This window comes from Fundulus heteroclitus, unplaced genomic scaffold (genome assembly GCF_011125445.2).
Source record: "Fundulus heteroclitus isolate FHET01 unplaced genomic scaffold, MU-UCD_Fhet_4.1 scaffold_295, whole genome shotgun sequence".
NCBI classification, from domain to species: Eukaryota; Metazoa; Chordata; class Actinopteri; order Cyprinodontiformes; family Fundulidae; genus Fundulus; species Fundulus heteroclitus.
The window spans coordinates 110,377-171,784 of NW_023396705.1; the positions used below are offsets into that span (position 1 = coordinate 110,377).

The window sequence follows — 61,408 nt, forward strand, 5'->3', positions numbered from 1 at the left end:
AACTAACTTTTGATTCCACAGACACGGTGATTCACATCCGAGGTTTAAAAGTGTTTGTGCGTGCGTGAATTCTTTTACAGGATGACCAGAGGCCTGTGAAAGGAGAGAACAGAGAAACTATGATAAAATGTCTCATTAACTATTACATTTCTAAAAATAGGTTTCCTGACAGGATGAAGATGGAACAATAAAAGGTGGTAAGGATTATTTAGTATCTGAAAAATAATTGGCTGAAATCTGTGCACAGACTAAATTGATATGGGGTAAAGTTTTGTTTCTTGTTGGAGTGTTCAGTTAATTTCATTACAGGATGCACTCTCTGACTGGAAGGAGTTTTTCGGGGTTGCGACGTCAACCTCCCAGGATTCACAGGTAGCACACGAAATTTGACATCTAAAGATTGTTGTGTAGTTTCAGATTATATTGGAGATTCCTAAGGAATGTGAAGGAGGGTCCACAAACCCCCAGACCTCGGCTGAGTGCGCGCTAAGGTCAACGAAGGACAGAAGTGGGGGTTGTGATTTAGGGTGCTCTGACCAGAGTGCGGAGCCGTGAGGTGCCACCACAGGGTGCCAAAGGAAACACCGAGACCAGTGCAGAACCAGAGTGGGAAAGTCATCAAAAGAAAGTGGTCAGAACCAAGGTGGACCAGCCCGTACCAGACGGTGGAACGCACTTCGCACGCTGTCAGGCTCAAAGGAAAAGGCGACACCTGGTATCATTGGAGTCAGTGTGCACCCGCTGAGGAACCCCAGCGCTCTCAAACATCAGGTGCGCCAGGATTTACAGGATAACACCACAACGCTGTGAAAGGTAGCCTATCGGTGAATCCTCTACTCAACCACGGTCATAATAAAACCCGTAGAGAGATTCAGTGAGCTTAAGCTCACTCACAAAAATCGCGCAAAGGAGACAGAGCAGAAGAACAAAGAAGAAGAGGCGGAAGAAGTGGGCAGTGAGCTGCTCTCCTGCTCCAGAAAGAAAAAAAAGAAAAAAGCATAAAACAGAAGAGGCGGAAGTAGTGGTTTTTACCTGACCACATGGTGTTGTAGCAACTCTTACACTCAGAGAGAAGAAGAAAACCAAAAAGAGACTCAGAGAACTAAAAAAAAAAATTTGTTTTTATATATGTATGTTTGCATTTCTTGTTGAAATTTGTGTGTTTCTCCACAGGTGTTTTTCCACAGGGGCACTAAAATAGCATTAACCAAACCCCCTAAGGGTTGTGTTGCAGGAGGTTTATTATTATCAGTTGTTATTGTTACAGGTATATTGTGGTATTTTTGTAACTTTCCATTCCTGAACATGTTCAGCTGATCCACCTAGGAAGACCACAAAGACGCGCTATTACAGCAGCATCCAATGACTGGTGCTTAGAACAATATGGCGGAGTGGAATTAAATTACAGTCGGAGGGCGACAACTACCTTTCAGGTCCACCTTTGTGATATTATAAAGTGTGTTAGTAAAATTAATTATGGACAGTGGAGCAGATAAATAAAAAAAATTATTAGTTGGCAGACACACCTGCATTTCACTTCATATTTTCCTGTACACACAAAAAAAAAACCCACATTAGAAACAACCACATTGGCGGATGCGATTAGGAGAAAATGTTCAGATTAAAAACAATCAAGATTATTAGTAAACCCCTAGGATGTTAATTGTTTTATGTCAGAGCTGTTATTAGTGAGCTATAAGAGGGTCAAACGCATTCGGACAAGAGTTTCTGGTCTGAAAGCATTTGGGATTTGGCTCCTAATATGAGGGATTTTACTTTTTACTTAACTCATCTAATACATATATAGATATGTTTTGAAGTTTAATAAACCCACAAAGGGTTTTAATAAGATTCAAAGAGGTACCTCTAAGATACAATAAGCTTCGCAAAATACAACATGCATGAGAAGAAATAGGGGAGGCTGCTAAAAGAAATTAATTTTGCACCAAAATGTAAATATACGTGATGTAAGCATAGAGCATCTTAAGAAATTATTCAAATGGCTGTATCTGGATTATACTAATATTGTGGTGACCATAGGCAGTAATAAAAGCATTAGAAGGATTGCGCACGCTCTCAGAAACCATGCACGAGTACTCCGGAATCTCTAACCCGTTCAAGGGGTGGATGACTGGTGAGTTTGGCAAGTGAAAAAGTCTGATCATCTCTTTTTATCTCTCTTGCAGCATTTGTAGTAATATTGATTACATGTGATTGCTGTTGCATGCAATGCATTTGCTCATTGACGGTCCGCCTCATATCCTCCACCATTGAAACAGAACCCCAGAGTCATGATGCCTTTGTTAGTCACAGTACCTGAGGAGGAGAATGAGGACACTGGGTTTGAGCTGATGCATGTATAAGATTTAACCAGAAGTATTACTGTTTTTGGGAAAATATGTGTTTTTCTTTTATTACTTATTACCATTACAATATAATCAAGTATTTACCAAAGGTGTCATAACAAACCAGTAAATTTAGGGTTTTCTACTGCAATAGTTTATGGGTGAACTCTTAAAAGAGTTCAAAAGGGGGAATTGTGGAATGTATTAACTTTGATTCATTTTTTAGTACACATTTATGAAGGTATAACATGCTTTTATTGTGCAATATATTTGCTTTGAGGCCTGTCTGTTTACCAGAAGAAGAGAATGTGAATAGGTTCTGTGTATGAGTATCAGGAGAACTTTCAAGGCCAGTCCGAGGCAGTGGGAAAGAACAGAAACTCCAGTTCACATGCAGCTGGAGAAAATAATGAGGGAAGATAGTTATTAGGGAGTAAGATAGCGATAGGATGTGTGCGTCATTCATTGTGTGACTTTGTATAATCTGTGTTCTAACTTTAATAAAACTAGCCTGAGCGGGAGAGAGAGTGAGAGTTGTTGCCCGGAATCGGCAGGTGTACCATCTCTTCCCTTTGCAAAGGTGAAACTGAAATTCTGCGTCCATGGCTGAGTTATTATTTTAAAGTCCTGCACAACGAATTAACGAACCCGGGGAAGCAGACGGCTTCAACAGAAGTTAGAGAGAAACTCTGAGAATTCACTATAAGAAGAAGAATCTTCCTGTATAACAAGAACCACCACTCAATTCTAAAAAATAAAATATGAATAATTTCCTATTGAATCATTGATAGCTGAAACCCGATCAGAACCATTTTCTGTCTCCAGGTCTCAGCAGACCTTCATCATGTTCCAGACCAGAGAAGAACCAGAAGTCTCTGCTTCCATCTCTGATAGAAAGTTTCAGCTCAGAGATATCAGAGTTTTACATTATTATCAGCCATCAGCAGAATAATTAATCTATAGGAAAATGATCATATATTGTTAAATATGGTTTTGTGTTGACATCATGATCCAGAGGAACCAAGGTGTTCTGGTTTAAAGTTCTCCCACCAGGAGAACCTCCTATGGATCCATGTATCAGCTGCAGTAGAACAGCAGAGCAGCTTGTTGGACCTTTACCTTCCTGCTGGTTATCTTACAGTTTTATTGATCTGTATCTGATTTTCTGTGGAGGAAAAAGTTCTGGTCACTGCAGGACGTTTCTAACCAACCAGGTGTTGTTTTACCCAAGGAGACATTTTATATCAACTATTTTCTGCTCCTGGTTTACAGAAAAGAAACGCTGAAAAATATCCAGCAGCAGGAAAAGACTCAGAGTCTCTGTGCTTTGAGTTCCTGATTTTCTAGCCTTTAAGAAATCGCAGATCCAAGCAGGTAATAGAACCAAACTGGAACCAGTTACACTAAAGTATAATTAAACAGATTTACCATAAATGAAGTTCATAGTTCCAGAATGGGGTTTTTAACAGGTTCAGATTAGAAGAAAGAAGAAGAGATAAAATATTGAAATGTAGAAATAAATTAGGGGAAGTAATCAGCTAAAGTATCAATCAAGAATTTTTACATTACAGAAAGTATTTTAAATTACATCATCCCACATGAAAACACATCATACTTTGTTATCACCTAAAATCAAACTCACCAGCAGAAACAGCAACGACGCTAAAAGCTAGCAGAATCCACGTGGATAACATGCTTAAAGAAGCGGCCATTTCCTTGTTCAGCTCCTCGACCAGTTTAACGCTGAGTTTAATAAAATCCTCTGAGGACCAGCGGCAAACAGAGTCTAACTTTGAGAATAAAGGCTGTTAGATGTCCGTTTGGGTTAGAGGGAAACTTTAGACCTATTAAGGCAGACTAAGAATTTCTAGTCGAGAGATGACGGCGGTTGAATCGAGGCCTCGCTGCTATGGCTTCACGGAAGAAGGAGGAGCTGAGAGGAGGAGCATCAGAGTGACGTAGTATATAGAAAACCAACGATTTCAGGCTCAGCAGAACAAACCGTGTCTAATCCAACATCTACCTCCTTTAAAACCCATCAGAGATCTTCAGCCTTAAACTAGAACATAAAGACGGTCAACACCCAGATATCAGAGACCAGTGCGCATGCGTCGGTGCTGCTCTTCACTTAAATAACTCCAGAAATGTAACAGAGGTTATTTCCTCAGAATAAAGAAACTGTTCTTCACGTGTTTTAAACTCATCAGCAGCAGCAACCAAGCAACAAATCTGCTCCAAACTCTGACAACGTCAGACTGAAGCTGATTTACATCTTAAATGAAGTCCAGAGCAGCAAGCATGGAGTTACAGATATTAACACCAGGTAAACTGAGCTTCAGTCATCAAAAACAGCTCAGAGTTCATGGTTTTAGTTATATTTATAATAAACAGTCAGGGACAAAGTTATTCATACCTCCTCCTCATCATCACTCTAACCTTGAGCTCCATCCACAGATGCTTTTATCAGATTCATGTCAGAATTCTGGTGGAGCTGCTCTGAAATGTTTAGTTTAAAACTAGAAGAAACATGTTGGTAGAGTTAAAGTAACGTTAAACTTAAATCTGGTAGGAGGTATGAATAATTTTGAACATAACATTTCAGGGTTAAATGAAAAAGAAAACTAAAGTTAAGTGAATAGTTTCTCAAACACAAAGTTCAAATGATAAATGTAACAATTTAATCTCTATGATTGTAGAATAAATGTGAAAAATCTACTTATATTTCCTGCTTCATTGGAAAATAGAATAAAACCACCAACCTCTGTTAGATGTCTGTATGCTGGACTTATAAAAGATCAACTAAAGTCTGCCTACGTGTCCACAGCTTCCTTCTGATCCTGTTTGCATTTTTCTGTTTTGTGTAATGGGCGTAGAACCTGTTTTATCGTCACCAGATCAGCTGCCTCTGTCTGCAACGTGTAGTAGCAGTTTTTTTGATTATTATCAAGCAAAAGACATGAAAGCTCTTTCTACAGTTTCATGCAGTTTTACAGCAACTTTAAGCTCCACAGAACCTGGGTCAATTCACAGAACCGTGATCTAAACCACACCATCAAGTTCATAGTTGAATAACATAAAGTGTCCTAGTCAAAGACTGAGTTTAAAATTGATAGAGATTATAGGTGTTTGGAAAAAGTCTTCCTGTTGGTTCTTACTAGAATCAGATCACCATCACTGTCTCACTGATGAAAGTTTATTGGAGAATCAGGGTTCAGTTGCACAAGGACCTCCTCTCTGCTAAACCCTCTACATCCTGTAGAGAAGACATGATCATAATGTTTTATACAATACATAACGCCTGACAGCCTTAGACTGACTGGTTATGAAAGGGCGGTTGGTGGAGTCTGTAGGTGAAGCTTTCAGACTCTCTTTATTTACCTCATCTCTACCGGTTAATCTTGACTCAGCAGGCTGTACTAAATATCAGAGATTACAACACAACAATACAATAAATCTGTCCTTGCCTTCTGCTGGATGTTTAGTTCTGGTTGTTCCAGTCCAAGTTCCTATAGCTGCTTTTTCCCCTGCAAAGGTATAGTGAAATTATTATTTTGTAAATAAACAACCAAAATTTCCTTCTTTATTGACATCTATGATAAATTAATATGACTGCATGAAGAATAACATAAAGTACTGATTGGGCACAGAAGCAGAGCTCTGCGCCCTGCAAGAATCTTTAAGTGAGCAATTACCAACCAGCATAGAGTCACATGGAAGCCAAAACTGTAAGATCCGCAGTAATCCACTTCGGTCAAGTGAGCCGCCTCTTCGAAAACAGCAGTCAAGCCAGCTCTCACTTGGTTTTGTAGGTCACACAAAAACTAAGCATTACGTTAGTAACGTCTGAAACTACTTTTCAAAATAAAAGCAATGTGTTTGGGGCGTATCAACCTAGTTTATGTTTTATTTTTACACACATATACTTCAGTTAGTTGAAATATTTTTTTTACTAATTTATGTAATATTCTACCCCGCCTCTCGCCCAGTGAACGCTGGAGATAGGCACCAGCAACCCCCGCGACCCCATGAGGGATAAAGCGCGTCAGAAAATGGATGGATGGATGTAATATTCTTTATTAATCAGGTCTGGTGGTGATTATGGAAATATGTATTGTGGTCACTGTTATAAAAATATTATTGTGAAGTCACTATGGCCTCACACCACTCGGACATAGGAGGCCTACAGACATGATGGGTGTGAATAAGATCCACTGTTTGCTGATTGCAAGGTCAAATCCTGCAGCTGCTCTGCGGGATACTGATTGTCTACGATAGACTGTCTTTGTTTTGTCTCAAGCCAAGGCCACTGGGTAGTATTAGGGAGAGCGGAAAGCGAGACAGGCAGAGACAGGGCAGACGCAGGCTGCAGCGGGACCGTGGGGTGCAATTACTTTCCATCTATGTGAATCTCTGCTCTGTTTCTCAATAAAAGTACTGGAACTTCATCACCGCCGTCTCCTTATCCAGCAACTCTGGGAATTCAGTTATTGTTTATAATTCCATCCACATTTGGCGTCACAAACAGGATCTCCGACCGATGAGCCAGGGAGTCCGAGGACTGGAGCAACTTTGGCCAGCCCGGAGAAATTATCTGGCATCTAGTACTACGAAGGTTGAAGGGATGTGGAGGAGCTCCTCGTCTCAGAGCGTCTCTGGGGCGTCGGCGCATGAGACATTAAGAGGATTATTTTCCAGGTCTTTTAAAAAACAAACACAATTACTCAAAAACGCTTGCAAGCTTTTAAGGATTTTGTTTTAAGGGCAAAAGGAACTCATTCATTCAGCACCTTTATTTGCAAAGGTTAGCTCCTTTAAGACTTGATTCTCATTTCAAAAAACACCTGTTGAAGCTGTCATAAGGCGTCTCTAAAAACACAGGCATTTTTCCAGCTACGGCTTGTTACTAATGTAAAGCCTTATCTTGTTTCTAGAGAAAGGTTGATTCAAGTTTTTATATCAACTCTCCTAGATTATTGCAGTTCCCTTTATGTGGGTTGAGGTCAGTCATCCTTTTACCGCTAGCAGCTTCAACAAGATGCTGCTGCTAGCCTGTTAACAAGATGGAGACATGTAACTCCAGCTCTGGCTTCCCTCCACTGGCTTCCTGTTTGTTAGAGAACTGATTTGAACTTTTGCTTCTGGTCTTTAAGGGTTTTAACACTAACAGCCCTAAAGCTGGGGCATAAGCTACTGATCCGTATGACAGCTGCTCAAAGTGCTGCACTTTGGTGCAACTTGTTTGTTATAAAGGGTTTTATAATAAAGTTGACATTGTCTGGTTCAGGTATCTGGGTCTCTGGTATGATGGTATGGTGAGGAGGGAGGTAGATATAAGGATTTGGTCTTTGCTCCAATGAGGATGTTCCTCTGGTGGGTGGTGAGGAGAAAGGAGCTGCGCAGAAAAGCCTACAGCAGTCCCAGGGAGCCAGCTCCCCTACTGACTCAAATAAGCAACCTCGCTCCCCGAAAGCACACCCAGAGAAGTGGGCCCCGCCAGCGGCACCACCATAGCCCGGGGGCCAGGGAGAGGCGGCGAGCCAACCACCCACCAGGACCAACACCTCCACCCCCCCAGCCCACCCACCAAGCCTACTGGCTTTCCCCCCCAAAAAAATTTAAAATAAATAAATAAAAATAAATAATAATAAAAAAATAAATAAGAGGGGGGACCCTGGTTAGCCAGCACACACGAGCCATCCCAAACTCCACCCCCTGGCGAAACCCGCACCGGGAGATGGCATGGACCAGGACCGAGACAGGGGGCCGGACACAAGCCCACCAAAACGTCCCCCACACCCCCCACACCCCACACCCCACACCCCACTCGTAGATGTAATCCCTCCCCAACACTAACATTCAAACAACTCACCATACATACGACAACAGACATCCAGGCTGGGTTAGTCCCTAGTCCCCCTCCCTCCCCTCCCCCCACTAGCAGAGTGCCAACCCAAAGAAGGGGAAGAGCATCTGCCCTGAGATGTTAATGTCCATCCCCCTTTACCAGCTCAACAGGCCCCGAGGCCCCCCCAGTACACCAGAGGCCCCGTGCAGGGGCGGACACCCGGGTGCGCGCCGGCCCACACCCCAAGCGGCATACCCCCAGAACCCGAACCCCCGAAGCCCCGCGGGGGCCCCCACCCGAGGCTGCTGTAGCCGCTGCTGTAGCCGCTGCCATCTACAGCCGCTGCCATCTACAGCCGCTGCCATCCACATCTAGGGAGGGCAGCACCCAAGCGCCCCCTATAGGCCAGTCGCCACTGCCACCCTCCTTAAAAACCTCATTCTCTACATAAGATAAGATAAAATGGGCTTTATTGATTTCACATTGGAGAAATTCCCTTGACACATCAGCTCAGTAATCAATAATCAGAAGAAGGTGCCAAAAGTAGTAAAAGGTGCATCAGTTATATACAGTGTGTCCTCATAAATACAATGAATCAACAAAAGAAAATGAGAAAAATAATAAAAATACAAGGATGTGCTCTGAGACCCCTCCTGCTCATACTGACACTGATAATGTCAAATAAATTAAGCCAATTTTTTGCAATTACCAATGTGAAATTAACTGCTTCATATGTTTATATTTTTTTTATTTTTGACTGCAACTGAAACCGACTCACGCTGCTACTCTGTATATATCTGTATATACTATTGTTCTTGTTTCTTTTCGGTCTTTTATTTTATGCCAGTATTGCTTTTCAGGCTCGTTTTAATTTGCACCATAGTGAGTTACGCCAATATTTCATTGTATCCCGTTGATGGAGCCTTATGAGGAACTGAACACATCAGACACAATAAAGGAAACACTGCTGCTAATAAAAATACAAAAAGAAATAGAATAAGACAGAGGATATCTTATGTACATTCATGGTGACTTATATACATGTATTGACATATATTCAGGTGGTAATAGCAGCAGAAGTCACTTCTTTCAGGATTTTTGCACGGGTTTTAACACAGTGTATTAAATAGAATTGCACATTAGTTATTGCACATTAGTTACTACAGTTATAGTTACAGTTACAGTGCAGCATTGTATAGCATGATAGCAGCAGGAATGAATGACCTGCGGTAACGCTCCTTTTTACAGACAGGATGTCTAAGTCTGTCACTAAAGGAGCTGCTCAGCTCCTCTACAGTCTGGTGCAGGGGGTGGAAGGTGTTGTCCATGATGGATGTGAACTTGGACAACACCCTCTTCTCAGCTACTTCCTCCACTGAGTCCAGAGTGCAGCCCAGGACAGAGGTGGCCTTCCTCATCCAGCTTATTCAGTCTCATTCTGCCCCGCTCTGTGCTGCCAGGAGCCCAGCAGACGACAGCGTAGAGGAGGGCTGAGGCCACCACAGAGTCATAAAAAGTTTTTAGCAGAGGCCTGCTCTCTCCAAAGGACCTCAGCCTCCTGAGGAGGTGGAGGCGGCTCTGGCCCTTCTTATACAGGGCGTCGGTGTTGTGAGTCCAGTCCAGCTTATTGTTGACGTGAACACCCAGGTATCTGAAACTCTCCACAGTTTCTATGTCCTGCCCCTGGATGTTCACAGGTGAGTGAGGTGGGGGTCTTCTCCTGAGGTCGATCACCATCTCCTTGGTCTTACTGGTGTTTAAGCACAGATGGTTTTTCTCACACCAGTCCACAAAGTCCATGATGACCGACCGGTACTCCAGCTCGTTCCCTTCAGACACACAGCCCACAATGACCGAGTCATCAGAGAACTTCTGAAGGTGGCAGCTGTCTGTGTTGTAGGTGAAGTCCGAGGTGTAGAGGGTGAAGATAAACGGAGACAGAACGGTGCCCTGGGGGGCCCCGGTGCTGCAAAGTGCCACCTCTGACTGACAGCCATGCAGCCGCACGTACTGAGGGCGGTTAGTGAGGTAGTCGATGGTCCAGTCAGCTAGATGTTTGTCCACCCCAGCGTCCTCCAGCTTCTCTCTCAGCAGCACCGGTCTGATGGTGTTGAAAGCGCTGGAGAGGTCAAAGAACATGACTCTCACAGCGCTCCCGGTGGTCTCCAGGTGGGTGAACGCCCGCTGCAGCAGGTAGATGATGGCGTCCTCTACTCCGATGTTGGGCCGGTAGGCAAACTGCAGTGGTGGGGCGAGGGGGGCGGAGGTGTAGGTGTTCTTAACATTTGTATAGAAGAGGTCCAGCGTTTTATTGTCCCTTGTTGCACACGTGACGTACTGGGTGAGCGTGGGGAGGGTGGAACGGAGGGAGGCATAGTTGAAATCTCCTGTGATCAGCGGGAGAGCGCGGGGTGCTGTGTTTGCAGTTTGTTTACCGCGCCGTGAATCCGCTCACACGTGGCGGTGGCGTCCGCGGTAAGGCGGGATATAAACACACAGCACGATAACGTGACCAAACTCTTGCGGCAAGTAATATGTGAGAAAATTCTCACTGCGAGAATTTCAACATCTGAGCAGCATATCTGCTGCTTCACGTGAACCTGAGCCGCGCTGCACCATCTCTCATTCACAAACATCGCCAGCCCCCCTCCTTTCTTTTTTCTGCTCTCCGCCATAGTTCTGTTCGTGCGGATGAGTTTAAAGCCGTCCAGGGAGGCCACTGAGTCCGGGACAAATACAACTATTATAGCTTTATTCTTAACTTGCTGCTATTGCACTTGTGGTTAGACCTAAACTGCATTTCGTTGCCTTGTACCTGTACCTGTGTAATGACAATAAAGTTGAATCTAATCTAATCTAATCTAATCTAATCTAATCTAATCTAATCTAATCTAATCTAATCTAATCTAACCACGTCTCCATAAAGCACATGATACTAGCGTCTCTGTACCTCCTTTGGAAACGGGTTAGGTTATTTATTCAATACCTCTGTTCCGGGGAGAAATAACTTTGAGGAGGTTTTATTTTGATTTTAAAATGTTTTAACTTTAGAAACTACTTATCAGTCAAAGTGACCTTTGTTATATTAGGGATTAACTTTTGAAGGGTTATTTTTATAAAGTTTAAAAGGAACTGTGGAGGTTGGATTAGGTCAAGGGTTAGGATGTTACACTTTGTTAAGTGTTTTTGTTTAGAATTTGGATAGTAATGTAGGTAACTCTGTCCAGAGAGCAGAGGTAGCTGGTGTGTTTGCACTCAGATAACCAACGAGCCTGTCTAGGCTGAATCTGGTCAGAGTCATTTAAGTATTGTATTAAAGGGTAAAAGTACTTGTAATTTGTTTTTTATGTTAAGGGTTTGAAATTGGACATATATATTTTTATTTTATTATTTTATTTTTTTGTTTTGGTATAATGTTATTTGGGAGGAAAAATAAAGGATTTATGTTGAAGGAGTTTAATATTGATAAATAAAGGTTTATCCTCCTCCTCACCTCTCCTCTCTCTCTATTTTTCCTCTCTCTCTCTCTTGGTGGGCTTCCGGCGGTCTCTCTCTCTCTCTCTCTCTTCTACGCTCTCTCTCTGTCTATCTCTCTCTCTCTCTCTCTCTCTCTCTCTCTCTCTCCTTCCGTCTCTCTCTCGTCTCCTTTTTTCCATTTTTACCGGTTAGTGGTAGGGTTGAACAAAGGCACGTCCGGAGTCACGGACAAAGGGATCTCCTCTTGCAGCATAAAAAAGTGCTGAAAGTAGCAGAAAACTAAGCACTAAAATCCCAAAAGTTGGCTTCTTCAGTGCACATACGTTCAGAATACCCGATCCGGTATTCACTAATATAAAAACAATCCAAAGAATACTATAAAGAGGAGAAAGTAGGAAAAGAAAGGATACAGCCGATGTGACTGGCTGCTGCCTGCACAGCGCCATCTTGTACATGTATTACTATTTTAATCTAACTTTATTTTCCATTTCTTGAAGCACAACAGCACAGCTTAAAGGCAATAATTATTCACAACATGAATGAAAATTAAAACACAAGCTCAGAATTAAGTAAACTACATAGAACAAAGACCACATCATATTTTTCCCAGGAAAAATATTTTTTCTGTATTTATTGCTGTTTATTGTAACCGTAAGCTGCAGAAAATACAAGCCTTTACTCCCGTTGGCTCCTACTCAGGGGTGGACTTAGCCATTTTGGGGCCCTAGGCAAACTTTTTGAAGCCCCCCCTCCCCTACAAGTCTGCCCTGAGTGAAAGATTCTGTAGGGCTTCTTGCTGCGATACTTAGACACTAGTATGTCTAGCAGAGCCCCCTGTGAGAAGGAGCTTTAACTCCTACCTCGGGGAGAGCTCTGAACACGTCCCGAGGGAGGCGGGGGACATTGAGTCTGAGTGGACCATGTTCCGCACCTCTATTGTTGAGCCGGCTAGTTGTGGCTGTGGCCGCAAGGTTGTTGGTGCATGTCGAGGCGGCAACACTCAAACACGCTGGTGGACACCAGTGGAGAGAGAAGCTGTCGAGTTGGAGGAGTCCTATCAGGCTTTATTGGCCTGTGGGACTCCGGAAGCAGCTGATGTGTACCAATAAAAATACAAAACTTTATCAGAATGAGAATAATGCTGTTTAATGGTTGGTGACGATATTTTTCTTGTCTTTATGACATTAGCCACACTGACTTTTTGAGCCGGTATCTTTTATTCTGGTAACAAAATTTGCTAAAGAAGCACCAAACAAACACTTTTTATCACAATGTCCGCCCCTTTTTGGAGCTACAAAACTCAGCCATACTCTGTAGTATAAAAACCAGTTCTTGGATCCAACATGCTGTTAGTTTCCTCTGCTTTTTCCTCGCTTGGTCTCCACTGTCAAAGGACTCTCCTGTTTGTTCAGGGCAGCTCCAACATGTTGTACTCCTCTAGGATTCGCTGAGTCCGTGTGTGCACCACCGACAGGGCGTGGATGATTATGCGCAGCACGGGCGTGGCCTCCTCCTGCTTCTGCACACACACCAGCTGCAGGAAGTACTCCCTGTCAGGAAGAAGGGGGAAGACGATCTCTGCAGCCTGACGGAGCACCCAGGGATGATGGGGGGCCAACGCTACCCGATAGGCGTCTCTGGGCAATCAAGATGGGTAAATGTGAGATAACTCCGACCTCAGTGAACACATTCAACGTGACATATTACAGCATCCTATTACTTATTCAACAAATACTAATAACAAAGGAAAACTCCATAGTCGTTCATCTCAGTATGGGTGGCTGTCTCATTCTTCTTTCCAAAGTTCCCTCAAAGTAAACAGATTGTTTCTTCTCAATCCTCTTAAGCATTTCAAGCAAGTTAATGTCTGGACTTTGACTGGACTGTTGCACAATCTTGATTCCCTTCCTTTTCAGCCATGATGTTTTAGGTTTGCTGCTACTTTTGCACTGAACTACGTTGGTATACAGGGGAGCTCATCAACAGCTCAGCTGTGGATGTGGTCAGCAGCACCAAGTTCCTGGGGGTGCACATCAGGGACAACCTCACCTGGTCTGTGAACACCATGTCACTGGTGAAGAGGGCACAGAAACGACTGTACTTCCTGAGGAGGATGAGAAAAGCCCACCTGCCCCCGCCCATCCTCAAGACCTTCTACAGAAGCACCATAGAGAGCATTCTGACCAGCTGTCTCTCTGTGTGGTGTGGAGGCTGCAGTGCCTCCGACTGGAAGAACGTGAGGAGAGTGGTGAGGACAGCAGAAGGGATCATCGGGGCTCCTCTTCCCTCCATCAAGGACCTTTCATCACAGCGCTGCATGTCCTGAGCCCGTAACATCATTGGGGACCCCTCACACCCCCACCATGGACTGTTCTCCCTGCTGCCTTCTGGGAAAAAGTTCCGCAACTTCTGCTGCAGGTCCACCAGGTTCTGCAAAAGCTTTTTCCCTGTCGCCATCAGACTGTTGAACTGCTGGAACTGCTGAAGCCACAAAAGGGACTCTAAACAGCTGAAGCCGCAAAATGCAAAATGGACTCTGTACCACATGCGCATATTGCACATTTGCACATATGCCATCAGACCGTTGAACTGCTGAAGCGAAAAATGGACACTGTAATTTACTGCAATTTACCGTGATTTTCCAAGCTGTATGCAAACGAAATTTCGTTCTGGGCGCACCCTGTGCATACAGAATGACAAATAAAGTTGTCTAAGTCTGAGAGTTTATGACTTCAAGGTGCTCAGTTCTTGTGGCCTCAGAACAAGCCAAACCCTTTATGGTGCTCTGCATTGTTGCCAAGCATCTCTGGTTTGGTCTCATCTGTCCATAGGACATTGTCCCTGAGGTCTTCTGGTTTAAATAAAGCCATGTTCACTGTAGACTTTGTTCTCCATCCCTTCCAGTACTGTCATAACCAAATAATCCTCATTGCTGAACGTCTGGACTCAGATTGTGAAGAAACGACTATAACTGTGTAAAATATTGTTCCCTGTTTTTATTGAAACTTGATCTGAACAGCTGTGTTACCTGCTGAGCTCTCCCGGAGTTTTGTATCGTCCCCCAGAGTCTGGTCCTTCGGACAAACCCTCTAGCATCATCTTCAGCCAGAGCAGGGACCGATGCAGCCGCAGGAGAGTTCTGCAGCCGGAGTCTGTACGGTACGAGAAGTTGACCCGGCCCTCTTTCAGCTCCACCTCCACCATGGAGCGGACCGATCGATACGCCTTTGAAGGAAATGTGTTAAAAAACGTGTCAGGTAGTTTGATCTGGTCTTGACATGTTAAAGACAAGGACATAAGTTCTCACCCCAGTGTTTAACCCAAATGCTGCTGGATTTTGTAGTCCAGAGGAACCGGCTGATTTCCCATTAAACTCTGAACTGTGCTTCAGGGACAGCTCTCGGATCAGTTCTGTCTTCTCTCTAACTTTCTGAGAAAAAAAACTGACCATCGTTCCTAGAGACTCCATGAAACTGAGGATGAAAAAGTAAATTATTCAATGTTTAGACTAAACCGCTTATTAACCGAAGCTCACAACTACGAACTGCAGTGACAAGCTAGCTAGCCACTGCCAAAGCTACGCAATTTCTGTCTGTGCCGTTTTAAGTAATCACAAAGAAATTTGTGTGGCCGTTTATCATCCATATATAAAAGGAAACAAGGAGGATTTGCTTTGTTTGTCTCAATAACAACCTGCACATCTTCTCCATACACTGCAGGCCTCCCAGGATACATCGGAAACTTGGAACTTGCCAGATACATTTTCCTGGAGTTACCAAGAACTTTATTGAGATACTTTTCAGACCTCTAAACAAAGGGAGCTTATTTACTTGAGTAGCTGGTCCCAGCTGAGGAGGTACGGCTCCAGCAGGATGTCCTCGCCATCTTTAGCCAGGCTGGACCTGAGGTAATGTAGCAGCTTCCCGGCCTGAAACGACTGTCCAGGGCATTCTTTTATGAAGGGCGCGTCTTCTTCTGACTCCGCCCATCCACCCACGATGAGTGGGTGTGGTGGCTAAAAAAAACATTAACAGTTATTCAAAAGGCAATGTTTATTATGTTCTTTAAATTGCTACAGGACTCTGGTTCTATTTTTGCTTGTGTAGTACTTTATGATTTACAACAGTGGACAAAAAAGTAATGTAATGTGATCTTTTTGGTAGGCCTTAATAGAGACTGGTGAAACAAAGTTTGTCCTCTTTTTTCACTAAAATCTTTCAGATCACCAATCAATTTTTATTATCAGAGAATAAATCAATTGTTACTATCATGATTTATTGACAGGAAAAACTATCAAAACCTGCTCTGAACTATGTGAAATAGCAACCGCTCCCTAAACTTTAGAACTGGTTGTTCCATCATCTTAGGAGTATTTTACGTCACTGTGGAGGAAATTTGGTCCAGTTTCCCTGGAGAACAGTTTTTACTGGAGTGTTTATGAGCATGAACGGCCTAGTTAAAGTCTTGCCACAGCAGCGCAATCAGATTGAAGTCAAGACTTTGATGAGACCATGGAAGTAGGGGCATACAAAGTGGCATTTTCTGGTGTGCCGTGGATCATTGTCCTGATGGAGTAACTCAGGGGAACTTGAGCTGGAGGTCAGGAACTGATTGTTGAACATTATGATGTTCTGCTAGTAATCAGAATCCATGGTTCCATCAGTTCTAACAATTTACTCCAGTTCCTAAGAAGCAAAGCAGTCTCAGGCGATCACGCTACCACTGCTGTGTTTGAACGTTGTTATGATGTTGTTTTTCTGAAACTTCCTGTCAGTTTTACACCAGACGGTGGACATGCTGGAGATGGACCATGTCCAAAAGTTTCCACTTTAGTCTCAACAGTCATCAGCACATCTTCCCCAAGGTGGTGAGGGGCATCAAGCTTTTTCTTGGTAAATGTGAGATGAGCCTTTATGTTCTATAGGATCAGCATGAGTTCTGGCTCGGGAGCTCTGCAATGGAGGACACTTTTTCCTTTTTTATAATCATGACATCAGACCTTAACTGAGACAGTGAGGCCTGCAGAGCTTTAGATGTTCTGGGTTCTTCTTGAACCCCTAGATGAGTAGTTTGTGAGCTCTTAGTGTAATTTTGGTAGGTCGGCCACTGGCGGTTCTCCATGGTGTCAGGGTTCTCTGCTTTCGTGCTCTCTACTCTACTTCACAGGTGGCTGCAGTTGAACAGGTGGGCGTGGCCCGCACTTGCGGCTCATTATGGAACCATCATCTCTGGCTTAAAAGGAGTGCACAGACAGCTGGAAGACGCCAGAGTGTTACCCCGTCGTGGTATGCCTAGGCCCCTGATCTGCCTCCCGAGCTTCGTACCTGTGAGTTTTGGAAACCCAGTTTTTGGACTAATCCTGTCTCCTGTCTTCTCCAGTTTTGTCATGTTTTGGATTTACTCACCTGTGTTGGCTCCGTGCTCTGAGGACCAGTCATCCGAATCCCTGCCGCTCAGATTTTGCTCTGGCACTTCCCCTCATACTCCCTTGGTGGTACCAAGCCGGTTGTGAGACCCCTTCCCTGGATTTACCCGGTTCTTCAGTCACACTCCGGTTCTTCCAGCTGCTCCTCCTGCCTGCCGTCGCATTGGTGCTGTTCGGGCCCCCGCCTGCATTACATCTGCCAGCCCTCCTGTCACTCAGCCACAACCTTCCATCAGAGAGTTACGGTTACAGAGTTCCTTTTTCACTCATCCCCCCCGGACAGGTCTCCCCATCCAAACGGTAAGCAGCGCCGCTTCTGGAACATTTCCCCCTGGTTCGATCCTCTGTAACATATCCTCTTTATTCCCGCAGTTGTTCCAGCTCTGACATTCAGACCTCTCCTGTTGCACACAGCGTGTGCTTCCCCCTTTGTTGAGCCTTTAATAAACATGTTTAACTGTTCCTGCTGCCGTCTGTGTCTGTATGTGGGCCAAACACTTAAAAAACATGACACATGGTTCCATTATGGTCCTCTCTGTGGTTCTCTGGAATCCCAAAGCAATAAACGGTCTTTATAAGCATTTCCAGACTAATGGATGTCAGGGACTTTCTTGAGATTCTGTATGTTCTTTCAGATCTTTTAACCCCTGGTGGGTTTCATTACTTTTACACATGGGCTTTTGCTTGTTCGGACAGCAGTTTTTCCTGTTACAAGTAGAATCCTCATTTGGGACTGCTTTTTGTATTTATGAGGGTTATTTGTTTACAACAATGAGATTGGATGATCTGAAACATTTTAAGTGCAGCACAAACAGAAACCTGTGAAACTCTTTTAAGCAGGAAAGCCTTTGGTCACAGTTCTGTATCTGTTACTACTTGGGAGCGCATTCATTTATATCTCTGTGTGTGTGTTTGTTAGTCATACCGTGTGGCTGTAGTGAGTCCAACATGGCTGCCACACTGAGCCGCAGTCTCTTTGTTCACCCTGAGCTGAGAACAAACAAGAGGAAATCTAATGACTGGTTACCTAAAACAAAATAAACGTCATTAAGCAGTTATATGTGAACCTGGCTGGACATTTATAAAATTAACAATTTAACAAACCAAGTTTGTGCAACTGAACATGTTTAGATTCCTCAAGGATAATTTGTGGTGATAAAGCAGAAAAAAAGTTAAGATTTGTTCTGTAATTGTAACTTTAAATTCAGAAAGAGCATACAGAGACTTCAAGCCTCTCAGCTCTTTCTAAATCTGAGGCTTAGAAAATAATTTGAAACTCCTCTTCATCACCTGAGGCTAAACGTTTCCAGGCTGAGTTGTGTATTTGTATCACATTTTTACTGAGGTCAGAGCTGATGTTCTGATCTGCGAAGCTCAGCCGCCAAGGAGTAATTTGTTTTAAAGAGCTGATGGGTATCGGATCCCTCAAAGATTTTGTTTTGTGGGCAAAAGGAACTCATTCATTCAGCACCTTTATTTGCAAAGGTTAGCTCCTTTAAGACTTAATTCTCATTTCAAAAGACACCTGTTGAAGCTGTCATAAGGTGTCTCTAAAATCAGATGGAGTCTGGTTTGGCAACCCAAGGTTCTCATCTTTGATTCTTGATGATGAGGTGGTTCTGTTGGCATCTTGAAGCCATAACCTTCTGGATCCACTTGGCAGGCTTGTGGTCAGAAATTAGGTTGTCAGGATGAGTCTGGGCTCTTTTGTTAATGTTCTGAATCCGACAGCAGTGGGTCACTTCATCCAGGTTGGTGGTTGTACTCTGTCTCAGGGGGAGGATTCACCCACAGCTCCTTTTACTTGTGGAGTTCCTCAGGGATCCATCCTAGGACCCGTCTTATTTTCCTTACATATGTTACCCCAAGGGTCTAATTTTTTTTAGAAAATCAAAAAATTATTTTCAATGCACTCCTGATGTTCCAAAATAGCTCTTCTGTCAACAATCTCAACATTGTCTTCCACAGATCCTTTAAATTCACAAAGCAAATTAGTTAAGTTGTCAAGACAAGCTCTTTTTAAGCTACAGCTTCTTGCTAAAGTAAAGCCTTATCTTGTTTCTAGGGAAAGGTTGATTCAAGTTTCTATATCAACTCTCCTAGATTATTGCAGTTCCCTTTATGTGGGTTGAGGTCAGTCATCCTTTTACCGCTAGCAGCTTCAACAAGATGCTGCTGCTAGCCTGAACAACAAGATGGAGACATGTAACTCCAGCTCTGCCTTCCCTCCACTGGCTTCCTGTTTGTAAGAGAACTGATTTGAACTTTTACTTCTGGTCTTTAAGTGTTTAAAATAACAGCCCTAAAGCTGGGGCATAATCTACTGATCCGTATGACAGCTGCTCAAAGTGCTGCACTTTGGTGCAACTTGTTTGTTATAAAGGGTTTTATAATAAAGTTGACATTGAGTGGTTCAGGTATCTGGGTCTCTGGTGTGATGGTACGGTGAGGAGGGAGGTAGATAGAAGGATTGGGTCTTTGCTCCAATGAGGATTTTCCTCTGGTTGGTGGTGAGGAGAAAGGAGCTGCGCAGAAAAACTAAGGTCTACAATTTCCTGTCCGTCTATGTTCCTGTCCTGTTTGGCTCACGTCCAACAGACAAATGCAGTTTGTGGGATATTTTATGCTGCAAATAGTTTATTTTGAAAGAAAAAATACTATTCTGCCTACGTTTGACTTATTTATCCAGCGAGGCTGCTTTACACATGCCTGCAGTTCAGCGATCTCTATTACAGTTACTTCCACTGGTCCATTAGGGGCATCCCAGTTAAACTATAAATTTATAAACTATATCAGGTTCTATCGCCTCACTTTTGGCACAGCACAAACATGCACCATAACACCACCCTCCTCTCTCACCCTACCAAGACAAAAAGGAGCCTCTGCTACTCATCCACTGAGGTGTACTCATCAATATTAAAGCTAATTGTTCCTGATTAGGACAATTAAGATAACTTTAAAGTCAGAGTGTAGCCTATCCATCTTGTCAGTTGATGCAAAGTTTTTTTCTATAAAGATTTGTAGTTAATCACACCTGTGTGAGAGCAAGTATTCAGACTGACCATCAGCAGCAGAATTGCCCCACGTGTTCCTGAGGACATTTTTTGTTGGTTCAGCTGATTTTATTTTTCAAGTAATCAGTTAAAGAATAAGAAAATCTGATATAAAAATAGCAATAAGTCTATGTTATGAAGCGTTATAAGCGTTCAGTCATTTTGTCATGCAGCTCTTTGGAATGCTGCAGGATTTTATTCCAGGTCTTGATACTGAACCTGTTGGCCATCTCCGTTTCTCTGGATCGGGTGGGTTGTGCGCCTGATCAGCGTGGCTCCTCATCGCCTCCTATGTGAGGTGCTCTTAGCTCTTCCTCCTGGAGCCAGACCCCAGAGCTGAACCTGAAACTCGAGGGCCTCTACAGTATAACTCTTCAAACCAAACACCATGGTTTCCCTTCTGGACCCGTTTCTTTAGCTTGCTAACATCAGAACAACATAAGATTTTATTGATGTAAAATAACCTTGGTACCTGGTTTTACTTTTATTAAAAGGTCCGTTCAATGTTAGGGTTCACGTTTAAGTTCGCTTTTATTATGAAAAACAGGATCTTTAAAAGGTTGTACTAAATTTATCAGGATTATATTGTTTTTTCCTATTATTTTTTGTCTAATTCTTCACATTTTAAACGACTGAGGGTGTATTTGTGCTTAACACTATACAGCATTGGCTCAATAGAGCATTAAAGTCACATCTGATCAATAAAAACTTTGACTAAATCATAAGCGTAATCTGCAGCAGAGTACCAGAGTAAATATTAAAAAGATTGCAGTAACCCTGGGTTTCCCTTCCTCTGCTGCGTCATCGTTATCAGTAAAACTACACGTAGGTGGAGCCAACATGGCAGACCGGCCCGAGTAGCAGAGGAAACTTACGGAGCCAAAAGGAGCTGATGAAGAGGAGAAGAGCCAGTGTGGTCGACAGCAGCAGGTAGCGAAGCAGCAGCGTCCGTCTGAGGAAAACCATCACATCTACTCAGCAACCCTCGTCCTCAGCGTCCTGCCTCTGGAGTTTTAGCCGGCGCCGCACCACATGCTTCCTGCCTTCTGCAGGTACAAAACTCACACAAACACACCTCTGGGTGACCTTTGCACTTGACCTTTGTTCCCTCCGCTTACTTTATCTCACGCAAACACAAAGTCTTCCACTGTGGAATGTGGAAGATTTTTTTTATTTCTGACGTTCAGACCAGACAAACCAAACGAGGAGTGTTTAGATCAGGAGGTTTCAGAGAAGACTGCAGGTCCTGGTATCATTCAGCTTTTATAAAACTGACCATAAAGTTCAGCTTAATGTTAATAAAAACGTCCCTCAGTGTCCTTTAGTCACCAAAGGTAGTTCCTGATGTATGAATGGATGAATATTAGTATAGAAATGTACTAAATATCTTTATTTAATTTTAATCAGGAAATAAAACTATTAATTTTTTTGTCCAGATCAAGCCTCTGTGAATTGCAAATCACCCCCTCCCCCGTTTACTTGCTCTGCAACACTTCAAAGGTCTTTTATAAGTTTATTCTTAATACCAGGCAGGCTGAGCAGCTGGGAAGTCTTTAAATTGCGTAAGAAGTGGTGGGAGTCTGAGGCCAAGGCAAACTTAACAAAACAAGCGAGCGGAGAGCAGGATGCTTATTTTGCCAACAGGGATGCTATGAAAATGTTGCTGACTTCCTCTTATGATTGAAACAGAAGTAAAAATAAAACTGAATTTCCTCTTGTTTCTGTTTCAACATATAAACTGGTGTGAACACAGCAGCTATTGGCAGTAGGTCATGTGGTAAAATGACTGCTGGCCATAAATAGACCATAGGTGCGTTCACATTGGCGCCACAACATCGCCACTTTTGCCCGCTGCCACTCCAGCCTGTTCCTTCACTGCAGACTCCTGGTCTCTCCATACTGATTCTTTTGACTGAACTCGTCTCCGTAAGAACTGGTTGAGTCGTACAACTCAGGCCGACCGCAGACCGCCACTGTCAGTTTGTCTTCCATGTTGAATGAAAACTGCTTCGTCTACGCCCCACGTCACAGCTACATTCAGTTCCTGGTTGTCTTTGCATCCCTTGCAGGTTTCATGACGCTCTGGCATCGCTTTAATTGGGAAAACTGTGCTAGAATTGCCTCTGTGGCCTCGCTTAGTGACACGTCACTCCTGTGTGGCACCTGTGCATAGGGGTATCATGTAAATCTGTCGCTCGGCCTGACGCATTCGCGTTTGATGTCAATGCACCTTTAGACCGACCCAACCAACAGGAAAACAGGATGGAACTAAATACTGAAAATATCTCTAATATTTATGGTATATTGCTCAACATTAGAAGTCATTGGGTGAAAGGGGCGGTACACCCGTCGCAGGTTGGAGGATGCCTGAATACCCAGAGAGAACCTATGCATGTACATGGAGAACATGGAAACTCCATGGAGTAATACACCAGGAACCCAGGATCTTAGTTCAAAAGGGATTTGTTGCAACAAATCAAGGCTGGTCAAAGGCCCGAGCAGTAAAGCTGGCAAAGTGATGCAGAGAATAAGTAAGGGATAATGTCCGACGAGGCATCCATGGTCAGAAATTAATGGAGGACGCAGAGGCGGAGGACGACTGCTTCACAAGAAGCGGCAGAGAGAACTACTTAATAATTCTCGTTATGATGCGTTGCCAAGGTAACCAGTGCAAACTGTCTCGCTGTTACCAGCTAATGTTTGAGCCAGCGCAATAATTTAGAGCAATCAGGCTATTTGACCGCAACTTTTTTATAGGTGTCTTATAACACTTTTTAACAGACACCCTGCAGCCAATCAGAATCGAGGATTCTTCCAGACCATATCAGAACGTCTGCTAATTGATTTTCAATGTTTAAAGCCTCAAAGATAACAGTTTACATCACAAGCAATTTGTTGTCTAAGTGAGATTAGGAATGAGTGAATCTCACAGGAATATTTTCGTTTTGGGACTTGCATGAAGTTACCCCTCTAAGAAATGGTGCATTTGTGGTACGAATCCTTCCCTTCTTGATAAAGGCAAAATGTTCTCATCTTAATGTGGATGTGATGGTGTACATCATTAGCTGTTGTTCAACAAGGACCGTTAGGAGTCACTATTAAAGATAAAATTACACACTGGATCAAAAAAGAATTATAGACATACCATTTATGTAAGGTTTATTTTTGCTCAAAGTGCCCCCTGCTGGTTCTGATTTGCAGCAAGAGAAATAGACGGAGAAAAAAAATGCCACCAATAGTGATGAGAAAGAAATTTATTGATGGTAAAGTTTCACATAAAGTCATTTTAAAGACGTTTAAAGACGTATTTTCCGTCAACTCACCCGTAGCTCTGACTGATTCATGCGCCATTCACCTTAGTGCATAATTCATCAAACCTCACTTTCTTGTGCAAAAGGTCTTTGTGATTGCATGTTTTATGTGCTTATCTAATTCGGTAACTTTAAAGGTTTCATTTAAATTTTAGGGTAAAAAAACAAAAGGTTTTTCCTTTGCTCTAACTGGGATTATGGCTTTTAGTTATACCACAGATTTTAGCGACTTTAAGGTAAAAGTATAAATATAAGGATTGTTAAAGGAGAAGTTGTGCTTTCAGAGTAATTATATAAAAATAGAGTAAAAACAAAAGATTTACATGTGCATAAATATTAGGTACCGTTTAGTTGGAAGGTATTTAAGTTTGGATGTGCTACAAGGACTTCAGTGTGGAAGAAAAGGGGACATTTTAACTGATTGGTCCAATAACTACCATGACTACGTCTACGTTCCTCAGTGGGTTTTTACCCATCATGAATCTCAAGAATGTGGAAAGTTGAAGCTTCAGGGTTGCAATCTCTTCATTCGAACAAAAAGCTGCAGGATTTAAGCATCTGGAAAGCAGTTTTCAGTCTCAGTTTTGTCATAAATGCAAATGGTTTGTTCATCCTCTTTAAAACAGAAACATAGACATTTATAAAACCCTGTGTTCAGGAACTAATACTCAGAGGCAGTGTGGTGCATTCTCAGAAATGGTAATTTCTAAGGTTTACTGGGGATTTGTTGTGGCTGTTTCTACATCATGTTCTTTTTACAAAAAAAAAATCAGGAAGCAATGGGAGAAGAGACACTTTGTTTTTAGGGTTTTTACAACTCTTAGTAAAAAGTATATTTGTGCACCTTAGTCTTAAATTTGGATAGATTGTATTAAAATTATGCAATTTAATCACCTATAAAGTTTTAGCAACACTGCTGAACTGGTGTTGATCTCAGCGCATTACTGGCTTCATTATTATTATTTTTTACATTTTATTGTTTTCTATAAATTTTGAATACAATTTTGTGTATTTGGGAAAGCTTAGCTCAACAAAGTTTTCCTAATCTTCCAGCAGCTTTCCATACATTTCTGTAAGTAAACACAAATGATGTTGGTTTGATGTTTCCACCCAAGAATGGAAACATTTGTTCTTAAACAGATGTTTCAGTTTCCCAATAAATGCCGGAACCACTACTAAACCTCACTGATCCAATTACTTGCAACTAGGTCTTGCAAACAAATGTTTTTTTTGTGTGGTTAAAATCATAAAATTGGAAGAAAATATAATTTCTTTCTTTTATCAAACACTATAAGAAGGAAGTTTGTGATGAAAAATGATTGACAATGAAATAAATGTGCCCTTTTCTGGATCTTTAGGCATAGACTTGGAGGAAAGGGCAGTTGGATAAGATCCTCAAGTTTTCCTGGAGGTATAAATGTGCTTCTGTTGAGGTCAGGAGAATCCTTTGGCTTTAACTTGAAGGACGTCACAAAGGCCAGGGCGGGTCTGAAGAACCTGAGAAGACAGGACATAACAGATGAGACATTCAGAAGCTGTTGGGATTGATTTTAAAGTATTAAATGTAATGTTTTAAGTCGATGCTCGGCTTGCCCTGTGCTCTGAGACCTCAGATAGAATAATAATCTACCAAAGACAATGGATATGATAGGGGGAAAAAAAATTAAATTGACTGAAAAGAAAAGGGCTCTGTACTCGGATAAATATATGGGTTCTGGTACTTTTGACAGAAGGAACATTATTTTACCAAGATCTAAGGAAATGATTAACATGAAGTTCCACTTCTTTAGTTGGATAAAGTGTTCAGTTATCAATTATTGGTTCATTCATTATTTTAGCCATATTCAGAAGTTAGGTGATCATTGATTATAGATTTAGATAAGAAAAAAGTCACTGAGTAAGAACCAGAGACTCAGAACTGGCTGAGATCACTGGTTGCTATGGTGATTCCTTTCTTGACCACCGATTTGAACCCAAAAATGTCATTGTGGGTCCAAAATCTACAGGGTTTGACAAAACTACATGGTTTGTTGGCTTCTGCTTCTTTGCCAAAAATAAAATATCAAATGTTGCACTCTGTGTTGGGAACCCTCGGAAATCTTATATGATTGGCTCAGGAACCAGGAAGTAAACACGGGCTACACTCTCAACCAAAGTAGTTCTGGACCATACCTCTAGGTTAGAAAGGAGAAAAAGGTGAGACATTGTTGATGGAGAGGACTTATTGTTTATAGGGAATGTTGCTTCCATCCCAGGTGACAAATGATTTTGAGTAATTTTGCAGTAAATTTCTTATGTATTGCTCCTTTAAACTCCTATTTTCACCAAAATATATTGGAAAACATTTCATAGTTTTATTAAATTTTCAAAACACTCTATGATTTGACTAACAAAGTCACCTATGGTGTAGAGGAGCCAAAGTTGTGACGGAAACAAAAAAATTATAAAAAAATAACTCATTTCATAGATATAAGTGTTATTAACTACATCCAGATGAACTTTATCTGTCTTTTTAGAGATGAAACATTATTTTCTCTGTGTAAAACTCACCTTCAGCGTACTGAGAATTTCTCCAAACAGGTGTATAGCTTCCTGAGTATCCGGCTCTTCAAAGTAATCGGACACAGAGATGTCCACCACAATGGACCTGATGTTACTGCACACACCTGCACAGGTGGACAGAAAATGAGTCCCCTCTATGTGATAAGCACTGCGTCTGAACACAGGAAGCAGCAGAAAAAGACTCTTACTGTGGAAGTGCAGGATGGCCTGACCGCTGACTGGTGTGTGGGTCAGGATCAGCGTTTGCAGACTCTTCAGTCCAGCTTTACAGAGCTCTGTTGCCACCTGCAGGCTGAGGTCTGTAATACGCTCCAACTCCAGCACCTGCAGGTGAGCGCAGGTGCCCACTACACAAAAATTAAAAAGCACAAAGGGAGGACAATAAATGTTTTATTTCTGTTTTTCAGGCACTAATCTCTTTTTATTTCCAAACATGATGAATTCCATAAAACAGAAAATGAATAATTAATATAAATTAAATATAAATTTAATGTAAAATGTAAATATTTACAAGATAAGGCCCTGAAATGTATTTTCACTTACCAACAGCAACTAATCCCTGAGTGCTACAGCCAGCCCCGCCCACACTGAGACAGCAGAGGCGTGGCCAACATCTGCCAATCGTCTGCAAGCAGCGGTTCCCAAAACGAGTCGGCTGTTGGCTAAAACCGCAAAATAAAGATAATGGTTAAATTATTTAATTAAAAAAGGCGTGCATTAAAATAACCTTTTACACCTTTTAATAGTCAGAGCTTATATCATTATTGTAAATAAATATTTTTTATCGATAAAACAAAGTAATATTAAACAATGTGTTTGACTTCAGTAACACTGTTTATAAGTTTAAACAACAACAATTAGTTTCTATGCTATTTTTTAAGTATTTATTACCCGGGCTGATTTGAAAGCTGACTTACTGACCCTCTATACTCACCTGGGGTGTGCTGGTGCAACTTGCAGTCTGCTAATGTTCCTGCAGCCAGCACCCAGGGCCCAGAGGACCTCCTGACCAACCGGATCAGAGGAACTCCTACAAGCAGACAAACCAGGTGAACAAACAGGTAAACACCTGAGCAGGCGGGTGAACCAACACATTAACAGCAAAGCAGGTAAACCCGGCCGGTCATCACGAGTCCCACCTGTATGACAGCGTTTGCAAGTTCCTGCAGTAGCAGCTGGCCATCCACAGTGTCCTGTCAGTGAGGATGTGGGGACACTGGGAGATGGAGAGGTGGAGCAGACTGCCCCCTGCTGACCGCAGCAGCGCCTCCACACCCGGCTCCACGCTGCCTCTGAGAGAAATCACCTGACTTCAACACTTCTGCAACAGATCTCATGTCACAACTCAAGAGCTTCAATCAGAAATGGTATTACCACTCAGACAGCAGCTGGACTCCTGCTAGGACTTAATGCTGTCTCCATGGCAACATGCATATTTTTCAGTTTTTAGTGAGAGACAAAGATGTCTTTACATTTTCTCTGAGCTTTGCAGAAAGTTAATCCCTCTGAGCTACCACTGTGTGCATGTGTGTGTGTGTGTGCGCTTGTATTAAAGACTTTGTGAGGTCCCTGATATATTCAGTGTTTCTTGGGGACCTGATATTCTTATGAGGACAAAAACCCTCTTCAGGATTTAAAGCCATCTTCAAAAGAGCAGTCGTCGTTGTTGCTTGCGTGGAAATTGAGTTGCGTTGAGGTGCAGGTGCATTACCAGCAAATGTGTGTGTGTGTGTGTGTGTGTGTGTGTGTGTGTGTGTGTGTGTGTGTGTGTGTGTGTGTGCGCGCGCGCTTGCATTACAGACTTTGTGAGGTCCCTGATCTGTTCAGTGTCTCTTGGGGACCTGATATTCTTATGAGGACAAAAACCCTCTTCAGGATTTAAAGCCATCTTCAAAAGAACAGTCCTTGTTGCTAAAGTGGAAATTGAGTGGCATTGAGGTGCAGGTACATTAACAGCATGTGTGTGTGTTTGTGTGCGAATACCGTGTGTTTCTGTGGTAATCCTCTCGCGTCTCGTGAGCCCTGCGGCTTCGGGGCTTCAGGTTGTTGAGGTTCATAGACTGAGTTTGAGTACACCACTGAGACAGAGTCTGCAGGAACTAGACACAAAAAACAAAGTTCTAATCCAGACAAAGATGTAAATATGAAATATGTTGGCATTTAAAATTATCCTCCTTTGTGCTGCAGACTCTGCAAAGTCCAAAGATTCGGTCACAACCTGAATTCGCAGCATTAGCAGCAGAACAGAGCTAAAACGCAGATCATGCATATGTTATTGTACTGCTACTTGACAAAAGTGGATGCAAAGATCTTTCTTTAGACTTGTCACGTATCAGACGGAACTGAACAGTAAATCAGAGTTTACAATAATTCAGATCTACAGGGCATTGCACCAATATTTCATACACTTGTGTAAATTTATTCCTGTTACAACCATGAATAAATTGTTGCATACAGAGGTGTTTCCTGCCAGGATTGTCCTGATTTAGCTCTATTAGCTTCTTACTACCCGAACAGAGCACAAATTTATGTTTGCTGTGTTTCTTACATGGTTTATGACAACTTTTATTTTTTTATCACTGCTATACAGAAGTTTGTTTTGTTAACTGCATGAATAAAAGTCCCTTTTTTCAAACCTAAACTACATCTATCCAACAACTCCAGAATTACCCTGGGCCTCTGACCTGTGTGCTGTATTCCTGGGTCTTTGTGATCCCATTTGGTCATGTTCTCCAATAAACCTCTGAGGCCTTCACATTTATACTGGGAATAAATTACACACTGGACTAGTTTTACTGACCAGGTGAATTCTGGAGGCACATAGTCACATTGGATTTATTTCTGGGGTTTCAGAGCTAAGGTGGGTAAATAATAGCGTCTGCCAGACTTTTGAAATTTTTATTTTTAAAAACTGTTGAAAACTGCACAATATGAATTCTACATCCTAGTCATGTACTGCTTTGAGTTGGTCTGTCGATTTAAATTCCAATAAAATACATCAACACATGTGGTTGCATCATGAAAAAAGGGGGGAAAGTTTACGAGAGGTGAGTACTTTGGCAAATCACTGTACATCATGTTAAACCATGTTACACACGTAATTTAAAAAAAGAAAATGATGATTTCTAGGGTTGAACTATATTAGAAAAATGTGATAATAATGGTCGGTGAATGTTTACAATATGACTTGATAAATTAGCTTCTTGTGGAGCCTTGCTGTTTCACTGTTGAGCATCTTAGTTTTACTTTCTAAATGAATTTAACATTTTACCACCTCTAAAACCTTTTATTCTGCAATAAGCAGGTGTCACCAAACATACTACTGGCAAAAACAGCCTATATGGATGGCATCTAAGTAATTGTGGTAATCTATGATGACCACAGATGGGATTACTAGGAAAAAGGAAAATTAAGCTCCGGTACCTCAGCCGACACTCGAGCGTTCTCCAGTTGGAGGTGTGTCCAAACTGCTGGGTGCCTGGCAACAAACCGCCAATCACGGCACACTTCGGCTGCACGCAGCAATGAGCGCACGTCCAGATATGGGAACACACAGAAAAGCCCCGCCCTCATCTTCAGGGTGTCTGCTCTGGGCTGCCTGTTGGCATGATGTCGGGTTGGGGTGGAGCAAACGGAGGAGGGCGTGTCTAGTTGATAGAGGAGACCAGCAGGGGGAAAGGAGTAGATAAAAGGTCCCAAAATCTGTAACAATCAGTGAGAGGAAGAGGGGAGGCTCTTTACCTGTTCCAGGTGTGTATTTCCTGGCAAACATGAGCTGCCTCATATCAGCACTGCTCCACAGGTCTTCGTCATCCTCCTCCTCCTCTTCCTCAGTGCTGTGGTGACGAATGTTTCTTTTGCTCCAGGTTCTTCCCCATCCTTCCTCCCCGACCCTGAAAAACATGGAAGGCTTTTGTGCAACCGACTTTCTTTAAGTAATTTCTCTACAGTGGGTTAGAAAAGTCTACACCCCCCTGATAAAGTGACAGGTTTTCATAATGTAATTATAGTGTGCCATCTTCTTTGACAGGGGTCTGTCAACATCTCACATGTTGGCTAGACTATATGTGTTTCCCTCTTTCAAATGTTCCCCAAATATCGCAGATTGTTGGATCCTCTGTCCTCAGCCCTTTCCTCTGACTTTCTGACTAACATAGTTCTGGACTCTACGTGGCAATCCTAAAACTCCTTCTTTAGCTTTCTATGGGAAATCTCAATGATTTGAGTCAAAACTACTGGATTTATTGTACCGCTCCAACTTCAACCATTCGGGCCAATCACGTTCCAGTGTTGTGGTTGAAGGTGGGACAAAACAGTGCGACGAAAGCAATTTTAGATGTTTTATCCCCAGTTCCATCAGAAAAAAATAAATCACTGCCAACAGCAGTAGTGTTTCTGTCTCACCATCAGTTATTTTCATGTGAGATATTTAAAGCTGTGGACATTTATTGTACTGTTCTCTTGACTTCTTAATTTCTGCAAACATAGAATTTAGATTTTTTGAAACCTCTGCAAATGGGGAATCGTACTAAGACAGCTGGACTTCCTTTTGTCCTTCCTCATTGCTCAGTCGTAATCTTTATAATTGACGGCAGATTTGAAATCAAGGTCACTAAATGCTGGAATTGAATCAAAAAGTAAATTGTATACAATATATTTAAATCACATTATATGATGTAAACAGATCTTTAAATTTAGTCTCAAATGTCTCAACAACTGGAAATTTTATAAGTGGTGTGTATACTTTCAAGAGCCATTGCTTGCATCCAGATATTGTGCCTTGTTTATTATAGTTCAATATTTTTAACAGGATATATGTTAGATTAAAGATGAAAATGTTATGAATGGATTTATCATAATCCAAATTTTTAGCAGCACAGAAACCTAACATTTAAACAGTGGTGTAAATGTTTTTTTATTTTGAATCTTTGTTTAATGATGAACAATTAAACACAATGGGTTTAAAGTAAGAAAAAAGACCAATTGATTCAAAAGGGCTCATTTGTGAAAGATCCTCAACTCCGACTAATGTTTTATGTGACACTGGTGGTTTTCCTTAATTTTTTTAATTTGAATTCCTTGCAAAAGTGGTCTGGATCAGATTCTGTCCCTATTCTTCTGTGAAAACAGCTTTGAAGCCAATAACTATACATTTGGGCTAAGAGGAAACATTTCACTTGTCAAACACTGCTTTTCTGGATGAACCTTTAAAATACTTCAGGTTAAAGCCTCATTAATACCGGACCTCATCAAAACCAGAAGTTTGTTGAAGATTGTAGAAATTCCATACAAGTGTAAAATTGTCAATCAGGAGTTGAACCTGTCGCCTTTTTGCTTTAATCCACATTTTTCAAACTGTATGATTTAATAATGTCTGAATTTAAATCCATTTTCATTTTCTCTTTTTCCTCCTGAAGATGCTTCTGCAGATCTTATAAACCTGCTCCACATACCAGACTCTCTCCCTCCGTCTCAACCTCTCTCTTTCGTGTGGAGTCCAGTGTGGAGCGTAGTAAGACGGGTTGGAGTGGATCAATCCTCCCTCACAATCCCAGCCCCCTGAGCCCAGGGATAAGGTCCGCATTTGTTCATTTAGACCGCTGAAAGAGAAAAGAACAAGCTTAGAAACTGTAGCAATAGGTAAGTCAGATTGATAACACCAGTCGTTACTTTAAAGACTCATTCCAGCTGAAAATTTTCAGAAGTCTATCTATTTTTTTTCTATAATTGAAGAATTATAGATAATATGACTGGATTTGTGAATATGTGGCAGGATTTATTGAGCTACCTGTAATGATGGTGGCTGTGCATCTGCTCTCCCAGCCGGTAGGAACTTGAAACACTGTAGCTCCTCTAAAGTAAATAAAAAAGGAACAAAGGAATGAAAAAGAAGTTGATCTTTAAAGAATCAGTCATTACAATTTCACACTACTGACAATTTTCTTTTTGTTCAATCCCTCCATAACCAGAGGTTTTAGTCTCTGCAGAGTAAGACAGTTTCCTACCCTGTTGCCCATAGTTTCCTGCATCTTGTTGGTGATGATGTCATCAGCGCTGCCGTCCAGACTACGTCCAGCCCGTCCAGGTACAGGTGAGTACGCCTCTGAGGGCGTATACGGCTCTGAGTATTCAAACCTGTCGTTGTGCGTGAAGTGGTTGTGGCTGAGCAGCAGTAGCTGCCGCTCTGCTCGGTCAGCTCGCTCTAACAACGTCTCAATGAACACCTACGACCCGGACAAACACATTTCCTTTACAACAAGAACATGCTTGAATTAGCTGAGACATGTTTTTTATTCCATGCAAATGTTTGACTTTAAATTGACAGAGAGTATCTAAAAATCACAAATGTATTTCTTTAATAATGGGAAGATTATCCTTTTTTCTTACAAATTTCCAACTTTCTGACATCGATGTTCAAGCTTTGTCTTGTAAGCAAGTAAAGTTATTGTACAAATTTCAAAGTTTTGTGGTGGAAATTTCTCCCTTTTAGGCCACATGTTTTTTTTTCTTTGATAGACAATGGCCCTAACACTCCATTATAAGGATCGGAAATTATTTAATCTCAAGTGTACAAAACCACACACGTTCCTCCATGCTGCTCCTGGACTTTTAAAAATAGAAAAAAGCCAAAATGTTAAAGCTTGTGAAACAACTTGGCATAACTCCAAATTCTCAAATACATAAAAAATCCCCAAGAAAATATAAAATTTAAAAGTGGCGTATGTTTTAAAATTTGAAGCATTAGTTTAACCTAAATGTGCAAAACTCCGATGACATTTACAGTCTGTTTATTTAATAAGTCCTATGAGTTCTCTACAAGGAAAATGTTGTAATAAAAACATGAATCTAATCTATCTCTGCTTCAAAAACAACTATATTATCTGCCATGATTATTTTTTTTAGGTTAAAGGCTCATTGTTTAACAATTGAAGCTTTTATTTGTTAACTTGACTTATGTGGGGAAAACATTGTCATGTCTGGTCCACACAGGAGATGGTCAGACACTCTACTCAGGATTTTAAAAGGTTTTCTAACCTGTCGGCTGTGAACTGATAAAGAACCTTTAAAAATAGAGAAAATCAAGCTGCTTTTAACTGGAAATAAGAAGTCACCCCTTTCACCCTGCTTAATAACTAAATCTGCACTATTTGACTGACAGAAAATGGTTATTTTCCATCGGCATTTCTTGTGTTCCTGTAAACGCTTCTGTCATTAGTTTAGCATCATATTCAGGTTAATTGATGTTTATTAGGCTTAATTTGGGTAATATGTTGCATTTGATTTCTAATTATTTCATGTCTTTAGCTACAAGAATAAAAAAAATCTTCATGTTCTTTCCATCACAAGGCTAAAAACACAATATTCTTGCGTACTCTTATCTGTAATGTCAGCATAAATACTGCTGTAGCAGCTGAGAAAGCCTTAATCTGATCAGCGTGTGGTAGTTGATCTAATCTAATCTGTTTATCTCAACATCAGCGCCGAATGTGTTCAATTCTCCAGCTGCCCAGCGGTCCAGTAAACAGACTCAACGCCAGCAGTCACCTGCAGCCTGGATTTGGCCTCGGCTTCTTTCTCTGCTGTCTGCCTCAGAAAACGCTCGATGTCGGCCATCTCCCTGTAAGCACAGAATAAAGTACGAAGCGTCGGTAACGCTGGAAACATTGGGAGATAAAATAACAACAAAATGGAGTAACAGGGCGAATCAGAGCGGGAGCATCAACACGGATGGGCGAAGCGGAGCAGCTGATGTGTTAATTAAATAACCGGAGGTAATTGAAGCTGCCTGTCTGACCTCATCTGCAGCCACACCCTCGGGGCTGCTGAGCTTCCCTGTCGTCCTGCATTTCTCCGCACAGCAAACCGTAGAGCAGCGCGTGTCAGGGTGAGCTAAACTAGACGTGACGTGTCCTCCATCCGAGAAACACATCTCCCCGAGCTCTCCACCTCGCTTTTCTCCAGGTATTTACTGATCTTCAGGCCGGCTGCTCAAAGCCAGCTGATATTTTCCAGCGAAATTCACTGCTTTCCATCGTTTAAAGCTTCATTTAGAGCTGCTGCATTAACATAAATCTGACCACACTGACACAGCTGACACGGTTCAAACCTGAAGCATTAGGCCAGTTATTTTTAGCTCCTGTTATTTACATTTAGTCTGTTCTCAGGAAAAGCTGCAGAGTGAGGCATCAGCAGTTTGTGTGATTGTTGTGAGATGAGGCGCATAACTAGAAAAGAGAGGATACTGACTGCTGTCGCTCATTCAGCTCCGTCTCTTTCTCTGACAGATTTTTCTTGAGCCGCTCCATCATCTCCATGGCAGCTGACACCTGTGGGGAGGAAATTAAAAAGCTTAAAAGCAATAAGTCAAATATCAACCAACAGGCTTCTGGGATATTAAGAAAAAACAGCGTCTTAGGAACAGAACTGTGTCTTTTTAAAGCTGCGTTCAGTTAATCTCTTAAGCCTGAATGATTTGTAAGGCAGAGCTAACTGGTGTCTCTAAATGAACTGGACCCACCTCTCTGGACAGGTAGGACGCCCTCTCCTCCACCTCCTTCTTCTCCCTTTTCAGCCGTTCCCTGTCTCGCCTCTTTCGTTCCAACTCCGCCTCCCTCCTCTGTAGCTCCGCCTTCAATCGTCCAACTCGCCGGTTCACCCTCTCCTCCACTTCTGCAAAGGTCCGGGCGATTTTATGGTCCAGCCCCAGTCCCAGTCGCTCCTCTAGCCCAATATCCACCGACAGTCGGAAGTCCAGCCCCAGGACCCCCACGTCCCCGATTCTCTTCCCAGGAAACAGGTCCCGAGGGGCAGGTAGGGCCAGAGCAGTGGAGGGGCCCTCTCCCCGGCATGGAGGGGCTGGCAGAGCCCGGTCTGGTGGGCTGAACATTTCCCTGAGCAGCTGGATGGAGGCAGACGACGAGGCAAGGTCCAAGCAGGCCAACGGCAGGGGGAAGCTGTGGGTGTCCACGCCCAGAGAAGACGTCTTACTCTGGGATACAGCTGCTTCAGGAGGTGGGAGGAGAGCAGGAGGTCCAGAACTTCTGACCCGAGCCTGAAACAGGAGATCAAATTATGGCACCCTGGCTGAACTAGTTCAGGTCCATTTACAGATGTGTTTAAAGGAAGTCAAACATAGATTAATAGAATTTAAATGTTGGTTAATTGTGTTAATTAACCTTAGCCCATGAATGAAGATCTTCACATTAACAACATTTCAAACAAACAAACCAAAGTCCAGACAAAGAACCAGTAAGAAAAGAACATGTTTCTTCAGATCAGACTTGTTGAGCTGTCGTGTTAATAATTATCAGAGGTTTGATGGTAAGGCTAATAAAACTGATCTGTTTTTTTTTCATAGATTCCTGATCCAGTCTGATTCTCTACTGGAATCTAGCATCGGGTTGTTGAGAGACACAGTGATGTTTTGGTATATTTCTGTTTGTTTTACTGGGATTCTGTTGAAAATAAAAAAAAAAATGGTTGGAGCAACAACAATTGACTCAGCTCAGGTTGTACCTTATTGTGAGTGCACAGCCTTCACAGCTTTAGGTTTAAATCTGTCTTGTTTCTGTTCAGTAATTATATGTAAATATCTGCTCATACTAATTCTCATACTGTCATTATTTTAGATCTTAAATATAAAACATGTTTTTTTCTCTTTGATATGATTATTACAATACGACAATATTGGTTTTGGTTAATCCTTCCAGGCATTTCCACATGATTTTGAGATGTGTCTAACTCTTGGTTTACATAAAGATTTAACACTGACTCTTGTCCTAATTGGGTCTATAAGCCTCAACATTTACCAAGGTCTACTAGGAGGATGATGCTGGGATCCAGATGCAGGATTCAGACCCTCTTCAATCTGCATCAGATGCAGCCAATAATGGGTGTTTACATAAATAAAGCTGATATAATGGGTAAACAGTGAATGGAAGTCTGTAACTCGGCTGTTTGGATAACTTAGAGGCTCCTGAGGAATAACATCAGCTGGTTAACTTCCACCCTTCATTCTGTATTGATATTTAAAAGCACTTGTCCAAGTGTGTTATGTGATGTATGACTACGCCTCTATGCTGATGACATACGATGGTCAGTGGGATCACCAGGCCACGCCACAGGAAATTCAGTAATTCTCAGGCACCTTCATTTAATCTTTGTACAGCAACAATGATGCACTTTAGGTGAAGTGTAAGTTTACTGATAGTTTAAAATACAAACATACACATGTAGTTCACTTATGTGTCTCTATCAGCTCGGTTTTCAGCTTTAGTTTGGGATCATGACTAATTCTTGTTTCTCTTGCTGGTTTCATACCTTCTATGACCCAGTTTAAATTTTTTTAAACTGTTATGAAATGATAATAAATAAGACAATATTATTACAAGATTATACCAACTAATCTGGAATGATTCTCATTTTCGTTAGTTCAAGTAGCTTTTTGTATTTGACTAAAGACTTGTATTCAATTTTTATTATTTCAGATTTTCCTTCCATGGCTTTCAGTCTATCAGCAAACTTAACTGGGCTGTATAGTTTATATGTGGTTGAGTTGTGTTAGTTAACCTTGTAGTGTTTAATGGTCTGATCAGGTATGCTGTGTTATTTCTTTATTAGGTCAGTTATGTTTCATTTGTGCAGTAAGTTGGTTTGTAAATGTCACTTTTTTGTTGAAATTAAATGTTGTTTCTTTGACCTCTTTTATGAGCTCTGTATTTGTTTTTCTTGTAAGTCTAACTTTTTAGTTTTTCTAATAATTCCTGTGACTCGGTCCTTCAAGAAGCAAATACTTTTAGTTCTGATCCAGGATTTTCTACAGTCTGCTTTTATCCCAATTCTGTAGCATTTTATACATATAGTTAAGACTGAGAACAAGCAGTTTTCAGATCTAAATAAAGCCCCAACAGCTTGTATTACAGGTAACGTACAAAGGAAAGCGCATTTATTTAATTTTTGTTCTCTAATAAATACCACAACAACTTAACTGATAAAAATCATTATTTTATGTCTCATACGGAACATCTTGTAAGGTGAAATTAAGGTTTTCTTTAGGAACAAACCAGGTTCTCCTTCAACGATGATAAGTTCCTGTGGTCTAATGCTAGTCATTTTACACAAGCAGCTTTTACAATGATATCCTTTCTGTTAAAAGCCCAATTTAGATTTTTGATCAATCTTCAGACAAACAGCAGCTGTAGCTTGAGTACGATAGTACGCCAGGATCTGAAGCTCTCCACATTTAATCCTCCATCACAGGAGAACCACTCTTTGTTGGTCTAGATTCTAAATTAATAAAGATGTTTAAATGTTGGCCTTAACGTGGTGCATTGTGACAGAATTTCCACCTTAAATGAAGGGACTGAAGTCTTGCGTTTACCTGTGACAGCAGCAGCAGGGTCTCGTAGGTGTGTCGGCTGACCAGGTGTGCGCGGAGCTCAGGTACAGATGCAAAGCGATGCTGGTCGCCGCAGCGGGGACAAAAGTAGGGCAGCTCCGAGGAAGACATGACTCTCCGAGGAGCAGCAGCAGGAACCCTGGAAGCTGGATGAAAACTGGGTCACAGAGTCTGAGCCTCTACATCACTGAGCCTAGAGAGACAACGAGGAGCAGGAGTCGATTCGCTCTCGTTGTTCAGATGAGGTCTGGGAGCTGGATGATCTGAGGTCGGCGCCTGATGTGTGGGAGCGTGTTTCTGCAGGCTAATCGCTCAGCGGAGCGGCAACTTCCTGGCCGACGGTCAGCCCATGCAGAGGAATTTCAGCACGCATGGATGAGCAGGAATAAAGAAGCGTCTGGGGCGTGGACACGGCCTCCCTGCTCTGAACCTCCACAGCTCTCCTCCGTCTGACCCCTCATCCTCTCACAGGTCTTTGCAGAGTTTGACTTTTGGTGACGACTACTGTGCATTTTTTTTACACATTTTGGGTAATTTTAATGTTCTAAAAAGGTAAGATTCGTGGTTTAACCAGTTCTGTTGACTCTAAAGACTTTATTTTTAACCCGTTAATAATTATGGTTACTGTTACTGAAATGATGTGTTTCAGATAATTGGTGCTGCTCCTAAAATTTTCTTTTTTAAGAAGATTTTACTTTGTTAGTGAAAACTTCCTCCTAACAACTGAAAAAAAGGTGTCCATCTGCATCAACCACTCCTACTGGTGGACCAAACACCACTATTCTCAAATTCTGCAGGCCAGAGAAAACCTTACATGGCCCACTGACCACACTTTGGCCAACCGTCAGGCTTCTGGCCTACCTGGCTTCTTCAGCATCAAAATGAATATGAATATAAACACTGACATTCTTTCATGCTATTATTAAGCCATGAAAAGGGTCAACATGTACAGAAAAGGTTAAACCATGAGTTGGACTAAATGTTTGGAGTCAGCTGAATATCACCGTCTACCTCGCCTTGAGATAACAGAATACCAACAAACTGAACTTAGTTTAAATCAGTGCCCGCTTATCCACTTCTTCTCGTTATCATACAACTGACCCTTATTCTGTCTAGTTCTAGCACCCGGCAAACATCTGGATGACACACACGTAGACCACAAATCTATTCATCTATTATCTATAGATTTGGATCCATTTATCCATGTTGGGTCATGAGGTGGCTGGTGCCTACTTCCAGTGATCGGGGCACATTCTGGACCGGAAAAACAACCATGGACACCTGAGGGTAATTTAGAGAGACCAGTTAACCTAGCAGATGTTTTTGGACCGAGGGAGGAAGTCAGAGTACCCTGAAAGAACCACATGACTCTCTGTTTGGACTGTTGGATGCTTAGGGTCCCCAGATTGAGAGAAAGTAGACCTGCTAGACATCACATGAGGAAAAACAAAAACAGAAAAAAACATGGGGTGTACACATTTCCTAATGGTTTGACCACACCATGTGTTGTGGTGTCACCACTCGTGTCATCTGATGCCTGTTTTAGACACACCAGCTCCTTCTGCTGCTGCAGATCAGATCACGCCCACACCCATCACTGTTCTGCATGCGGAGCCAAAATACGTCCAAACTAAAACCCCTCCACCTGAGGGTCAGACCAGCTGCTTCATGCAACGCTTCGCTGCATGCATTCACCCAAAAACATTTAGGAAGAACAATTAGACAAATTACACATTCAATTATAGGTTTAATTTCATTCCAGTAAAATAGCTGAACAGAAATGCAGAATAATACCAGGGCAGGCTGTTATTTATTAATTATATAATTAATAAAAAAAATGCAATAATTATTTAAACGGTATATCATTAATTTAATCAACATAAAGCTTAAAATACTCAAAGTTTAGTCCAGTTTGATTGAAATTCTCTGTTGATTGATTGATAATGATAATTGATAATTGATCGATATATTTATTGATTAAACCTCTGCAGGGAACAAAGTTTTAATCCAGTGTGATTTTATCCCCCTGACAGCAGCAGCGGCTCCGCCGGTCAATACCTCTGATTATCGATCAGCTGGCGTCCTGCGAGCCGCGCCGTCGCTGCGTCACTCTCTCTCCGTCACCGTCTCCACCAAACCCGCTGCCATGGTTCCCGGCTCGGATCGATTCGGGCTCCTCGGACCGTCCGGTACCGGCAGCGGTTCTCCGAGCAGCGGCACGGATCGAAGCAGCACCGGATGCACCACCGCCCCGCGCGCGCCGTCAGAGCGAGCAGCAGCCTCCGCGTGCTGCTGCTGACGTAGGAGCCGCGTGACGTGTCGCTGCTGATATATCACGTTTGATTTAGTGTTTTTATGGTTATTATTATTGTCAGTCGGCTGCTTCCATTATTATTATTATTATTATTATTATTATTATTATTATTATTATTATTATTATTATTATTATTATTATTATTATTGCTGTTGTTGTTTGTGTTGTTTTTCGTAAACAAGCAATAAAATATATAATGAATAGTTGAACAGCTTGTTCTAATATATCTCATCGGTTAGATTTCTTTGACACAATTTTAATATTTCTCAGTTTAGAAAGACCTGAAACATTTTGACAGCAGAGAGGGGCTTTAATGGCTCCTGTTTAATCACTACCTCATTTATTACTCTTTTTTAAAACATTTATTTCTAAGTACCACATTATGTAATCAAATTGAGACCTGTTAAAGACGTGCTTTTCACACTTTGCTTGCTTATATCTAATTTGGAATGGAAAGATAAGCTGTAGATTAGGTATGGTGTACCACAGGGTTCTGTTCTGGGCCCAAAAATGTGCATATTCCGCATAAAGGACATTTGCTTTGTATCAAAAAAGTAAACCTAAAATTCTGTTTATTTGCAAACTATAACAGTTTCTGAGTGCAATGGAAAATGATCTACTGTTTTTTAAAGAAATTGTTTGCCATTTATAATTAGCAACAAACTATATAGTTTATCTAGTGTTTATTAATAGGAAAATAAAAAACAAGGTCAGTCTTATGATGTTCAAATTGAAAGATGTGATCATCATTCACAAAAATGTGATTTTTGTAAATGATGATTGGTACTGAAGTGAGTTGAAAGCTTTAAAATAAACAATGAAAGACATAAAATGTGTAAAACAATTGCAATGTTATAAAAAATAAATATCCAAAACTTTCTGGCACAACTTCACCAACTTCCATGAAGAGGGTCAATGAACTGGTAGATAAAAGTTTTGGCAACACTTGAAGTATAAGGAGCAGACTTGATTTGCAGACCAACGCGTTTTCAGCTTGTGACCTTCATGTGTTGCTGAGGTTTTTATCTTTCCAATGTTATAAAAACAAAATAAAACTTAAAACAAAATAGGATTAGACATGCTAAAATGCCCACTTTATACCCACCCATCACTTGTGGATCTTAAGTGCCAGATAAAAAAACCTACATTAAACTGGTTTTCAAAATTATTAAATGTCGAGGTAGTTCCTAGTCCTGCCTTATGTTTGATTGGTTTCAGAGTTGCATAATAAAATAAAAGACATTAAAACATTTCCAATGTTTCTTTTAGAGCTCCATAAAGAATTATGATGAATTGGAATATAGACAAATGGTTGTGTGAATTTTCTGATCTGCTGACCATGGAACAAGTTGTTAATGGCAAAAATGGTACAAATACACATTTTGAGCAACTCTGGAACAATGTAAATAAGTTATAATTTATGTCAATTTGAAATATACATTATATCAAAAGACCATGATCCAAGTCAAATCAAGATGAGTTGTCCAAACCAACACTGATCGGTAATATATGTTCTTAGTTTTGCCTAGCACACCTGTACTAGCAGAACTTCTGGCCACTACCATTTATTTATGAGTAATTTGATCGACACTATAACATTCTCACCTGCCCTTATTATCCCTACCTGAACTCACTGTGTCTTTTAATTTGATTCTATATTGATCTATATTAAATGGGTTTTCTGTAATTTTGTTAATATATTTTTGTCGTGTTGAAGTATTGATGTAAGTATGAAAATTGTGAATTAAAAAAACAAAAACAAAACAAAATACATTTACGTCAAGGTTTTTCACAGGTAAAATATTTGTAATGAGACCACTGACAAAAGAAAATTCACACCACATGTTGACAACACAGTATTGAACATACTCATAGTAATGGATCAAATACTTCCTGAAAAAGCCTTTTTTCAGTAATGTAAAGATGAGTCCTGTACGGAGAGACTGGTCTCATGCTGAACTCTGGTATGAAGTCACCCAATCTTTCATTCAAACCGCCTTCAAATGGTGACGGCTCGAAAGTCTTTACTATAAACTCAGATATTCAGTCCTTTCCAAAGATTTTCAGTAGGATACGAGTCAGATGATCGACTGGTCCACTCTAGCAGGGTTGCTTCATTGTGTGTGTAATTTGGGAAAAACATATTTTTTTTCAATGCCACGTCAAACAAACAATAAAAAAGGAACAAACAACAAGAAGACCTGAAGTTGTTGAGTTTAATTCAATGGAGATAAATCAAACTCTTTATAAGGACGATGGAGAAAGCATTACTAGATGCTAGTTCCTGTTTTTAGTATCTGGTGTTTCAGCATACATTGTGAGTTGACATATAAATAAACTTCCTTAAACTTCATTAAACTGACATCCAGACATACAGCTTTCACCTCATCACTGGCTCAACCAGATCTTTGGCAGCAAATATGAATCAAGCTTCAGTCTGCTGTTTGTTCAGGAGTGGAGTTTTGTGCACGGAGCGTCTCTTGAGGTGCATGACTTCACCTGTTATATCCAGATGTTTCTAAATATTACAAAGTTTTGACTTCATTCCTAGTGTATCTTAACCATGATAAGTAACTCAGATTAGCCAGATCATGCCTTTCTATTTAAAGATGAACCTCAACAGATGAAGAATTCTTAAATATGTATGTAAAAAAAACTCAAACGCAACCACTTGCCAGCTGTCCTATTCTGATGTAAATCATTCGCGTCAAAGGAAAGCAGAAGCAGCTAAAAACAGAGTTCATCCTGTGATTAAGAGAAGAGCTTCTGTCTCGCCTGTGAAGCTTCATCAACAGCCGTGCCTCATTAACAAAGTTTATTTTTAACTCGCCTGGTCATGTTGGGAGTCAGAACGACACGTTTTCTGTTTACAGAACCAACAAATGGGCTCTGGATGCCAACATGTTGACTGTCAAAGTGTTAGAGCTGCTCTGATAAATATGCACGCTATATTTATCACATGGGATGGTGGGGATGATGTTTATTGCTTTGATTCTTCAAAAAAGCTAGTTAGTTTTTCAAAATTCAAAGGAATTTACACAGATTAATTGTTAGCATTTGTTGAAGGAATAAATAATGGAGTTACCACAGATTTGCACAACCTTGATGACTGTCCTTTAATGACTATAACTAACAATGAACTCAAGACTTTTTTTTGTTATTTGGTTGTGCAGTTATGGTATAAATATTTGGTATAAATATCCCTATGGATCCAAACTAACTAATGTTTTTAATTTTCCTTGTCAAGTGCTACTACAATTACATAATACCATCACAAAACCTAAGGAATTATTGCTGACAACAGACTGGAGGCTTAATTTCCATGTATCCTGCATTTATTTCTCAACAAAGCTCTGAAGTACTGATCCGTCTGATCATGGTTCCGCTGTATAACGATCCGTATCAGATTCAATTCAGGTTTTATAATATAGAGCCAAATCACAGCACATGTCATCTCAAGGCATTTTGCAAAGTCAGACTCCATCAGATCCTCCAGGTTGGTCAGAAAGTTTCCTCTCTAAGGAAACCCAGCAGGTTGCATCAAGTCTCTCCAAGCAGCATTCACTCCTCCTGAAAGAGCGTAGAGCCACAGTGGACAGTCGTCTGCATTGCTGATGGCTTTGCAGCAATCCCTCATACTGAGCATGCATGAAGCGACAGTGGAAAGGAAAACTCCCCTTTAGATGCCTCTAAGCCCAGAGAAGGCTAACTTAAATCTTTTCTCTGCTCAGGAAAGTCTGAGGTAACATTTCTGAAGGAAAGTTTGTATCGTAGAGCTGAACAGAGATGGTAATATTACACAAATGTCATAAAAGGTGTCCCTCAAGGCTTTGTATTGGGGTATTTGCTTTTTGAATTATTAATATGGGTCAGAAAGTTCCTGATTCATCTCTCAATTTGTTTGTGTTGTTAATATTATACAACACGGCTGCTTGATTATTATGGTATGTTTTTATCTAGAAATTAATAGCTGGTTTCCCGTCTTCGTATTTAAATTCTCATGTGTTTTTCCAAAATACCGGAACTATAGCCTCAGGTCTGTGTGCTAGTTCCTATTTTTAGTGTCTGGTGTTTCAGGCTTTTATTCTGTGTTTTCAGTTTGTTTGATTGTTGTACTACATCAGCTTTGAACATGTTCGTTTTGAAAATGATCAAGGTTCAGTATCACCAAGTAAATGTACTCATGTTGATAAAAGTCAAATGAAAGTTTCCCAAAGTCATTCCTTATCCATGTGGTTCTATCAGGGGTTGATGAATAATGGTTAAGGATGCATGAAGGAGGAGAAATATCCCACTTTCTCTATACAGTGCAGAATATTGAAATAAGTCAATATTCTGCACTGTAGACAGAGAAAGATCCAAATCCCTCCCAGAGTTCCTTTAAGGAAATTTTTTTTGAATCAGTTTTATAATTTTCTCACATACTTGTGGGCTATGCTGGAGATCTTCCTTAATGTTCTCACAAAGGTTCTTCTGAACTGCTTTTAGGCCTAATCATGTAAAGAATGGCCCATTTTAGATAGTGGAAGTAAAAACCTCTTTATAAAACGAAGAGTTGTGGGATTTTCTAAACTTTTACGACTTTTTTTTTAACTTGGATGGCAGTCGTATGATGAAATGTGTAAATGTAAGTCAGGCCTCATGTAGCCATGTTTATCGGCAGTGCCTGATGTTAACTAGACCCAGAGACATGACTCTCTGTGAAAGTTCAGTTGTTTTTTTCTTCTCTCTCAGTCGTGTTTTAAAACTGCGGAGGAGTTGGAGTTCCGGTAGGTGGCCACAAGAGGGCATGAGACGTCCATGGACAGGAAGCCAGTCCATTCTGACCAGAGATTCCTGTGCAGCCTCTCATCATCATCATCATCATCATCATCATCATCATCATCATCATCATCATCATCATCATCATCATCATCATCAGAGCTGCGGAGATGCAGCCTTTCTGTGAGTAGGCTTCTTAGTGCGTCGCCTTCAGAGATGCCGACTCTGGCAAACAGCAGAATAATTCAAACAACAGGGACAACGTGGGTGAAATTGTCGCTGCCATGGAAACCCAGCCTTCACAGTTCAAACCGCCTGACAAACTGTTAATGGAGCTGGTTGTTGCCAGGCAACAGCAGCCTGTAGACGGCCGGATGGAGACTGTTTTGATGAAGATGACTGCGGCTGATGGAGGAGTTGCTTTTAAAAGGGAGATTCTCAGCATCAGAGGTTTCTCTGCATCATTTTCACGTTAAATCCAGAGACATGTTCAGCTCAACGCCCCTGGAGTCCAGGGAAAATCACAAATCAGTGGAAATCAGACGTGGCAGAGCCCAGGTTCCAGTCATTAAAAGTATTTGCCCCCTTACACATTTCTGAGTGTGAAATGTTTCAGATCATCAAACCAATTCATCCAACATGCAAAGATAACGTAAGTAAACGCAATTGGCTGTTTTTAAATGGTAGTTTTATTTATTAGGGGGAAATAAAGATATACAAACCACCTCAGCCTCGAGGTATAAGTAATTCCCCCCTAAATCTTTTGGCTGCCATCAAGCATTTGAGAAGTGCCAGCGAGTCCTTTGCTGTAGAGGATTTTTTGTCCTACTCTGCTCTGCAGAATTGTCTAATTTCAGCCTTAAAAAGTGTGCAGATGTCGCAGGACATCTGCATCTCTTTTAAATCACCACTCTCACATGAATTATCTCTACCTGGTAATAATAGCTCTGCTGATATAGACTCTCATTTCTCCCAGTTATTGCTTTTTCTTTTCTTGGTTGCTTTCTCTTTCCTCTCGCTGGGCAAAGAGTATGGATGGTCCTGCATCTCAACAGAAAACAGCAAATAGAATGATCTACAGTCGTCTTTGCTTGTTTTCTACTCCACCTCCACTGACAGCACGTCTTCGTACAGAAGACAGAGAGGGGAAAACGTGTGTGACTGACAGGTTTGTCCATTTACGGCTACTGAAGTCAGAAATAGTGACGCAACATGGTGTCTCCTAGTGGGTGCACTGACACCTGATTTATAAACTACTAATTCTAAGTTATGAGAAGAGTTTAATTTTTGATGTGATGTTATTAGACTTTGGCAGAATATGTGTTTATAAAAGCAATACATGATTTTTGGTCATTAAAAGCCAAATAAGTTACACACTGTCAGTTTAAAGGAAGATATTCAAGCTTGAAGGGCCTGTTTTAAGCAGCATCTCAATCAGATTTGATTTCAGAATTAAACTAGGCCGCTCAAAAAGCTTTCTTCTTTTTTCAAATAATTCAAAAGTGGACTGGCTAATGTGCTTCTGATCACCGTTCTGCTACTTAACCCAAGTGTCTTTGAGCTTGAGGTCACAAACCGATAGCCAGAGCTTCTCCTTCAGGAGTTTCTGGTAAGGGTACACATTGTCCAGGTCCGATGTTCTGTACGACGTTGTGTTACAACAGATATAATAGAACCCAAACCTAGAAAATGTCCCACTTTGTTGTATAAAGCTTAAACTTATTTTCCATAAAAATCACTGGGATCATCAAGATGTTTACTGGTAGATTCTATTTTTAGAATCTGCTGGCCTACTTCAAGCCGTTAGAGAGGTCCTGTTCAGGAGAATCTTTGGTTACACTTTATTTGAAGGGGTGTACATTAGACTGACATTACACTGTCATAAACATGACATAACACCTGTTATGAACATAAATGACTCTTTATGAATGTTTAGGACTGTTGTCATTAATTGTCATTCGGTAAATTATGACAATTAAAGCAAAGTTGACATTGTTTAAAATGTCTTTGTTGTGACAACTTGACATTAACAGAGACAAGGTTCAGTTTAGGGCTTGATTTGGGATTGGGTTAAATTTAAGGCTTGATTTGGGATTAGGTTAAATTTAAGGCTTGATTTGGGATTAGGTTAAATTTAAGGCTTGATTTGGGATTAGGTTAAATTTAAGGCTTGATTTGGGATTAGGTTAAATTTAAGGCTTGATTTGGGATTAGGTTAAATTAAGGGCTTGATTTGGGATTGGGTTAAATTTAAGGCTTGATTTGGGATTAGGTTAAATTTAAGGGCTTGATTTGGGATTAGGTTAAATTTAAGTCTTGATTTGGGATTAGGTTAAATTAAGGCCTTGATGTGGGATTGGGTTAAATTTAAGGCTTGATTTGGGATTAGGTTAAATTAAGGGCTTGGTTTGGGATTAGGTTAAATTTAAGGCTTGATTTGGGATTAGGTTAAATTAAGGGCTTGATTTTGGATTAGGTTAAATTTAAGGCTTGATTTGGGATTAGGTTAAATTAAGGGCTTGATTTGGGATTAGGTTAAATTTAAGGCTTGATTTGGGATTAGGTTAAATTAAGGGCTTGATTTGGGATTGGGTTAAATTTAAGGCTTGATTTGGGATTAGGTTAAATTTGGGGCTTGATTTGGGATTAGGTTAAATTTAGGGCTTGATTTGGGGTTTTGTTAAGTTAAGGGCTTGTCATAACAAAGACATGTTAAACAATGTCAACTTTGCTTTAATAGTGTCATAATTTACCGAATGACAATTAATGACAACAGTCCTAAACATTGATAAAGTCATTTATGTTCATAACAGGCGTTATGTCATGTTTATGACAGTGTAATGTCAGTCTTATATACACCCCTTCAAATAAAGTGTTACCGAATCTTTCAGGTCGGCCAGTGGTTTGGATGTCGTTTACTCCTAGTTGATGAAATAATTTGAAAACTGCTTTTTAAAGTTTACTCAGATAATTGTTGTTTGATGTCAAGAATGATTTGTAATCATTTTTCACATGTTAACAGGACAAAATGTGTTATGAATACTTTAGGTGACACTTTATGTTGAGTTTTTTTGGGCACTGAAGCCCTTAAAGTTGATGGGATCTTCAGGTTGTGAGTGTTGCAAGTGGAGATGATGTGATGGGTGCGGTGGAAACTCAAGAGGAAGCAGCCAGACTCAGCAGATCTGTTGTTTTGTTTGTTTATTAACAGCAAAAACAGCCTCCATGCAGAATGAGGGAACGGTAAACCTGCACAGCCATGTGTGCTACTCGGAGCTCAGCTCTCACTGAGCCGGTGTGCTTCAGATCTCACACCACAGAACACAGGACAACATATCCCACAAAGCATCGGTGCCGCTTCAAGCTGCACACACGGGTCAGCCCAGAGTTGTTTTTTTTTTTACAGTCGTTTCATAGAAAAAGAAAAGTGACATCGTGTTTCGTCATCCCGCCAGAACAAAAGCATCTGGACTCTTCTTGTAAAATATACACACTCTGGTTGTAAAACAGTGACACTGAGAGGTAGACAGTCCGGCTAGAAAAATAGAGATATGTTGCAAACAGATAGAAAGCTGTTTACGGGAGTAAAAGATCACCAACAGAGGCACCACATTCTGACGTCGACATTCACAGAGTGTCTTCACGGCTTCATGCAGAAAGATGTTCTATGTTACAGCAGAAACCTCCTCCAGGCAGGCAGGCCGCCCGCCGCTGCCGCCGCCGCCGCTGCTGCGTCACAGGCGGCAGGGTCACAGTTCAGAGGCCGGCTCAGCTGCGGGGCCAGGAGCCACGCCGGGGCCCCTCGGGGCACTGCAACACGCATGCGCCTCTCAGCACCTGCACACCGGTGTGACTTCACACGTCTGTCCGGTTGTCGGTTCAAATCCGGAAAAAAGCTTTCAAAAAAACTCCAGCCAAGCAGGAGCGCGCGCGTGCGCACGCGTCTTAATGTTTACACGCCGGGCGCGTTCAGGGCCAGAGAGTAGGCGGCCATCATCTGAGCGCGCAGCTGCTGCTTCACGTGCACGCGCCCGTGCCTCTTCCTCTCGTCGCTGCGCGCGAACCTCTTGCCGCACACGTCGCAGGAGAAGGGCTTCTCCCCGGTGTGCGTGCGCGTGTGCGTGGTCAGGTGGTCGCTGCGGCTGAAGCTGCGCGCGCAGATCGTGCACTGGAAGGGCTTCTGGCCGGTGTGGATGCGCACGTGCCTGTTGAGCTCGTCGGAGCGCGAGAAGCGGCGCTCGCAGCCCTGCACGGAGCACGGGAACGGCTTGGGTTTCACGCCGCCCCGCGCATGCGCCCTGCGCCCGGCGCGCGGCTGCTTGGGCGCGCTGGCCGCCTGCACGCCGCTGATGTTGACCATCGGGAACGCGCCCTGCAGGAGGGAGGACAGCAGGTGCGCGTCCAGGGTGGAGGGGGCGCCGCCGATGACGTAGTTACCGGAGTCCCCGCAGGTTCCCGGTACCGGCAAACCCTTCAGCCAGTCCTCCAGCTCCAGCGGCTCCTGCTTCACTTCGCAGCCGGGCTTCAGCTCGCCCTGGCCGGCCTCGGAGCTCAACAGAGACTCGAGGAATTCCGCCACATCCACCTGTTGCTCCAGCGCCACCAGCGGGAGAAGAGAGTCCGCAGCGGCCGGGGGCAGCGCGTCGTTCCCGGCTGTGGAGGACTGGGAGCAGCCGCTGGCGCAGCTGGAGGTCCCGAACTCAGTTTTGATCAGCAGCGGTGCTGGAGCGGCGGCCGCGGGCAGCTGGTGCGCCGCAGCCGGGGGAGGGATGCTGAAGGCGGGGGCGGGCTGCTGCTGCTGCTGCTGCTGCTGCTCCATCTCCGTGCAGATGCCCACGATCTCCGTGATCATGTTCAGGATGGCGTCCGCGGTGCTGCTCAGCCCCGACGCCGCCGGCTCCGGCTCGGCGAAGAAGCTGCCGGTGTAGCCGAGCGACGGCGAGAGCGCGTCCGAGGAGCAGTCGCTGAAGTCGGAGAAGAAGTCCGAGTCAGAGGCGTCGGTTCCCGGGGAGAAAACTGCAGAAGCAGAAGAGGGAGGGAGGGGGTTATTATTGCATAATGTCAGCCTGATAATGAGCACCAGGAGGATGCAGCTGCAGCATGCACGCACCGATGGATGGATGAGACCCTTACCTTGGCTGAAAGGTGATCCCACGTCAGAGTCCACGCCTTCGCTGGGGCTTGAGCCCACGCTGTCCACCCAGGCGCTGCAGGCGTCCTCAAACTCGGACATGAAGCTGTCGTCGCGCTCCAGAAGCATCTTGACGGGTTTTGTTAATGAAAGCGGGAATCCCCCTGAAAAGTCCGGCGTTATAATCCGTGAGCGGCGCTGAAAGCTGCTTCCAGGAGGAGATGCTGAGGATGCTGAGCTCTCTCCGCTCGCCGCTCGCCTTTTTATACTCTCCGTCTCCAAGGTAACTCCAGTCCGGCCCTCATTGGTCGGCGCCGGCGCGAGGGATTCCCCCCGCCGCGCGGCCTTCGTAGCTGCCCAAACATGGGCTGCTTCCGGCCGTGACGGCGGGTATCCCCCATGCCTTAAAAGGACAGGCGGCAGAGCGACGCACAGGAGCGGAGAGAGGGGTTTCCTTCACTGCGGCAGCGGAGAGGCAGAGAGAGGTTACACAACAGGGATGGAGGGATGAGGGAGGACGGCAAACAGGGGCGCCTTCACAAAACCTGCGCTTTGACGCATTTTTGGGGACACCTCCAACCCGTCTGCACCCCTAACCCCAGGGGTTTGGGTTCTGCTAGGCTGCAGATTTCCATGCATCATCATTAGTTCTAAAGCTGATCAGCATCAGAGGAGCAGACCTCAGAGGACTGAGGCGTCACTTATAAGCAGGGGTTTCGCTCCCCCTCCATGTTCCCAGGCTGCGGCGCTCTGGTGCAGCACTGCAGACACACATTGGTGCTGCTCGGTATACCGGCCCACATGCTGCATTCCTGCACAGCCACATGCAGCCGGGAAGGTGTCACCATGGAGACAGATGGAGGATCCAGGCCAGGCGTTACGTAAAAAGGAGCTGCAGCCTGTAAGCTGGATCACAGCTGGGCGCCGTGTGTGGACAGACCCGGATCCAGACCCAGACCTGGATCCTGATCCAGACCATGATCCAGACCCAGACCAGGCCCAGATCTGAGCCGGGTCCTGAGCCGGATCCTGAGCCAGACCAGGACTCAGACCTGAATCCTGACCTGGATCCAGACCCGGATCCAGATCTAGATCCTGACCAGGACTCAGATCCAGATTCAGATCCAGATCCAGATCCTGACCCAGATCCTGCAGGTTCTGGATGAGTCAGAGGTCCAGGAGCATAACTCGTGCTTCATCTCATTTTCAATCTTCCCTGTGAACCAAAAGGCAGCAGAACTCTTACGTAACACAAAGCTGGTGTTTGCCTGGATGCAGCAATGAACCTCCTCAGAATCTCAGTCCTATTTTATCTGTTCTCTTTAAAACAGGAGAAAGTCTCAATCAAATAAATTTTAGAACCCTGCAATAGCTTAGATGTAACATATGCATCCCTTAATATCTATTTATTAGTGAATAAAACTAGTTTCCCCCTGATTGGATCCCTTTCAGCCCCCCCCCTCCTCTCCTCTCTGAGTTCCCGTCAGAGGATGAGGCTCCTCTCATCTCTGAGGGCAACCCCGGCCTCCTTATAGATCTCTCTGATGTCTCAGACTGCAGGTCTGTTCACATAAATATACAGACTCTTATTTGCACGCTGAACTTTAGCTGATCTACAGCACTGTGCAGAAGTTTTCATACCGCTAGAACTTTACCACAAGTTCACTGGACTTTTTTTTACATGATAGACCAGGAGGCTGCTACCTTTTTAACCCTCAGTCCACCTAAATAAACCTTGTTTAGAGCCACAAATGTGGGCTGACACGATGCAAAAAGACAACTTATGACTGATGAGTATCTACTAAAGGAAATTATTAGTTTTATTTTCTGTTTTTTTTTTAATTAACTACCGTTCTTAGGCCTTAAAATAACAATATATATATATATTTTTAATGGGATGATTAAACTTTTTTCTATGGGTTTCATCTGTCATGGAAATTTACTGCAATTATTCCATGAAAAGAAATAGAAAAGTAGCTAAAACCTGCATCTACTATTATATTTGTTTATAATGTGTTCGTTGGTTACATAGAGCCAGCTGTGGAAGGTCCTCTTGGCTCCAGAGCCGCCTGTCTGAGACCAACACAAAGTGGTGCATGATTCTAAAATGGAAAGAAAATTATGGTTTTCTGCAGTTTTTAAAGATATGAATCTAAAACGTGTAATATGCAGCTTTATTTGGCCCCCTTTACCCTGATATCCCTGCAGTGCATCCATTCAGTAACCAAACAGACAGTAATCAGAGACCCGCTGTGGGTAATTTATCTGAGTGATAAATCCAGCTCTTCTCTGGAGGCCATGGTGTCTCTGGAGGAGCTCCGCAGCTCAGGTGGGAGAGTATGTCCACAGGGAGACTATTAGTAGTGCGCTCTACAAATCAGACCTTCATTGAACAGCAAGAAGAAAGTCGTTGTGGAAAGAAATCTATAAGAAAGTCCTATTCACAGTTTGATACAAGCCATGTAGGCGACACTGAGAACTGGAGGAAAACTCAGGGTTGGTCACCCTGAACATCCTTCCTGTGAAGTAGGGAAGTGGCAGAATCATGCTGAGGGAATGCTTCTCTTCAGCAGAGGTGGAGAAACTGGTCAGAGGTGAAGTGAAGACGGGTGGAGCTGAATCCAGGAAGGTCCGTAAACATCCGGCCTAACGGTTTGATCAACATGTCCCTAAAGGCAGTTCTTGCTGCCAGGAATTACATGCAAAGGTCCCCCTTTCCCTCCACCCAGCCTGTAATGCACCTGATCCCGTTGTTCCTCTCTGCAGGTGGTGGGCCCACATAGAGGGACGTCCTGTAGCTTCTTTGGGCTCCACCCCAGGAGCCAAGGCTTAACGACAACGTGTTCACTAGCGAGTCTGCAGAAATGTGGACCCGTTGCCTCCGTGATGCGATGTCAGATACGCAAAAGACAATGGATGGATATTAATGTGTTAAAATGGCCTAATCAAAGTCCAGGCAGCGCTCAAACTGAGAATCTGCAGCCAAACGTTGTGCTCACAGGTGCTCCACATCCGATCTGACTGAATTTGAGAAAATCTCCAAAGATGAATTGGGTAAAAAGTTTTGCTCTGGTTGTGTGAGGCTGTCAGAGGACTCAGCAGAGTGTCGACTCAGCAGGGCTGAATGCAAATGCACATCACTCTTTTCAGATGTTTATTGTTAAATGTGTGAAAATCACTTATCTTTTCCTTCCTACTGTAATTTTGTGGTAATTTGTTGCATGGAATGTAGATGAGATTTTATCATGCGAATTAATGCAAAATCTGTAGATATTTAAGCTTTGAATGTAAAACTTTGCATCAGCTCTTCATTTAGACCTTCATAGCAAACAGGAATAAACCCACCTTTAGGTATTTCTTTCACTAATTTATCAACCTGCTTTACATTTCCCAGAATAATACGGATTTACATCACAGATTGCGCTGCAACACAAGCGCTAAAACATCAAGCGAGGCCGATGCTTTCTCTCCTTTCGGGGCTTTTTGCGATGCATGTCGTTCTTCAGGGATTCTGCCGCTCTTTAGCTGAAACATTAAACCGACACCTGTTCCCTCAGTTTTCCCTCCCTCGGCTCCCACCTTCAGCTGCTGCTGACGTTTGCTCAGAGCAACAGAAAAGATCCAGGCCGTGTGACAGCAGCACACGACCGAGCGGGCGTCTGGGCCGCCCAGATGAACAGTCTGTTGACGACGCCGAGGAGAGAGAAGCCCTGCTCGCAGGAACGTGTGAAGAGACGACATGGAGACAGATGATGGGGAAATGTGTGTGTGGGCGAAGCCAAAGAGACTGTTGCCATGGCGGTGTGCCACCTCCTTCTGCCTCCACCTGTTACAAATAGGCGAACCGCGATGGAGACGTCGATGTGTTTGGATTCTCGTGGCGTCAGAAGCTCTCTGGTCTCATCTGGTGCCACTGAATCACACGTTTTTATTTTAAAGTTAATGGAACAGTTTAGATGTGAAGATATTTAATTTTTTTTTTTTTTACAAAAACACCACCGGGGTATGGCTCATTGGTGCCAGATTTATCCTGCAGCAGGTCAGTGAGATGAAACATGCAGCCAGAATCATGCAGGACTATCTTTAGCACTGACACAAAAGAGCATTCCTGTAGAATAATCTCACCGCAGCCAGAAAATCCAAAATATCATCTTAATAACGGATTCAACAGAACACAAGTATGTAACACAAGTATGTAAAACGGACTCTGCACATATAAGCCAGTACAAAATGGGTCCAAAAGGAGACAAATTCTAAACCCAATTATAATTCAAGGCTAGAACTAACTGAAAGCTTAATATAAATAGTTAATGGCCATTTAAACAGTATGAAAGTAAAGGAAAGCAAGGTTTAACTTTTATAAACCAAGTGAAAGAACACCAACACCAGTTTAGACCAGAACAAGTCTGAAACATGTCTTAAATAAGCCTAAAAAAAGGCCAACTCTATTCCTCGATAACTAGTGTCCTGCCTGTTTCAAAAGGCTGAATTAATGACAAAACTCAAGTTCAAACCCACCGTTTTCTTGGACCACAAGCTGTCTAAAACCAAGTCCAAATCCACCTTGACTACAGAGAACCACTCAGAAAAACCTTCAAAATCAGTCAAAAATCTGTCTAAAAATTACAAAACAATAAACAAAGCTGATTTCTATTGAATGAACAAACATACCCGAACAACTAGTAACAAATTCTTAGAGCGAGTCCAAAAACCATAGAAAATCAACTCCTACATAGTATAAGATAATATGCTTTTATTTGTCATTATACATACAAAGTACATGCTGTGTCTAATGCCCCTGCAACCCGGTTCTGTATAAGTGGAAGATGACGAGTACGAGTATCCCAACAGTTCTGAAGAATTATACTCAAGAAAGTCCACAACCAACCAACAGATAATGACTCTGACATAAAACAAGTCAAAAATATTCCTCAAGCAATCTACCAGAAACATGTGCACTTTATAAAATTTTCTAAAAGCAATTTAAACTCAATCCATGACCCAGTCTAGAAGTCCAAAGCCTATCGTATCACCTTATAGAGTCCAAAACCAGCTCTTCGCCCACTGGGTCTAAAATCAGACTGAACAGATGCTTTCAGGCTAACCCAGTTCTGAAGGTCTAAAACCTGAATTTATACACTATGCTAGACCAAGATGAAAACAGAGCAAAATCCTGCCTAACACCAGAACCAAACCACAGAACAGAGTGACCCATGTAACACGGTGCTGAACTGATATAACCTGCCCAGTTCATTTCTGAGGCAAACCGCTCTAAATCAGCCCATCAACAGCTCTAAACAGTTTTAAATCTAATACACCAGAGTCTAAAAACAAACCAAAAACAGTCGTGAATGAATTGATAAACAGGTCCAGAACAAAATGGGAAAAACTGCGTTTGGTTAAGAACTTTTTCAGGTTCTAAAAAACATAAAATGTTGCAGATTTCAGAACGTTTTACTTCCCCATAAAGAGTAAAAATGGTGAGAGGTGACAGATCTGAGAGAAACAGGTGGTTGTTCTCCTTTAAGGTTTCCACGGTAACCCGTGGCATTTGGCCTGATAACAGCAAGGCCGCCTGATGAAGATAAACACACTCAGTCATGGTCGTACATCTGTAATAACAGCACACACACACGTGACCTCTGACCTCTCCAAGGTTCCTCCCCGACTGACTCAGATTAAAGCCAGGGTTCCTCGCCATCCCCTCATTCCCCTCCGCGGCGCCACAACGCAGCCATGTTCGCCGGTCTCCTCGCCTCCATCTGCGCCTCCTTCCCTCCACCCGTCCTCCTGCTCTTCGTCGTTCTCGTGGTGGTCGTCTGGTCTCTGGCCTGTCGGCGCTTCGTTCATGAACCCAAACCTCTGAGCTCCGCCGGCGCGCCGCGGGGCTCCATCCCCTGCTTGCCTCACCTCCCCGTCCTGGGGAGCCTGCCTTGGCTGGGAGGAGGCCTCCCCCCACACCTCCTCTTCACCCAGCTGGCCCACAGGTGAGACCACCGAGCCTCCTCTGTGTCTGTGATGCTCCTCTTTCTGATCCTGGGCTTATTTCAGAATATTAGAAGGGACTAGTTAATAAGACTTGTCTTTGGAGAGGACTAGTTATGTGGGAGAAGGCAGGTTAACCAGAGGAATGACTCGCTGGCTGATGGAATAGTTCATGTTTCAAGGGACTAGTTTGTGTTTTAGTTATATTTATCAAAACTCTTGATAATTATATCATGGAGGCACTAGTTAATTTTTATAACAAGTTAAAATCTCGTTTGAATTAACTGGCATGAAAGGATGAATTAATGTGTTGAAAGACCGAGTCCAGAATTGTTACGTAACATCTGAGAACTAGTTGTTTTAGTCGGCTCTCTTTTAGTTAACCCCTTCATTTATGTGTGTATGGGTTAGTTAATGTGTGGAAGAGATAGTTAATATAACTAGGAAGTAATGAATGTTGATAAGGATGAATAATATTTGTGATGTGATGTGTTTCTGGGATACAATGGAAAATGAGTTAAAAACTGGCTAATGTAGGTAGGTTAGAAGGACTAGTTAAGTGTAATCGTGATGACTACTTTTCTAAATGACATATGAACATGTTGAGCTTATTTATTATGACCTAATTAAAGTTTCATTTGAGGCCAGTACTATAAGTGATGGTAATAATTTGTACTTGGAGAAACTAGTTGTAGTTGAAGTGACTAATCAATTTTAGACTAAAGTAGAACAAAGTCCTGGGTTATGGTTTGTTAGTTTATCTTAAATGCACTAGTTAATATTCTAATATTTAATATTCTATATGCTAATAGAATGTACGTATGTTTATTTGATAATATTTAGTGTTTTTATTATTTAGAGTACTTGGTAATGTTATAATAATGAAATACTTGCAAGGACTAGTAAAATCAAACCATGGTCAACTTTTGGTTGAACTGGTTAATGTGGAAAACAAATAATAAATATCTAAATATCTTTAATGTTCAAAATGACTTGCTAAAGTTTTACCAAGCAGGCTCAGTGACGAGGAAAATATAGAGTTTAGGGTTTCAGGCCACATTTACTGTTTAAAGACTAGTTAACATTTTGGGAGACTAGTTGTTATAACATGTGAATAACCAGGTAAACCGGACTAGTTAGTTTTACGAGTTGTTTTATCGGTTTTCTCAAGTAATTCATGCCAGCTGGTTGTCTCATCTGGTTAAGTTTTGGTATGGGTTGGTTACTGGGCAAGGAAACTGCTTTCTTTCTAAGCTATTTGGTTTCCTTTGATTTCTGGTCTTGCATAAAGAAGCTGATTGATCAGTAATTTATACCCAGACAAACTAGTTAATGTTCAGAGGGAGTGGTAATTGTGCTAATGTGTGGAAAAAGATTACAATTAGAATGACTAGCTTGTTACTAGTCACACCTGAATTGCTTTAGTCTGATTGCTACTAAAGTAATTTAGTTCCTTTAAATGTCACTAGGACTCATTCATGCTGTGTTTTTTTACATTTAGAGTACTAGTTAATATGTATAAAGACAAGATAATGTTCAGGATGGACTTGTCATTGTACGAAAGAGGAAGTTAAGGCTGAAAACGACTAAACACCTGTTCAGTTACCAACATAGTCAGTGTTTAAACAATGGACAAGTTCATCATTGGTTAACAAGATGTTGACTAAACATCTTGTAATTCTGGATTAATTTCAGGAGATTTACTTTGTGGTTCTGATGTTCTGATGCTCATTTAGTAGTAAATATTTACCTCATTTAGCAGTAGATATGAAGTAGAAATCAGTCCTGCTTGTGTTGTTAATGAAAGCAAAGTGGAGTTCAAAAGGACTTGTTAATGTTTCAGACAACTTTAAGAACTGGTTTAAGTTTAAAAATGTCTTGTCAGAGAGTAGAACGACTGATAAAAAGTGCAGATAATTAGCAGTTTGTTTATGTTCCTATGAACTAAACTGCAGCAACAGGACTGGATAACATTTGAAAAGGACTCATTAATGAAGTGGTTTGATGTTTAGCTGAATCGAGTATCTTCGGTTCAAATTTTTTCATGAGTGAAGGCAAATCCTTATTTTTAGGCAGATAAAGTTTGGAATGACTAGTTAATATCATGGTGTTGGGCAGATTTCTCGAACAAACAACATTTAAGACTAGTAGTTAATTTCTGACAAGGCTTGTTCAGATCCTGCAGATCTCAGTAGGTTTGTGTTTTCAAGCCAGTGACGCTGAAATAAACTCCCAACTGTTTGTCATGTAGACTTTGACTCATCAGTCTCCACCGGACTAGAACTTAACCATGTTTTATGTCACGTGTGGTAGGACTAGTTAGCTTTTTAACAAGGTAGTTTGTGTGGAGGATTGAGAAGCTGTGCATGGAAGGATGGGTTGGTGTTCAGGTAGATATGTAAGGCTTCTTACATATGCATGGACTTGCTAGCAGATCTTTACAGGAAGAAGCCTGAATGTTATCACCCGGGACAGTGAGCTGATTCTTGTAGAACCTGTTGCTCCTGAGAGGTACAGCAGGTGATCAACTGTAAAACTCTGCTTGTCTCCGAGGTATGGACCTCTGTTTGCGATCTACCTGGGCCCTCACTACACCGTGGTGGTGAACAACCATCAGCACGCCAGAGAAGTGCTGCTGCAGAGGGGCAAGGACTTCGCTGGACGCCCCAACATGGTCAGACATGCTAACACAGCACCAAATACTCAATGTTTCCCTGCAGAACATCGCACAGAAACACTTTTCAGGCAAGACTAACCATCATCTGTGGAAAACAAGAACAGAAATCCTCCTTTCTCTAATAGAAGTTCTACTTCCTGAAAAATTTTTGAGTTTTTTTTCTTCTTTTCCTTTTCTATAACATTTTCCTACAGCACCCCCCGGTGGCTAAACATAGGTTATTGACAATATTTTTAGGTTTTGAGCAGTTTTATAGGTCTGCTATTGTTTTGTATTACATTTACAGACTTGACCTTCCACCTTTACCCATTTTTTCTCTCATTAGGTAACTTATTATAATTCTTAAAGAGAAACATTTGACAAATGAATCTTAAAGGAGTGTGAATCTGAGTTAATAAACGCTAAACTATACTGTTAATTTAACATTTTTGGACTTTTTTGAGGAACACTTTGGAGCAGTGTATTAAAACTTGTTAAAATGACAAGAAGTTCTGCCTTTGAGGATAAATGTGTGAAACATAACATCCCGCTGCTCTGTACCAGTGGCACTCGGCCGTATTTCCAGTCCTTTTCATCCAGGAGTTCTGCTGGTCTACTCTTTCTTGCTCAGGTCACCACCAACCTGCTGACCCGAGGGGGCAAAGACATCGCCTTTTCAGACTACTCTCCTCTGTGGAGGTTTCATCGCCGCCTTGTCCACAACTCCTTCACTCTGTTCGGAGAGGGAACCAGCCGGCTGCAGGACATCGGTACCGCACAAAATCCAGACCCGGCCAACAGTTTCTGATCATGTCTTAAACCAAGATGAAACATGTTTCAGTCCAAAACCACAGGAGCAACATAAATAAGGCTCCAGATTCCTGTTTCATGCTTGATCTGTGATGTGTTTCTAATTTCTGTTAGTGTGTAAAATATTTTAGGTGGAAAAGAATCTTCAACATAATTTGTTATCCAAATAATAAAAAATAAGCATGATTAAGAGACATCTGGGGAAGAAATTTTTTCACTATGTTAACTAGAATGAGAAGTCGAACACTGGCCAGAGTTTCATGTTAGAATCTAGATTTAAGGATAATTTTAATGCCAGCGAGCCATCAGGTGGCACCAACAAACCGTTCAGTCTTTAATCTCCTCTAAAGGAAGTGTATTATAAAAGAGGTTCAGAGGAAGATGAAAGTAATACCATGAATATAAGTAAACCTGAAACATTTGATAGTTTGTGCATTTAGTGAAATGCTTCTATTCAGATGGCAGCACAAAGTCCCGATCCAATCTTTATTGTTTTATTTGTCCAAAGAGCCAGAACCTGATGTAAGATTTCTTGATTCATAGTTATTCAGGACTTGTGAAAGTCTTTTCAGAGTTTTTCTTTGGACCTTGACTCCTTTCCCCCTCAGTTTCAGTCCAGAAACATTTTTAGAAGAATATGTTTTCATCAGTTCATTCTGAACTCTGAAGCATTCCGGCACGTAAAGCCTTTAATGTGAATGGATGAAGCAATGCTGTGATAAATTGTTACCAAAAACTTTACAAAGAGGCAATCTAAATGAGTATTTTTGGTTACACAATCAAATTCTAAAAATAAATAAATAAATGAAAATTGATCAGAAAATCTGGAGCGCTGATCTTCAAAAATTATTTAAAAGTTTCCAAGGGACCAAGAATCCTTCCTGCTTGGAAGAAACTATTTTGAGAAGCAGCTTTTTATGAATTTGTGGAGGTTTTTTGATGTTAGATGTTTAAACTCCATCAGTAATCAAAGCTACTGTAAGCAGCCTTCAGTTTGTCTCGTGAATGTAAAGATGAAAGTGAGCTTTCCAACACATTCCCATATCTAATATCTCCTAAAATCATGTTTACCTTGATGCTTCTCTCTGCAGTTTTGGGCGCGGTGGACAGTCTTTGTGTGGAGCTGTTGTCCCACGGGACTCGGGGCTTCGACCCGTCTCCCACCATAACCAGAGCCGTCACCAACGTGGTTTGCAGGCTGGTGTTCAGCAGCACCTACGGCCACGGAGACGCCGAGCTTCAGGAGGTGATCCGGTACAACAACGGCATCGTGGAGACCATCGCCAGAGGAGGACTGGTGGACATCTACCCCTGGATGAAGGTACCATGGACATCTGGAGACTCTGGGCTTCATTGTTGAAACTAATCTAAAAATAGATAAAACCAGTTTTCCTTCCTGTAGAAACTCTTCTCCCTTCCTAAAAACAGCTTTAAGACAATTTTAGAAGAGTTTTTTTTTTAATAACATGGAAAGTTATTTTGGAAAATAACTCACATTTACACACATATCCTGGCCTTAAAAAAAATCCCTAATGATCCTAAAAGACCCTCAATCTCCTGACAGTTAGAAGTCCCCCAGGAACATATTTTATATCTTAATAACATAATTATAATTACATTTTAAATTGTCCCTAAGAGGAAAAAAACAGATTTTTCTAAATATCCTCATTGTTCACATAGAAGTAAATCTTACAAAATTTCAATGTTTGCCAGTCTCTCAGAAAATAACCTATAAGCAAGTGTTAAGTATACTTTTCATTAAACCCACATTTCTTTATCTAAATGTTTTTTAAAGGTTGGATGTAATATTCTAAACTTAAATGCTGTTTCCATGAGCTGTAAATGGAAAATGCTCATAACAGAAATAAAGGCTTGGAAACATCAGTGTGTGTAGCTAATCTATTTAATGTGTTTCACTTAGATATGTGTTACAGAAAAATAACTTTTAAATGATATTCTAGTTTATTGAATGAGACTGTATATTCATTCTTTAACTAAATTCTGAATAAATAATCAAGCAATATTCAGTGCAGCTGTGGTTTTCCAACATAAAGTGACTCGAAATTAACTAACACAAAATGAATGTTAAATTGGACCTGAAGAAACCTTTAGCTGAGTTTATAAAAATTTCAAAGGATTTTTTTCTCAATAATACAGTTAAACTATTCATTAGAAAGCCCAAATACTCCTGGCTCACAGCGTCTGTCGTCCCTCAGTCTTCCCTAACAGTCTCTCAGTAAACTGAAGGAGTGCATCACTGTCAGAGACCGACTGCTGAGCCGGAAAAACTGGAGGAGCACAAGGTAACTCCCACAAACCATGCAAACAGGAATAC

The 61,408-nt window shown here is 41.9% G+C and overlaps 4 protein-coding genes and 1 long non-coding RNA gene across 5 annotated transcripts in view; 2 read left to right on the top strand and 3 right to left on the bottom strand.

Moving 5' to 3' along the window:
• LOC118559491 overlaps positions 1 to 1,113 on the top strand; it is a 9,113-nt gene extending 8,000 nt beyond the window's left edge. Inside the window, exon 3 of the long non-coding RNA XR_004928896.1 lies at positions 310 to 1,113. This is a non-coding gene — a long non-coding RNA (uncharacterized LOC118559491). The remainder of the gene's footprint in view (positions 1 to 309) is intronic.
• Positions 1,114 to 12,633: 11,520 nt separating this feature from the next.
• LOC105919962 (ceramide-1-phosphate transfer protein) lies at positions 12,634 to 21,198 on the bottom strand. The gene is made up of 6 exons (XM_036130198.1): positions 21,021 to 21,198; positions 18,018 to 18,082; positions 15,498 to 15,682; positions 14,975 to 15,140; positions 14,696 to 14,892; positions 12,634 to 13,304 (listed from the first exon to the last, which is right to left on the bottom strand). Exons 1-6 carry the CDS (start codon positions 21,109 to 21,111, stop codon positions 13,076 to 13,078), a joined length of 933 nt encoding a protein of 310 aa, XP_035986091.1. The 5' UTR covers positions 21,112 to 21,198; the 3' UTR covers positions 12,634 to 13,075.
• Positions 21,199 to 23,384: 2,186 nt separating this feature from the next.
• Positions 23,385 to 39,769, bottom strand: LOC118556292 (F-box only protein 41-like). The gene is made up of 17 exons (XM_036130197.1): positions 39,475 to 39,769; positions 37,399 to 37,562; positions 34,537 to 35,070; positions 34,266 to 34,345; positions 33,564 to 33,636; positions 32,024 to 32,242; positions 31,807 to 31,871; positions 31,472 to 31,618; positions 29,760 to 29,911; positions 29,442 to 29,665; positions 28,002 to 28,117; positions 27,158 to 27,310; positions 26,953 to 27,048; positions 26,562 to 26,680; positions 26,207 to 26,365; positions 26,007 to 26,122; positions 23,385 to 24,953 (listed from the first exon to the last, which is right to left on the bottom strand). The coding sequence occupies exons 2-17, from the start codon at positions 37,525 to 37,527 to the stop codon at positions 24,891 to 24,893; spliced, it is 2,445 nt and encodes an 814-aa protein (XP_035986090.1). The 5' UTR covers positions 37,528 to 37,562; positions 39,475 to 39,769; the 3' UTR covers positions 23,385 to 24,890.
• Positions 39,770 to 47,878: 8,109 nt separating this feature from the next.
• Positions 47,879 to 51,466, bottom strand: LOC118556294 (early growth response protein 4-like). Its single transcript, XM_036130201.1, has 2 exons — positions 49,625 to 51,466; positions 47,879 to 49,507 (listed from the first exon to the last, which is right to left on the bottom strand). The coding sequence occupies exons 1-2, from the start codon at positions 49,749 to 49,751 to the stop codon at positions 48,444 to 48,446; spliced, it is 1,191 nt and encodes a 396-aa protein (XP_035986094.1). The 5' UTR covers positions 49,752 to 51,466; the 3' UTR covers positions 47,879 to 48,443.
• A 2,765-nt stretch (positions 51,467 to 54,231) lies between these two features.
• LOC118559493 (steroid 17-alpha-hydroxylase/17,20 lyase-like) lies at positions 54,232 to 60,580 on the top strand. The gene is made up of 4 exons (XM_036130202.1): positions 54,232 to 55,609; positions 58,161 to 58,281; positions 58,895 to 59,033; positions 60,165 to 60,580. Exons 1-4 carry the CDS (start codon positions 55,359 to 55,361, stop codon positions 60,431 to 60,433), a joined length of 780 nt encoding a protein of 259 aa, XP_035986095.1. The 5' UTR covers positions 54,232 to 55,358; the 3' UTR covers positions 60,434 to 60,580.
• Positions 60,581 to 61,408: the final 828 nt, after the last annotated feature.

Bases quoted from the DNA above. Each gene is read 5' to 3' on its own strand.
- LOC105919962 (XM_036130198.1), bottom strand. From the start codon at position 21,111: ATGGTTTTCCTCAGACGGACGCTGCTGCTTCGCTACCTGCTGCTGTCG. The intron at 15,141-15,497 runs GTAAATAAGCTC...TTTCATCCTCAG, and splicing joins AGCTGGGACCAGCTACTCAA to TTTCATGGAGTCTCTAGGAA. The intron at 13,305-14,695 runs GTAACACAGCTG...TTGATTGCCCAG, and splicing joins ACTCCGGGAGAGCTCAGCAG to AGACGCCTATCGGGTAGCGT.
- LOC118556292 (XM_036130197.1), bottom strand. From the start codon at position 37,527: ATGTCTTCCTCGGAGCTGCCCTACTTTTGTCCCCGCTGCGGCGACCAG. The intron at 35,071-37,398 runs GTAAACGCAAGA...CTCCTGTTTCAG, and splicing joins CCCTGCTGCTGCTGTCACAG to GCTCGGGTCAGAAGTTCTGG. The intron at 34,346-34,536 runs GTGGGTCCAGTT...TCCTCCCCACAG, and splicing joins CGTCCTACCTGTCCAGAGAG to GTGTCAGCTGCCATGGAGAT.
- LOC118556294 (XM_036130201.1), bottom strand. From the start codon at position 49,751: ATGCTTCTGGAGCGCGACGACAGCTTCATGTCCGAGTTTGAGGACGCC. The intron at 49,508-49,624 runs GTAAGGGTCTCA...CTGCTTCTGCAG, and splicing joins GGGATCACCTTTCAGCCAAG to TTTTCTCCCCGGGAACCGAC.
- LOC118559493 (XM_036130202.1), top strand. From the start codon at position 55,359: ATGTTCGCCGGTCTCCTCGCCTCCATCTGCGCCTCCTTCCCTCCACCC. The intron at 58,282-58,894 runs GTCAGACATGCT...TTTCTTGCTCAG, and splicing joins TCGCTGGACGCCCCAACATG to GTCACCACCAACCTGCTGAC. The intron at 59,034-60,164 runs GTACCGCACAAA...TTCTCTCTGCAG, and splicing joins CAGCCGGCTGCAGGACATCG to TTTTGGGCGCGGTGGACAGT.